The 72,089-nt window shown below is 33.8% G+C and overlaps 1 pseudogene; it reads right to left on the bottom strand.

Annotated features, from left to right (window-relative positions):
• Positions 1-27,699: 27,699 nt before the first annotated feature.
• On the bottom strand, positions 27,700-47,928 carry LOC120144617 (annotated as a pseudogene).
• Between the last annotated feature and the right edge of the window lie 24,161 nt (positions 47,929-72,089).

The raw sequence follows: 72,089 nt of genomic DNA, 5'->3' as shown, positions 1-72,089 counted from the left end.
TATCCATATAGGATCAAAGAGTAATTTGTCTTATCAATCATGACTAGACCCATCAATCGTCACGTATATGAGCAAGGTCAAATGACGTAGATCAATCATGGAGTGTAGCATGATATGTACATTCAATGTGAACCAAACATGTCTATTTCCAACTGGTCCTCTTTAAACATTGGTGGGATCAAATTCCAAAACCAGAGTATGGATAAATTAAAACAAACTTTATTTCTATAGAAAGTAACCTTAAAATGAATATCCTTAAACTAAGTAACTAAAATTGTGTTTATAACAAATGAGCATTTAAATTACAAACTCCCACTAAAACTAAATATCCTTAAATGATATTACACACACATGAGTAGTGTGCTCATAAAATACCTAGGGTGACAGTTCCTTAGTAAGCGTGCAATAATGAGTTTGTACTAATATGCTATATAAACACATAACCACTCTGATTTTTCATTAACAACTAGAAACATAATGTCTATGTGCTTGGACTTTAAGATGTTTTTGTTGTATATGGAATAAAGGAATGCAAATTAGTTGTCACAAAATAAATCAAGTGGTCTTTATTATAAATCCATAATTAGTAGTTCATGTGAAAAAACTTTTGTATCCATATCCTAATATGACGGAGTCCATAAACCTGATGTTCTCTTACTTACTAGACCTCTTATATGTGATCATGTAAAATTTTTGTTCTTAAATGTAATGTTTGAATCAATTTGGTTGTTATCCAATGATCCATACTCAATTTTCTTTAACAATAAGCGGTATTATTTGGTTTACTCCCACTGAAATTATAGTATATACAATTTTCAACTAAATTCATCTCAAAACCAAACGAGATAATAACTTGGTGAGGTTTATTATAAAATTAACAGGGGTTATACTAAAATTCATAAATGAATTTCCTTAATTCACATATCATTAATTTTGTATCATCATATACAATTTTCTAATTGCATCATATAAAACATATCATCAGTGTTACCTTCGAGAAACACAATTTTTGAAATCCAACTTATGTAATTCAAGATCAAATATGAGCAACAAGTATCACGGTTATTCTGAAAGAGTTTTTCAATGAAACCAAAGATAAAGTCTCTGTAAAATTAATGTCTTCTTTCTGAGTATATCCTTTAGATACAAGACATGAATTATAAATGTCAACATCACTATTTATATCCATCTTGGTTTTAAATATAAATTTACAACCAATCAGTTTTGCACCTTCAGGTAATGAGATAAGTTCTCAAATGCTATTTTCTTATATATAACTTATACTCTTCTTACATTACATTAATTCACTTTTGAGAGTCAAAACTTGTATGAGATGATGAAAGTTGCTTAGATCACCTTTCATCATTCCACTGTCATCCTTGTTTTTTTAGAAATATAATAATCTAAATATTATTTTTTCTCATCTCGTGGATCTTATTAATGACATTTCATCTTTAAGGTTTTGTTGAGTTTGTTCTTTAGTAACAATTTCTCATTTTAAATAGAGAGTTGTTCAATATTATCTTGTTAAGATTCTAGGATCACTTCCTGATTAACGATATGTATGAACACATTCGATATCATAAAAAATGATAATAGGAATCGAGTTATAGTTCAATTCCCTCTTAAAATCAATTCCTTAAACATTATTTCTCCCTTCAAAATCAACATCCTAAAAAATAATGTTATATATCTCACCTTAAAAATATTTTTAATTATGAGATTATAAAACTTATAACCCCCAGATCGCTCAAAATAAAAAAATTAGTTACTTAATGTTTTAGAATCCAATTTCTCCTAATATGTCCTAACTTTTCTTAAAAGAGAACAACCCATTGTTACATATTGTTGTATCTTTTGAATTTGACCCTTAATAACTGCATTCTGATTTTTTTTTCCTTATCTTTATATTCCCTTTTCAAATGAGTACTTTAAACTTCTTATGCTTTAATCTTTCTTCCTCCTGCACAAAATGTGAAATGAGCTCATTTAGAGTTCATTTCTAACTTTAAGTTGATTAAACAATATAAGATAAACAACAAAGAGAAATGTTCAACACTTCACTATTTATAGAAGTTTAATTCAAAAGCTTTTCAGAGCATTTATTTCTCTAGACCTATTACATGCCAACTAAAATACATCAAAAGTAGACATGAAATTGGTATTGTTACTGACGAGGCGATTCTGGCTTGGTTGTCTATTGATCTCCTTACTCAGCGGGATTCTACCTACGCATGAAATAAACACACGCTAAGTATTACTTAGTGAGGTATACTTAATCATAAGTAAAATTCTAAACTCAATTTATTTTATTACAATTCACATTTCAAGGAATTCTTTCAATTCATTAAACACTTTATGATTTTCGTTGCTAGTGCTAATACTATCAATTCTCAACCGTTATTAAAATCTGTGTGGTTTGCATACTTATTACCAATATAAAAATCCACTACTTTATTATAATTTCTTATGTGTATACACATATATTTCTCATACAAAAATCCATACACTTAATAAGAATTTCTTATCTTTTTGCACATAAAGTGACCAATACGAAAATTCATACACTTAATATGAATTTCTTAACATTTTTGCACACAGAGTGTCCAATACAGAAATTCAAACACTTAGTATTAATTTCTTAACATCTTTGCACACAAAGTGCACAATACGGAAATTCATACACTTAGTATGAATTTCTTAACATCTTTGCACACAAAGTGCCCAATACGGAAATTCATACACTTAGTATGAATTTCTTAACATCTTTGCACACAAAGTGCCCAATACGGAAATTCATACACTTAGTAATCATTACTTAACATTTTTTGCACACTTAGTGCCCAATACAGAAATTCATACACTTAGTAGGAATTTCTTAACATTTTTTCACAGTTAGTGCCCAATACGGAAATTCAAACACTTAGTATGATTTTCTTAACATATTTGCACATAATGTGCCCAATACGGAAATTCATATACTTAATATGAATTTCTTAACATTTTTGTACACTTAGTGCCCAAAACGAAAATTCATACACTTAGTATGAATTTTTCATCACTTAGTATGAATTCATAACATTTTTTCACATCTTTTATGCCCAATACGAAATTCATACATTAGTATGACTTTCTTACGTCTTTGCACATAAGTGCCCAATACGGAAATTCATACAATTGATTTCTTAACATTTTTGTAAAGTGCCCAAACGAATTCATACACTTATATGAATTTCTAACATTTGCACACAAAGCCAAACGAAAATTCATAACTTAGTATGATTTCTTAACATTTGCACACAAAGTGCCCAATATGGAAATATACACTAGTATGAATTCTTAACATTTTTGCACACTTAGTGCCATTGGTAATCATACATAATAACTTAACATTTTTGCAAGTAGTACATTTGAACAGATGGCTTGCCTTGCTTTGATATCCAAAATGTAAAGATGATTACTCCGGGACTTGGCCTTTGCCTTTTGCTTTACTCGACTCGGAAGCTTGATTTCGATCTATTCCATATTCATTAAATACATGTATAAAATCAATTGTTAGTATATTTCCTAACAATTATACTTAAACATTAATCAAAAGTATATATTATTAACTTTTCTACAACAATATCAACCTATCTTACAATTTCTCGCTCTACAGTATCGATACCCCTACCATGGTATCGATACTACCAAACTATGGTATCGATACCCTACTATAGTTTTGATACAATTTTTGCATTCTGTTTTGAAATGGTATCGATACCTTCCCTTTGGTACGGATACTCCCCCACTAGTATCGATACTGCTTGAATCAATATTGATACTACGCAGCTGATTCATCCAATTTTAGCCTATAGTATCGGTACTGTTCTATCAGTACCGATACCCGTGCCTAGATTTTCCAGTTTTCAACCCGATACATACCCAAATTTGATCAATTTTCCTTAGGTTTACCCGTAACAATACTATATAACTCTTCTCTACTTATCCATACTAAATTTCCTTCATTTAGATACTTAAAACATCTAGTATTCCTCAATAACATTTGATTCTAAGAATCACACCAAAATTTCTAACTTGTTTTACACTCATCCAATTCTTCTAATCTTTCATTTACCTCTTTGACAAGTCAATTCTACCAATAAACCTCAATAAACACTCATATATTAACATATCATTATAAAACTCATTTTCTAAAATCTCATTTATTTCCCTTATCTCATTGTTTTAATCTCATCTAAACCTTTCTTAAGCTTCCATCATATACAAGGCATCAATAATAAACCAAAAACGAAAGAATAAACTAGTACATTCAAAACTCACCTTTGAGCTATGGAGGAGTTTTTCTACGGGGGAAAGAGAAAGAAAAGGAAGAAGACTTTGTGTAACCTAATTCCCTTTTCCCCTTTTCTTTAATACCAAAATAAAAATTCATTTTAAATTATCTTTTCTTTAAAGAACTAATTTTCCCTCTTAATAATCCATTGTCACAATTTAGTCTAAACCATTAATCCTAATTATTCTCATCTTTTATCATTTAATCAAATAAATCCTCCTATTTTTAAATCCTTTCAATAATGTCCTTAATTTAATATTTGGGGTTTTACAATTCTCCACTCCTTAAAAAAATTCGTCCTCGAATTTAAAGAAGTACTTGAAGCAAAGAGATGTGGAAACTGCTTTTTCATATCCTCCTCTCTTTCCTAGGTAACCTCTTCGACCTCATGATTCTGCCAAAGCACTTTGACCAACATAATCCTTTTGTTACGCAATTCTTTGTTTTCCTTAGCCAAGATCCGTACTGGTTCTTTCTCATAAGTCAAAGCAACCGATAAGCCATTGAGCCAACCTTTTTCAATATCTCATACGGTTCAATAAATCTCAGACTCAGTTTTCCTTTTCGTCCAAAACGTAATAACTTCTTCCAAGGCCATACTTTCAAAAATACTTTGTCTCCCACTTGATATTGTATTTATTTTCTTTTCAAATATGCTTAGGACTTCTGGCGATCTGAGGCTATCTTTAGATTGCTTTGGATGATTTTCACTTTATCCTCCATATCTTTCATCAAATCCGGCCCGACCAAGTCTCGATCCTTTAATTCAAACCAATTTAATGGTGTTCTGCATTTTATCCCATGCAGAGCTTTATATGGGGCCATCTTTATACTTGATTGATAACTATTATTTTACGCAAATTCTGCTAAAGGCAAATACTTATCCCATGTTCCTTTAAATTCAATCACATATGCCTTTAACATATCTTCCAATATCTAAATAGGTCGTTCTGATTGCCCATCTGTTTGCGGATGAAAAGTTGTACTAAAATTCAATCGAGTACCCAATGACTCATGTAAAGACTTCCAGAATCTTAAAGTAAACCTTGGGCCTCGATCGGACACTATCGATATTGGTACTCCATGCAGTCTCACTATTTCTTTTATTTAAAACTCCGCAAACTTATTCATCGAGTAGTCTAGTTGAACCAGTTTGTTTGGTCATCTGTCCCTATACCCATATCGAGTCCTTTTTACCCGGTGACAACAGTAAACTTGAAACAAAATCTATTGTGACTCGCTCTCACTTCCACTCAGGAATGGATATTGGCTGTAGTAACCCGGATGACACTTGATGTTCAGCTTTCACTTGCTGACATGTCAAACATTTAGCAACAAACTCTGTTACAGCTCTTTTCATGCCAGTCCACCAATAACGACTCTTCAACTCTTGATACATTTTATTCCCGCCTAAGTGCATAGTCAAAGGGCTATGATGGGCTTCGCAAAGAATATCCTTCCTCAAATCATCATTATCGGGAATACAAAGCCTTCCACGGTAATATAAACATCCATTATCCCTTATTTCAAAATCTTTGATCTCTTCTTTTTCAACCTGCACCAATCTCATCAAACATTTCTTATCTCGACCTTGCATCTCTTTAACACGATCCAAATGCATCGATTTTAACTTTAATTCAGAAATCAAAGAACCATCTTCATTTAAAGACATATGTGCATCTAAAGCCGTTAAAGCTGCAAAATATTTTCGACTGAGTGCATCTTCTACCACATTAGCCTTTCCCGGATGATAGTCAATAACCAAATCATAATCCTTCAAGAGTTCAATGCATCTTCTTTGCCTTAAGGTCAACTCTTTTTGAGTCAATAAATACTTTAAACGTTTATGATTTGTGTAAACATGATAACGCTCACCGTACAAATAATGGCTCCAGATTTTTAAAGCAAACACCACTGCGGCCAATTCTAAATCATGTGTCGGGTAATTTCTCTCATGATTCTTCAATTATCTTGAGGCATAAGCCACAACTTTCCCTTCTTGCATCAGCACACATCTTAACCCATTATGGGATGCATCACTGAAAATGACATATTCTTTACCAGACTCAGGTTGCACGCACATTGGAGCCTCAATTACAATTCTCTTTAGCATTTCAAAACTTTCTTGGCACTTTTCTGTCCAAACAAAAGGCACATCCTTTTGCAACAGCTTTTTTAGCGGTAGAACTAACATAGAAAAGTTACTCACAAAACACCTATAATAACCAGTAAGACCTAAGAAACTCTGAACTTCCGTAATATTCTTTGGGGATTGCCAATCTACTATGACTTGAATCTTCTGGGGATCCACTCTAATGCCTTCTACCGAAACTATATGACCAAGAAAAGAAATCTCAGATAACTAAAATTTGCATTTGGACAATTTAGTGTAAAACTTCTTATCACGAAGTATCTGAAGGACCACTCAAAGATGAGCATCATGATCCTCCTTTGACTTGGAATAAACCAAGATATCATCTATAAACACTACCACGAATTGATCCAAATATGGTTGAAATAATCTATTCATTAAATGAATAAATGTCGAAGGAGAATTTTTCAATCCAAACGGCATTACCACAAATTCATAATGTCTGTACCGAGTCCGAAAAGTCATCTTAGAGATATCCTCAATTTCGATCTTTAACTAATGGTACCCCGACCTCAGATCTATCTTAGAGAACACTGTTTCACCTTTCAATTGATCAAACAGGTCATCAATCCTCGGAAGAGGATACTTGTTCTTTATTGTTACCTTATTCAGTTGACGATAGTCAATACATAACCGCATAGACCCATCATTCTTTTTTACAAATAGTACAGGCTCTCCCCACAGAGAAATGTTGGGTCAGATAAATCCTTTATCGAGTAGTTCTTGCAACTGAGCCTTTAATTCCCTTAACTCCGTTGGAGTCATCCGATACGGAGCCATAAAAATATGTTCCGTACCCGGATAAACCTCAATTCTAAATTCAACTTCACAATATGGAGGTAAACCCGATAACTTCACAATATCATGTAATCGCACTTCCAACACTCGAGTTTCTAACACATTAGCTAGAAAAGAAACGCATCCTTTTGACATCATTTTCTTTACGGTCGTGGCTGATATCACATTGGACAGGGATTTCGCCTATCACCACAATTTCAGAGCCTTCTACATCCTTTAAGAATAATCGTTTCCGGTGACAATCTACCCATCCATGATGTGGAGACAACCAATCCATGGCCAAAATGATTTTAAACTCATCAAAGGGTAACTCCATCAAGTTTGCCAAGAATACTACCCCTTGAATCTTAATTGGACATTTTCTACATACCCTAGCCACCCTTGCAATTTGACCGATAGGATTTATCACTATTATTTCACTAGCAATTGGTTCTAAAGGAATTCCTCTATTTCTAATCAACTTGGTACTAATATATGAATATGTAGAACCTAGGTCAACTAGAACAAAAAACAGGTTCATAAAAAAGGTGAAATGTATCTGTTATGATCTCTGGATCATCCCTATCTTCACTGGTCTTTATATTATAAACTCGGGCCACACCCTGAGTCTTTTTTCTCTGGCTAGACTCTTTTTGACCACCTGATCTTCCACTTCCTCTACTTCTACTTGGTGCGGCGACCGTTCTCTCTGATTGTGCTGATCTATTTCTTGATTTCTTCGGGCAACTCTGAGCAAAGTGACCAGATTCACCACAATGGAAACAAACACTGGAAAGCAACCTAGATACTCCCCCATGTGACTTGTCTTACGTCTAACATAGAGGTTTCTCTCCATGAGTTCTACCCGAGCTAGCAGCATAGGAATGTGACTGATTAGTTTTCCGTGAAGTTGTAGAATAATCAGTTCTATCAGTGAATTGAGAACCTAAGCCCTTGCCCCTTTTTGCATAATGTGTAGATGAAGACGTCTCAATCCTTTTTCATGTCTGCACACTTTGTTCTATAGCTAGAGTCTCCTCTTGAGATCTTTCAATCACCTTCACTCTATTTATCACTTATTGCAGCCTAGACAAATTTAATGCCAACATCATCTCTTTTAGCTTAGGCCTCAGACCCTCAATGAACCAATCTCGATGAGCTTTATCATTAGAAACAACCTTTGTAGCATAACGGTTGAGCTTATTAAATTCGACCTCATATTCATGCATCACTCGATCCCCTTGTTTCAAGCTAAGAAACTTCAATAACATCGATCTCATGAATTGCTCCCCAAAATACTTGTGCTTGAACTCCTCTTGAAATAACTACCAGTTCACTTGCTCGGGCAACGCATACATCATCGTGTTTGTCTGATCCTCTGAGTAATGATACAGCTCCGCCCAATTTTTCATGATCGGAGCACTTCAAACTTTCCAACATTGCCTTAACATCATTTGGCCAGAAATTCGCGTCCATCAGACCTTCACTTTCTTCTCCCCTATACTCATGAGCTCCCAAACTTCTTAACTCATTTGGGAATAATATTTGCGGTACTATAGGAGTAGAGGGAGGCAAATGAGGTTGAAACCTTGTCAGAATAGTATATAGAGCTTGCATAAAAGATCCAAACTCTGCATACCTAAGGTGTCGGTGCGCTGGCGTTCTCTAACAGAATCGGATGTTCGCTATTTTCCTCATAACTTTCACTTCTTGATCCATCTCTACTTTCTTGACCAACCGCTCTTCTCAAATTTGTAGAATCCGACATCTATCATAACATTCATAAATATCATAATTAAGTTAGTAAGGAGAGACATCTTTCATATTCATTTTATACCCTATCAGTAACCTTGACATCATAGTGGCATGTAAACTCCTTTTATATCAAAATACACTTGTTTCCTGTCGAGAATCGACTAAACCTGTAGCTCTGATACGAATAAATGTAACACCCATCTTCTGTATACTTTTTCTGTATACGAGCTGTAGATGTCACATCATTTTTTGAAACAGTTTCTCATTTGAAAACCAATACTATTTTGTTTCGTTTATAAAACATTTTAATTGACTTCTAATAAAACATACATTTAATAAGATAAACAAAAAAAAAATCTTCAACACTTCACCGTTTACAAAAGTTTAATTCAAAAGATTTTCACTGCATTTCATTTTCTAAACCTATTACATGACAACTAAAATACATCAAAATTATACATGAAAGTCGTACGGTTACTTACGAGGCGAATCCAGCTTAGATGTCTATTGATCTCTTTACTCAGCGGTATTCTACCTACGCATGAAATAAACACACATTAAGTATTACTTAATGAGGCATACTTAATCATAAATAAAATTCTAAACTCAATTTATTTTATTACAAGTCACATATCAATGAATTCTTTCAATTCATTAAACACTCTATGATTTTCGTTGCTAGTGCTAATAATATCAATTCTCAACCATTATTAAAATCTGTGTGGTTTGCATACTCATTACCAATATAAAAATCCACTACTTTATTATAATTTCTTAAGTTTATACACATATATTTCCCATACATAAATTCATACACTTAATACGAATTTCTTATCTTTTTGTACATAAAGTGCCCAATACTGAAATTCATACGTTTAATATGAATTTCTTAACATTTTTGCACACAGAGTGCCCGATACAGAAATTCATACACTTAGTATGAATTTCTTAACATCTTTGCACACAAAGTTCCCAATATGGAAATTCATAGACTTAGTATGAATTTCTTAACATCTTTGCACACAAAGTGCCCAATACGAAAATTCATACACTTAGTATAAATTTCTTAACATTTTTGCACACTTAGTGCTCAATACAAAAATTCATACACTTAGTATGAATTTCTTAACATCTTTGCACACAAAGTGCCCAATACGGAAATCCATACACTTAGTATGAATTTCTAAACATTTTTACACACTTAGTGCCCAATACGAAAATTCATACACTTAGTATGAATTTCTTAACATCTTTGCACAAGAAGTTCCCAACACGGAAATTCATACACTTAGTATGAATTTCTTAACATTTTTGCACACAAAGTGCCCAATACGGAAATTCATATACTTAGTATGAATTTCTTAACATTTTTGCACACTTAGTACCATTTGGTAATCACCATACATACATCAATAACTCCTACAACTATAACTATTATAGCATGTACGTACATAATTAAATGCACTCACCTGGCTTGCCTTGCTTTGATATCCAAAATGTAAAGATGGTTACTTAGATATTTGGATTTTGCCTTTTGCTTTACTCGACTCGAGAGTTTGATTTCGATCTATTTCATATTCATTAAATATATGTATAATATCAATTTTTAGTATATTTCCTAACAATTATACTTAAACATTAATCAAAAGTATCTATTATTAACGTTTCTACAATAATATCAGCCTATCTTACATTTTCTGACTCTTCAGTATCGATACCCCTTTCATGGTATCGATACTACCATACTATGATACTGATACCCTACTATGGTATCGATACCATTTTTGCATTCTGTTTTGAAATGGTATCGATACCTTCCCTTTGGTACTGATACTCCTGCACCGGTATCGATACTGCTTGAATCAGTATCGATACTATGCAGCTGATTCATCTAATTTTAGCCTATAGTATCAGTATTGTTCTATCAGTACCGATACCCGTGCCTAGATTTTCCAGTTTTCAACCCGATCCATACCCAAATTTGGTAAATTTTCCTTAGGTTTACCCCTAACAATACTATGTAACTCTTCTCTACTTATTCGTACTAACTTTCCTTCATTTAGATACTTAAAACATCTAGTATCCCTCAATAACGTTGGATTCTAAAAATCACACCAAAATTTCTAACTTGTTTTACACTCATCTAATGCTTCTAATCTTTCATTTACCTCTTTGACAAGTCAATTCTACTAATAAACCTCAATAAACACTCATTTATTAACATATCATTATAAAACCCATTTGCTAAAATCTCATTTATTTCTCTTATCTCATTGTTTTAATCTCATCTAAACCTTCCTTAAGCTTCCATCATATACAATGCTTCAATAATCAAACAAAAACGAAGGAATAAACTAGTACATTGAAAACTCACCTTTGAGCTATTAAGGAGCTTTTCTACGGGGGAAAGAGGAAGAAAAGGAAGAAGATTTTGTGTAACCTAATTCCATTTTCCCCTTTTCTTTAATACCAAAATAAAAATGCATTTTAAATTCTCTTTTCTTTAAAGGACTAATTTTCCCTCTTAATAATCCATTGTCACAATTTAGTCTAAACCATTAATCCTAATTATTCTCATCTTTTATCATTTAATCAAATAAATCCTCCTATTTTTATATCCTTTCAATAATGTCCTTAATTCAATATCTGAGGCATTACACAATGTTCATATAACCAAAACCTTATGTAAGTGCATTTTCCATTCCTAGAGATTCATTTTCCTAAGTATGAGCATAAAATGTATAATAGTAGATATTGTGATAGCAAAAGAAAGTTCACATAAGAAAACAATAAATTCAAAATAATGGCTAATTCACATCTTAAGATATAAAATGCAACATTAATACCAAGTTTTTGGAAAATAATACTAACAAGAAATTATACTCTTGTTGTATTAATCAAACATTGTCAATAAAATATCTTGAAAATCTATGGACTAATGTAATGCTCGTATCAAATACCTTATAATTGTCACATGTTATTATCACATGTGTCACTTGAAATCCGACCAAATATTAACTTTCCTTTGGGACAATTAATATGCACACGAATAACAAGAAATACATAATCATCTTGATATTTTAAATAAATCAGTCTAGAGAAAAGAGGTCACTTTGGCAGCATTATGTTTCAACTAATCTATCAAAATATCATACATAACCATAATGTGAATTAATTTATTTCAAAATGTATATATGTTATTGAGGAACAATTAAAACTGAAAATTAGATTTGAATATATACCTATATTGTATTAACAATATAAATAAAACCATAGAAATATTGTCAACCAATCAATTTCTGTAACACCCTAAATATGGGGTTAGGAGTTCGAGTTAACCCAGAGAGGTCTGAATAAAATCCATTAGTCTTAAGCAAGCCTTGGTCGAAGATTTGTTTGGTTTGGGCTTGGCTTTAGCCTAACATGAGATAAAAATGGTGTTTTTAATCTTACCAAGAAAGTGGAATGACCAAAATAACAATTATACCCCTGTTCAAAATAAAAGATGAAAACCCTTAATTATAGGATGATATCACGTCCTACACCTTTCTCTTTTTCTTTATCTCCCTTGCCTTTTTCTTCTGCAAAAAGCTTTCAATTTCTTCCTTAACAAACTAGGTAAAGGTTGAAGCTTTATAGTTTTGCGAGCTAATTTCCTAAATTCTAAGGTAATAATTGAAGTCTCAATCTTTAAAGCTTTCTTTTAAGCTATTAAAATCAAAGTTTGGCCATGGAAAACCAAAAGTGGGTTTTAGTAAATCCAAGGTTTCAATCCAGTTTAATAGCTTTAAGTGTTAGGAATTGTTCATAACTTCAATCTAAGCTAATAGAATGAGTTAGTAACTTATTTACCTTGCTTTGATTAGTGAAAGAAGTGGGAGAAGGCTCCCAGGCTAAAGTGAAGGAGAAATTACACCTTGGATGACCTTGGAGAAGTTTTATATAGTTAGAAATCAAGGTAACACGTTTACAACTTCCTCATATAATTTTTGAGCCAATAGGATACATCTAGCTAGGAAATGGAAGTTGTTGAGTATGAGTAAGCTTTTATGGTAGATTCTAGTAATTGATGTTATTAGTATGTTTAAAGAGCTTTTATGACCCCTAATAACTCACGTAAGACTCAAAGAACACTTGGAAAACTCAATAGGCTTTTAGAGGACTTTAGAGAGCCAAATTTGTGTCTATATAAGGCACCCCTAGACTCGAGTATATGTACTGAAGGAACAATATCGATATTGTTCTTCAAACTACTAAAAACATAAGCATTTTGGAAAGGGAAATATCAACACTCCTTCATGGGGTATTGATGTTGATGGCTTGATATAGATACTCATAGGGTAGTATTGATACTAATTAGCCTTAGTCAATTATAGTAGGCTATTTTGGTATCGATACCAAGGGTAGAGTATCGATACTCCCCATAATAGTATCGATACTAAGGTATTTTTAAAAGCATTAAAACCAAATTTGGTACCAATACCATGAAAAGTATTGATATTATTCCTTAGCTTAAAGTCTGTTTTAAACCCAAAAGTATTGATACTCGAGGGTGAGTACTAATACCCACAAAAAGTTTTGGGTAAGAAACCCGAATGCTTTTAGAAGGGTAATTGAGTGACCCAACGATGCCTTAATAACAATGAATAATATATAGTGTGAGAACACTCATAAATGATCAATTACAACTAGAAACACAATAAATTATGATGACATAAAACTAGCCTTGATTGACACTTGGATAAATTGCAAGGACACCTGAGTTACTCTAGTTGACGATGATAGCTATAAAGTATAGATTGTTCAGATATCCTTAGGTAATGCATAATGAACTTAAGACAAACTATTGCACAAGGCCTCAACACGCACAAGTGGAGTTATTTGGGTGGTGTATCTGATATAGGGATGCATGATTTTTGTCCCACGTGGAGGAAAGGCTTATGTGAGCTCTGAGATGCAATAATCCCTCAACCGTATCATGATGCCTACCCTAGAATAGCGTGAGCATGAGTGCATATTCACTTCAGTAATTTCACTCGTTAGCATGAACATTGTTGAACACATTTAGTATTATTTCGTTGTTAGTGTGGCACTGGGTTAGTGAACTCAGCGTTCAAAATTGTGTTTTTGTTCGCAGGTCTATAGGTAGAGCAGTTGGTCACATCGTAGATATTATAGACAATCGAGTAATGAAGTATGTCTTGAGTCTTATCTTCCTAGAGGGCGTGTATTATTCATATACCTTCGTGTACTTAAATCGAAACTAGATTTTTATACTCGATTGTATATTTTTATATACATGTTTTTGGGACCTCCCCTGTACTGTAATTTTATAATTATTTTGTTTAGTCTTATGGTATTTAAATGGTTGTCAAATATTATTTTATAGGTGTTTTAAAAGAAAAAAATTCGGGTTACCGCTTCTGTGGTTCCATGGGACATTCTAATCAGTCGATTATGTTTCGTATCAGATTAGTGTGTTATATATAGAAGTATCAGAGCGTCAAGTTTAGTCAATTCTAGGACCACGAGTTTGAGTTAGTGAAAGTCTATAAGTATACATGCCCCTAGCGAGTCAAGAGAACGTCTATGTCTGGAACAGCGATAATGACTCCTCATATTACCTTAATTTCAGAATTTAGCCTTACAAGTCGGTGCTGATCCCAGCCACGAAGGCATATTAGAGAGCGTGACCTCTTTAGCAGATGACTTTGGAATGAGTTTGTCTCGGATACTGAGTTTGGGAGTTAGTAGGATACCAGAGTCGATGAGGCAACCTTCTTTAGAGACCTAAATACGACCCTCAGTCATATAGTACGAGCCATTTCTAGGGTACCAGTCGTATCATCTATTCCTTCTGCATCACCAGACCCTCAATAGAGACCTATCAAGAGTCTCAAATTGAGCGACACCGTAGGTGCTAGATGATGAATTTCCTTCGGTTGAAAGATGATAACCCCATAGTTATGAATTATTGGTTGAGAGAGAATCTTTGCACGCTCAAATAGTTACACCTTACCCTAGATGGTAACTTGAAATATGTCACTACCCTATTGAAGGGTAATATTATTGATTGGTGGAAGACCATTGAGATGGCTTTGGAGCCCAAAAGGCCAACGTGGGAGCTCTTCATGTTCGAGTTTAGATAGAGGTACATTGAGGAGGCTAACACGGATGATCTAAAAGACCAATTCCTCCATCTGACTTAGGGGGATTGTTCAGTGATGGAGTACGAGAGAGTTCCTCTGGCTAATTCGATATGCACTAGAGTTAGTAGCATCTAAGTATCATCATTGCAGGAGGTTCAGAGAGGGCCTCCACCTAGATATCCTTACTCACTTAGCTACCGACCCACCTAGGATCTTCGTCGAGTTGACTCGACAAGCAAATGTAATAGAAAGGGTTTTAGGAATGAGATCTAAAGCTTTAGTCGCTGATTCAAGATGGAGTCAGAGGATGGATGAGTCCTTAATACTAGCTCAGGAAATGACCAAGAGGGCTAGAGATTCACAGGGATCGTGGAGGACCCTAGCTAATTACTCAAAGAGACCGACTCACAGTGCGGATCGTGGGAGTAGATTCATATTCTCTAAAAGGCCCTTATTATCCACATTAGTTGTGAGTGCCAGTGGATCTGTGGGGACACCGTATCCAATCTTTTAGACTTTTGGGAAGCGGTAACTTGGTACATTCCATGCTGGGACTCGAGGGTGATTTAGTTGCATCTCGCTAGATCATTTTATTCGGGATTGCCTGGAGGCATAGAGTGGGGATGTAGAGAGAACTCAAAGATCTGTACAGTCATCCCTAAAGAGGTTGAGAACCTACAAGAGGTGGGAGTTATTCTTTCGGATATCACAACAGGGGTGTAACTAGGTTCGCTACAGGTTTTAAGCCTAGGGTAACCTCCCGTCAGTATACCGTTAGAGCCTAGGAAGAGTGGGGCCCCTTAAATTTGGTCCTAGGTACATTTACTATATTTTCTATTCCGGTTACAACACTAATAGATCCAGGATCCACCCACTCATATATATGTTACAGCTTAGCCCGAGAAAGAAACCTAGTAGCTGATGACCCAGAGATAGGGGTTCGATTATCCATTCCTCTAGGGTCAGACGTCCTAGTAAATAAGATCCACCAATAATGTCTAGTGAAAATTCAAGGTGAAACCTTCCCATCAGATCTTATGGAGCTACCCTTTAGATAATTCAACTTAATTATGGGAATGAATTGGCTTTGAAATCATGATAGCTTGAGGTTAAAATCTAGACAGTTTAAACTCATAAAGGTATATGGTACCAAGGTCGTCATGGTTGGTGAGCGGTCGAAGTGTACAAGGATTGTGTCAACCATCAAGGTACAAAGAATGTTAGATCAAAGTTGTGAAGCTTTCTTGGCTCATGTAATCGACACCCAAGTCACAACCCTGAGAGTCGAAGATATTCGAACCATATGAGATTTCCCATACATATTTTTAGAGGAATTACCAGAATTACCACCTAATAGAGAGTTGAGTTTAACATTAAGGTTTTATCGGGTTTCACTCTGGTGTCCGTTACTCCTTACTGTATGGAACTGGCAGAGCTAAAGGAGTTAAAAGCCCAAATTTGAGAGTTATTGGAGAAGGGTTTCATCTGGACAAGTATTTCTCCTTAGGGAGCATCGATCATCTTCGTCAAAAAGAAGGATGGATCGATGAGGTTATGTATAGATTATCACTAGTTGAACAAGTTAACTATTAAGAATCGATACTAACTCTCGAAGATAAATGACCTCTTCGACTAGCTTAAGGGAGTATGTGTGTTTTTCAAGATAAACTTGAGATTGGGGTACTACCAATTGAAGGTCAACGATATCGACATAGATAAAATAACATTTAGAACGAGGTATAGTCACTATGAGTTCCTTGTTATGCCGTTTGGACTCACCAATGCTCTTATGATATTCATGGACCTAATGAATATAGTTTTCACTCGTATTTAGACCTGTTTGTGGTGGACTTCATAGATAACATACTTGTGTACATGAGATCATAGGATGAGCATGACCAATACCTCCACATAGTCCTACAGACTCTCTAGAACGTCAATTATTTTCCAAATTTGGGAAGTGTGAGTTCTAGTTCTCTGAAGTTTCATTTTTGGGACATATAGTAGCAACTGATGGTATCCGAGTTGACCCCATAAGATTTAGGACATGTTGGAGTGGGAACCTCCAAAGAATGTAACTGAGGTACGTAAGTTCCTAGGCCTTATTGGGTATTATCGTTAGTTGTAAAAAAGTTTCTCGATGATAGTTGCTCCAATGACCAAGCTACTTAATAAAGGGGTTCCATTCATGTGGGAAGAAAAGTAGCAGTAGAGCTTTGAGCACTTAAAGTCCATCTTGACCCAAGCTCTTGTCTTAACCCAACTAGAGTCAGGAAAAGACTTCACCGTGTTTAGAGATGCTTCGTTGAATGAAATTGGGTACATCTTTATGCAAGAAGGAAAAGTTGTAGCATATGCATATTGTAAACTCAAGCCTCACGAGTGAAATTATCCTACCCATGACTTAGAACTTCAAGCGGTAGTTTTCGCGCTCGAGATTTGGAGACACTATATTTCAACGAAAAGTGTCACGTCTTCATCGATCACAAGAGCCTCAAGTACCTAATGATGCAGAAATAGTTGAATTTGAGATAACATAAATGGATTGAGTTGTTAAAGGTGTATTTGTCGATGATTTGAGCAGAAAGTCGATGTCAGAGCTGAAGGCTTTGGTAGCACGTCTGAGCTTGTCAAGTGATGGTGGGTTTTTAGTCGAGTTACGAGTAGACCCTGAGCTAATGAGTGAGGTTAAAAGGTTGCAGAGTTTTGATAGCTATCTTTGGGCTCACGTGGATTAAGTCCACATAGGCAAGGCCTCAGGGTTTGAGTTGTAAGAGGGTGATACACTTTTCTTTAGAGGTTGATTATGTGTCCCTTTCGATGAGTAGTTGTGTAGTAAGATCCTCCATGAAGCCCATTGTAGTCCACTCTCAGTTCACCTGGGTAGTAACAAGATGTATCAGTAACTTCGGTCATTATATTGGTGGCCAGACATGAAAAGGGAAGTGCTTGAATTCATTATTAAGTGTTGTCAGCATGTCAAGGCGGAACACCAGGTTCCTTCAGGATTGCTTCAGTCAATTCAGATACCGCAATGGATGTGGGATCGAGTGACTATGGCTTCGTGATATGGTTACCGATGACTAGGTAGAGGCATGATGCGGTATGGGTTATAGTTGATCGGTTAACCAAGATTGCTCACTTCCAACCCGTTCGAATGGATTACACTCTAGAGATGCTAGCTTAGTTGTATGTCAACAAGATTGTGGGATTGTATGGGGTGCTGTCATCGATCATTTCAGATATAGATTCTCATTTCACTTCTCAGATTTCATTATAGAAACTGAAGAGAATGTTCATTTAATTTAGGGAAATTTAACCCCGTTCTTTATAGGATATTATGAGATACTCGAGAGAATTAGACCAGTAGCTTATTGGTTAGCACTACCCCCGGAGTAGGACCGAAATATTGAGGGGAGCAAGAAATCTTTACAAAAAAGGCATTCTAGGTTCTTGGGCTCTTAGGAATCTGTATTTATGATTGAACTCGAAGGCCTTCTTGATCAAGAGGAATAGTTGTGGCGCCAGCGATCTCAGTCCGATTGTATAGCTTTTAGTGACTGAAATACCAAATATTTCCATTGCACGACGATTATGCGCAGAAAAAAATAAAGTCTTAGCAAAGATAAGCAATGGTGAATGATGCCAAGATGAGATATTTTTAAAAAAGAAGTTGTTGATTTCTTTAAGACCCTCTTTTAGGATGAGGATTCTATTCAAGGCTCCTTTCTTATCTCTGGTAAATTCCCTCGTATACTGTATGATACTATTAATTCATTGGATAGAATTTCAACTTCGGATGAAATCTATGATGCTTTATCTAAAATGGCGCCTTTAAAAACACCAAACAATGATGGTTTGCTTGCGAAATTCAAGACCGTTGTAGGTGACTCTATTTGCAAAGCCATTCAACCTAGTTTTACAGGTGGTAAGATGGATCCAAATTTGAACAGAATGATCTTAGCCCTTATTCCCAAAATTGATACCATTGAAACTTTCTCAGATTTTTGGCCTATTAGCCTTTACAGTGTTCCTTATAAACTTCTCACCAAGATTATTGTTCATTGTTGGAAGACATGTATGCTCATGCTCATTAAACCGACTCAAACTAGCTTTATATCGAGCAGATCTATTACAGAAAATATCAAAATTAATCAGAAAGTTGTTCATTCCATGCGCCTCACCAAAAGCAAGCAAGGGTGGATGGAAATTAAAGTGGATTTGAGAAAGCTTTTGGCCATCTAAAATGGACTTCATTTTCGAATAATAGGTTGATGCAAGTTTCCATGTGGGTATCACTCGTATTATCATGCAATGTATTACTTCTTCAACTTTCCAGGTTGAATGAAATGGAAGTTATTCGGACTCTTTTAGTCATGAAAGAGGTATTCGTCAAGGGGACCCTCTATCTCCGTATTTATTTGTCTTAGCCATGGTGCACTTAGGTCACTTAATCTCCAATTCAGCTGAAGTTTGTTCATGGAAACCTTTTCGTTTTACAAAGAATGGCTCTCCTTTATCGCAACTGTTTTTCACCGATCATCTCATCCTTTATGCGAAAACGGAAGAATCTCAGGCGGAGGTAATTAATTATGTACCTACATGTTTTGGTTACTTTTCAAGACACAAAGTAAGCTCCCAAAAAACTCAAGTATGGTTCTCTCCGAATGCTAATCTGGAAAAAAAAAATCTAGAGTGAGTGCAAGGCTGGGTTATTGGGTGGTTGACTCGTTGGGAAGGTACCTTGGTGTACAGGTTTTCCACATTCTTGATAATATGAGGAATAAGGTTAACAGATGGGCTTCTCGATTACTCTCTATGGCCAGTCGTATAACTTAGACTAAATTTGTCCTTCAAACCATTCCTGTCTATTTCATGCATTCGTCAATGTTACTCAAACAAGTTTGTCGAGACATCAAAAGCTGATTCGATAATTATTTAGGGGAAACACTTCAACTATAACTACAATACTGCTTGTTAATTGGGAAATTGTTCGCATGCCAATTGATCGTGGTAGTCTTGGGCTCCATCATATACGGGAACATATTATTGTCTATTCATCGCACAGCATGCTACTCGCTCTGGAGGGCTCTCACAAATATTTGGATCAATCTTCTGTCAATTATTGCATGGAATGTGGGTGACGGTTCTCATATCCGAGCATTAGAAGATACATGGGTGTCAGCTATAGGTCTGTTAAAAGACTTTATCCTAGGTTCAATGAATCCAGTTGATTTGCATAGCCTGTCAGACTTAGTTAAATCTGATGGTCTTTGGGATGTGAATGATCTAAGATATTTTTTTCATGAGAATGCTGTCCCGCGCATACTAGGTATCAAACCACCTGAAGCTTCAAATATGGCACACTCTTGTTATTGGAGATGGGGGCCGAACCATGTTTTTAGTGTCAGTTCAGCATATACAATCCAAGTAGAGAAGAGAGATGAGCTCTGAAAAATGTTTTTTGAAAGATGATTTGACATCTAATGTTAAAACCAATCCATAATAAATCTGAAATCAAACCAAGATCTAATCATGTCAAATCATTAAGAATAAAATACTAGATGCGGAAGCATACCTGAATTAATTGATAGGTTGAAATATTTGAAACTTTCTTTGGTTGTGATCTTCCAATAAGATAGAATTCACTTGAGTATAAATTCTCAGGGATAAGAGAAAATACGAGATGATTTTTTTATTGGGGACCATAACCCCTTTATATAGTTGATTTAAGAATCAATTATTGTCTTTACTTATAACTTTGTCCATCATCAAATTATAAATATAACTTTAATAGTATCTACAATTTTATTTCCATGAAACTTCTAATATCGTATGACTTTATAACATAATTAATCACTTAATTTATTCCATATTTTTATGATAACAATATACATTAAAAATATGTGCCAATAATTATTGATTTTAATCTAACAATCTCCCATATATGCAACATATATTTCTTGATAAATGTATAACCTTATGAGCTCAAATTTTGTTATCATGCAATAGTTATTCTAACAATCTCATCCATCAACTATATCCATATAGGATCAAAGAGATCTTTTTCGTATCAATCATGACTAGACCCATCAATCGTCATGTATATGAGCAAAGTCAAATGACGTAGATTAATTATGGAGTGTAGCATGAAATGTACATGCAATGTGAACCAAACATGTCTATTTCCAACTGGTCATCTTTAAACATTGGTGGGATCAAATTCCAAAACCAGAGTATGGATAAATTAAAACAAACTTTATTTCTACAAAAAGTAACCTTAAAATGAATATCCTTAAACTAAGTAACTAAAATTGTGTTTATAACAAATAAACATTTAAATTACAAACTCCCACTAAAACTAAATATCCTTAAATGATATTACACCCACATCAGTAGTGTGCTCGTGAAATACCTAGGGTGGTAGTTCCCTAGTAAGCGTGCAATAATGAGTTTGTACTAATATGCTATATAAACACATAACCACTCTGATTTTTCATTAACAACCAGAAACATAATGTCTATGTGCTTGGACTTTAAGATGTTTTTGTTGTATATGGAATAAAGGAATGCAAATTAGTTGTCACAAAATAAATCAAGTGGTCTTTATTATAAATCCATAATTAGCAGTTCATGTGACAAAATTTTGCATCCATATCCTAATATGTCGGAGTCCATAAACCTGATGTTCTCTTACTTACTAGACCTCTTATATGTAAGCATGTAAAATTTTTGTTCTTAAATGTATTGTTTGAATCAATTTGGTTGCTATCCAACGATCCATACTCAAATTGCTTAAATACCTGCTTTATATCCTAAAAGCACACATTTTGTTTGAATGTTTAAAGACTTGTGTATATATTAATTTTTTATTTATTTTGAAGCAAAAGGAACCCTTTTGTGTTTCCTTAGTTTCAAGTCCTTAAGGAACTGATCAAGACTAAACTTTTTTTCTTTAGCAATAAGTGGTATTATTTGGTTTACTCCCATTGAAATTATAATATATACAATTGTCAACTAAATTCATCTCAAAACCAAACGAGATAATCACTTGGTGAAATTTATTATACAATTAACAGGGTTATACTAAAACTCATAAATGAATTTCCTTAATTCACATGTCATTAATTTTTTATCATCATATACAATTTTCTAATTGCATCGTTTAAAACATATCATCAATGTTACCTTTGAGAAATACAATTTTTGAAATCCAACTTATGTAATTCAAGATCAAATATGAGCAACAAGTATCACGATTATCCTAAAAGAGTCTTTCAACGAAACCAAAGAGAAAGTCTCTATAAAATTAATATCTTCTTTTTGAGTATATCCTTTAGATACAAGACATGAATTATAAATGTCAACATGACTATTTATATCCATCTTGGTTTTAAATATAATTTTACAATCAATTAGTGTTGCACCTTCAGGTAATGAGACAAGTTCTCAAATGCTATTTTCTTATATATAACTTATACTCTTCTTACATAACATTAATTGACTTTTGAGAGTCAAAACTTGTATGAGATGATGAAAGTTGCTTAGATCACCTTTCATCATTCCACTGTCATCCTTGTTTTTTTAGAAATATAATAATCTAAAATATTATTTTTTTCTCATCTTGTGGATCTTATTAATGACATTTCATTGAATTAATTAATGGTTAATTTCATCCAAATTGACTTCAGAAGATTATATAGTAGTGAGTCATGATAACTAATCAACTAATGATTAGTCGCTAGAGTTCAGATCTTACAACCGAAATAATCAACTAAGGTGTCTAAACAATATCATATATCCATGGAAAACCTATGACCATATACATCAAGTACAACATTATGATTACAATAAACTAGTAACTATCTAGAATGGCCTCGGAGTCTCGAGAGTTTCAAAAGATACTCAAAAATCTTGTAGCATGATTTTTTTTTTCAAAAACAATATTCATACTTGTCTAAAAATAATTTTACAAAATCATTTATAATAATTTTTAGAACTATAATGGGCTACACAATCCAAGAGTTTAAACATGTGTTCTGATACCACTAAATGTAACCGTCTAAGTCTTGCCTAAGAGTTAAAGTAATCGTGCTAGTTTCAAAAGATACTCAAAAATCTTGTAGCATGATTTTTTTTTTCAAAAACAATATTCATACTTGTCTAAAAATAATTTTACAAAATCATTTATAATAATTTTTAGAACTATAATGGGCTACACAATCCAAGAGTTTAAACATGTGTTCTGATACCACTAAATGTAACCGTCTAAGTCTTGCCTAAGAGTTAAAGTAATCGTGCTAACCCCACAAATAATTTATGGATGAAAATTTGTTTAATAAACCATTTAAAAATTACCAAATACAAGGTCATAATAAACTCATGCCATAATTTAAAGAGGTTGAAAGAAAAAATTTAACCTTATATAATATGAAATCGAGGTTACTCTTATGAAAACCAAACCGGTTATACATATGGATAATCTAAAAATAGAAACAAAAACATATTGAGCTACAAAGCTTAGTGTTCCCTCTAATATGTATAATAATTCAGACATTTCAAATATGATATTAAAACAATAAAATAATCAGGTAATGATAAAATCATATATAAATATTACCATAAAATCATACAGAGTTTCTCACAACCTTACCTCTCATCATAGACTAACAAAACGGAAAATATTACTTGTTAAAAGGAACCTAAGACCTCCAAAGTGGACCCAAAGCAGAAAACAAAAATCGGAATGTGGTGTTACCCTTAAAAAAAAGCCCGAGTTAACCTTTAAAGAGGAACTCATCAGAAACAGTACGAGGATGTTGCCATCTATAGGGATCCCATGTAGAATTAGGATGGGGATATAATCTCATGCAGAATTAGGACGATGATATAATCCCCATGCAGAATCAGGATGGGGATCAAGTCCTGTGTAGAATCAGGACGAGATATAATCCCCATGTAGAATCAGGACGGGGATAAAGTCTCATATAGAATCAGGATAGGGATATAATCTCATGTTGAATCAAGACGAGGATCAAGTCTCGTGAAGAATCAGGATAGGGATACAATCCCATGCAGAATCAGAAATGCATCAATATACAGAATATGAGTGATGCAACATAATTCAGAAATTAGAAATGTCAAAGGTAGAATATAGTCAGATTATGAACATGCTTTCATACACTAATATATAACATTATAGCATAACATATCAAAATTATCGAAAAGGGAAACGAGATACACTTATAGTAGGTAATCAATATCGGATAAGCCTTACGCATCCCATGATCAATAGTATTAAGTCTTGCAGAACGGAACCTAAAAGAAATACCACTTTATGAATACAGAAGACATATATCTACACAGAAATAGACTATAAAGTCACTAAATAATGCTTATGTGTATCTTGAGATGAGCAAGCAGAATTTAACTAAGTATAACGAAATTGATCAGGGTATACTAAAAAGTGGTCCGGAGACATGAGAGAACCTTCAAAAAAATTATACCTCAAAGTGATTCCAAAAACCTATGTTTTACTTGACATAATTATGACTTTAAATGATAAATAACGTAAACCACAACTTTCAGGTCAGAATTTGGCAAAACAGACTGCGAAAACAGACTCAAAAGGTCGAAAACAACTCAAAATCAACAGTCAAAGTCAATGGTTAACGGTCAACGGGTCATGTCAGGGTCAACGGATCAGGTTGGGTCGAGTTAGGTCAACGGATGCAGGTCAATCGGTCTAGCCGGTTCATTTCATAATAAATCGGTTCAACCGGTTAAAGCAAGAAAACCGCCTAAAGCAGTCCCACACGCGTATGACGGCGTATGGGGGAGCTTGAGGATCTCTACGGTGGCCGATTTACGATGAAAAATTCCATAAATATATTTTAATGCATGGGGAACAACTTATCAAGGTCGGTTTGCGGTGGAGCTTGGAGAAAACACAACATTTACAAAAACAATAAATTATCTTACTTTACCCATGCTAATGAGGACAGCAACAAAAACGAGGTCACAATCATTTGAACAAAAATGCCAAGACAACTGAACAATGTCGGTCGTGACTTCAACAGAGGCCATATCAATAGTAAATTGAACAAAAACTGAATAGAGAGAAATCAGAGTCGGTTACCATTTTTCAAAAATGGGGGGAAATAAAAGTTAGAAACCAAATTGGTATTTGAATATTTTGAACTTGGTCTAATTACTATAGAAGTCCTTGCACTTTTAAGGAACTCTCATGTAACACCTATAACCCGTATAATTATACCTATACAGATTATAGATGTTATCCGAATTTCTAAAACCATTTTCCAATACTGAAGCTATTTAAATTTTATTTTCTTAAAATGGTAAATGATATTATAAAAATATCATATCATATAAATCATGTTTCGTTGTAAACAATTTAATTCAAAAGATTTTTTTATGAATAGTAAATAGTAACAGTGGGGATATCGATACTTGTGGTAGGGTATCGGTACCCTAAATGCATTCTAGAAATTTGCTTAATACGTGGTTACTGTTCATTGCTACAGTACCTTCCGAAATACATATAAAACTCATAAAAAATTAACCTTTCATCACTATAAAATTTACCATTTTGTTTCCAAATTTATTCAACAAAACAAATCGAACATTATTAATTACATGCCACTATCTAAATCAAATTTCATCATAGGATGTCTTACTGATATTGAAATATACCATCGATGCTTGATGTCCCTTTGAACTCTTTATTTCACTACTTACTTTTTACCTACGCGTGAAAATCATCACACGCTAAGTATAAACTTAGTGAGGCAATTAAAACAATATACAGTGCAATACAATTCATGCATGAATTTCAATGTCCAAATGAAAATGTCATAAAATCATGTTATTTTCATATCCAATATTTTACCATGATCAGAATAATATAAAATCTTTTACCATTTATCCCATAAGCTCGTAAGCTTATTTTACCAATACACTTTCCATTATTCCATAACCATATACCATAGACAATAGCCCAATATACAACCCTGAGGACCGAGGTACACGAGTCAAATATATGCACCGTAATGCAATCCCGAGTATGACACATAAGGTCGTGTCCACCATCTGTACTAGGTATCCTTAAGTACAGTCCCGAATATGACACATAAGGTTGTGCCCACCATATACACTAAGTATCCTTTAGTGTATTCCCGAATATGCAACCTGCTGCTGGACTCTATGGCATGCCAACTATACCCTGTCCCTCAATGACTTACTTGGGCACACAGTCTATTTTATTTGATCCATCCATGGCATAGTATATTATCAATATTTAACATTGGACAGTTCATACCCGAAATAGCATTCATGGTAAAATATCACATTTTCCAAAATCAATACGTTATAATTTCATACTTTGACATATGTTCAGTCTGCCACAGAAAAATGCAGGGGTGATTAACGATTGAGTAACTCCTGAGCAGCTCAAATTCAACTCAATGTTCGGTTAAAATTCAATTCAGTTGATTTGACTAGAACTCGACTCAAGATCTTAACGAGTTGAGTCCAGCAAAGTCCGATTCGAAAAGTTCATGAGTAGTTCAATAATTTTTTAAATAGTTTTTTAATATCTTAAAAAATTATTTTATTCAAAAAATTATTAATTTACTAATAGATAATAAAAAGTTGATAAATTGTTAATCTATTAATTTTCTAATAAACAACAACAAAAAACTAAATTATTAATTAATAGTTTACTATATCTAAAAATCAAATCCTATTTATTCTTTTAATGCATTGTTGATTGTTACTATGGAGTTTAGAATTTGAAATTGATTTATACACACTTTTGATATTTTTTTGGCTAAATTTATTAATTTATGTTTATATTAAATTATATATAATATTATTAGATTTTACCAATAGTTAAGAAAATAAGGTAAAAAATTCGGTGAACTTAACGAACTAAGTGGCGAGCAATGAGCTTAATGAGCAACGAGTCAAGCAACAAGTTTTTTTAAAAAAACAAGAGTCGAGCAAAATTTTAATGAACTTAACGAGCAACGAGTCGAATCAAGCAATAAAATTTTTTAACGAACACAAGTCGAGCACGGCCCAACTTGCTATCAACTCACTTGATAAGCACACCTAGTTAAATGATATTTTCTTCCATCAACATTCCAATGCATAATGGCAGACTATGGACATCTTAAATAGAAAACTACTACTATCTACATCTTACTTTTAATAACATCAAAATTAGTAGATATATAAACATATCTTCACATGCTTACGTAATATCTTTTCTTTTAAAATTGTTATTCTATTTTATCAATGTATTTGACTAGAAATGAAATAAACTAGAAACTATAGAAAAAAAAAATAAAAAAAAATTGTAATTTATAATAGGGGAGGACAAAAAAGTAATTTTAGGTTAAAGAAAAAGATGACTAGTTTCAATTAGCAGAACTTAGCTGTTCCATTGTATCAGCCAGAAGAAAAAAAAAGGATGGAGTATATTGGTAAAAGCCCTGAAATGCATGGGGAAATATGGGCGTAGACAAGGGATAGATGCAGTTTAAGGGTCTTCAGGCTTCAGCTTCAGTTTAAGGGTCTCCAGGCTTCAGCTTCATCATTACTGCTGTCAACCATAATAACTTGTTTGTCGGTCTTCAGCTTCTTTCTAGGATGTCCCTCTTCTTCAGGACTTTCTTCCTCTTTCAGCTCATTATTATTTGCATGCTCCGTATGAGGATGTCTGTCTTCTTCAGTGCGTTTTTCTTTATTCGACGGATTCTCTGCATTACCATACTTTTTTACTTCTTCAAGAATTCTCTCTCCATACTTTTCTGTCTTTAGCTACCCAGTTATCTTTTCTAACTGCCAGAAACAGAACACACACAAACTTACCAGAATTGGAACTCAATGCTTAAAACGAGTTTTGTTCTACCAATTGGTAAGCATAGGATGTATGCAAGAAAAGATTTTGAGAAATTTTTAGACTTGCCTCTTCCATTGATTTTGGTAGATTCGCAGTTATGCTGCTGATCTGTTGGCCAGACAACACGGAATGAGGGAATATTCCCTCATCAAGAGAAGCGAGTTCCTTCCTCAGCTCTTCTAGCCTAGACTCCAAACCCGATGTGACACTGTGTTTAATGGATTTCCGGATATCATTCGTACCGTTCAATATGCTACCAACTTCCATCTTAATGATTTTTTTCCCTGCATGATCAATTGTAAAGATATATAATATTGAATCGAATGAATAAGATCTCCACAAAATGGACAAAAGACCACACGTCCTGGATGGAATACAATGTTATACTATCAAGTGTAAAACTGTAGGCAGAACATGAATAGCATGCATTCTTGAAGAGATGCACACAGACCTTGCATGACTAGGTGTGCTGTTGGCCCTAATTTAACATAAGCATTTGTAGCATAAGCAGTATGCTGAAATTCTTCCTTCTGCATGATTGAAAGCGGCAAAGAAAAGTGAAAACAGACCGGAATCATATAAAATTGCATTTAAAAGCAAAATCTTGACATTCAGAACCTAGAAGCACCCAAAATCCCCTACATTGAAAACTATCTAATGATGATTATTAATTATAGTGGCAATTGGCAGGTTTTCTTCCTAATGACAATGTTTAAATTTAACATATGTTATTTTTTTATAGGAATTAGGCCCCGTTAAAAACCCCCTTCTTAATTATTGTTTTGAGAAACACAATAATCATTGGAAGAGGGAAAAGAGTGGCCATATTTTATTACCAATCATTAGAATTACATCCAAACCAAACAAACACTCAATACAAATAACCTCCATTTCAACAACCCACCAACCCCAATCTCACCAAACCACAATCTCATCACTCACTAACCTATTCTTGACTCAGCTAAACAATCAACTTCCCCATTAATACATCTGTTGATATGGCTAGTAATCACATTAAACTGCATCACAGACTTCTGAATCTCTCTGATCAAATCAACATAAAGGACCGGGCAAAGATCCGGGTTGTTGATCCACTTCAAAACAAGAAGTGAATCACTTTCTAAGATCAGAATCCCCCTTATCCTTCCAAACTGAATGAAAAAATAAATCTAACCCAGCTTTGATCGCAAAAATCTCAGCAAGAATCGGAGTGCAAGGTCCTGTCACTCTAGAGAAGAAAACCAACATCTTTTTCTCAGCATCCTTTAGGACTCCTCCAATACCACTTCTTCTCCAGTCATAAGTAACAACCCCATCAACATTCATCTTAAACTAACCAGAAGGAGGAGGGCACCACTTTAACTTAGGCAATCGAAGCTTAGAGAAGGGACGATGCACATCCGCCAAGGTTAAGTCACCCACAAGACTGTCGACCTGAATAGAAACGTCCTTGTATTTAGCTAACTATGAAGCCACCCTAAACCTCACCAAAAAGAATAGATTATCTATATCCAGCTTGCCATTCTGAAACACTATATGATTCCTGCATAACAAGATAGTCCACAATACAGATCCTCGTATAAATTGCCAAATAGCCGATTTGTGTCTTAATTCCACCCATGAAAGCAAGAACCCTTTAGGATTATTGGGAAGAACTGAAAAAACATTCCACAAACGAAGGAATTTTACCTAAATCTCCCACACCTGCACGCAAGAAAAGAAAAAACGACTCACCGATTCAGGTTCCACTCCACAGAACACAATATGATTCTCGATACCTTTGATACCTCTCTGCTCAACAAAACTGATTTGACAGCCAACTTCTGATGAATAATTTGCCACAGAAAGACCTCCACTTTAGGTGGTACTAACCCCTTCCACACAATCTCAAACCAGGAATCCTCTGGCTCGGATAATCTAGAAATTAATCTAGAACATGATTGAACTGAAAACATACCATCTCCATTTCCTTTCCAAACATAACAATCTTCACCCTTCATCAAAGGATGAAAATTATCCAACAATACCATCATATCCATCCATTGATCGAATTCATTGTCCATTAAATCTCTCCTGAGCTAAACATCCCACTCCCCATTACTACTACAGCCATAATCAGCCACAACCCCATCCTTATTTACCGACAAAGCAAATATCCTTGAAAATTGAGTCTTCAAGGGATAGATACTAATCCAAGTGTCATGCCAAAACCTAATTGAATCTCCTTTTCCCACCTGTAACACTAGGTGATTTCGAAAACATAACCCAAAAATATCATTCACTCGATAGTTATTTTAATATACCTTTCCACATCCAAGACGCCGTGGGAGGCAAATTACCATCTAAAACAATAGACCTCCTGTCAACATTATATTTCGAACAGATCATTTTCTTCCACCAAGAATCCTTCTCAATACCAAACTTCCAAATCCATTTGCCCATGAAAGCCCTATTCCGTAACTTTAGATCCGAAATACCCAATCCCCCAAATTCTTTGTTTTTACAAACAGCAGACCAATTCACCCAATGGATCTGTTTCTTCTCTGTTGAAGAAACCCACAAGAAATTAGCCATTAAAGATTCCAGTTTTTTTCTAACAACCAATGGCATTTTGAACAACGACATATAGTAATTAGGAAGAGCATTCAAGACTGATTTTATCAAAACTGCCCTTCCTGCAATGGATAATGAACTTGATTTCCAGCCTGCAAGTTTTTGGTAGAATTTATTTACAATCGGATCCCAGAGATGGCTAGAATTACTCCTTGCTCCCAAGGGTAACCCCAGATGCTCCGTCGAAAAAGAGCCTCGACCACAACCTATAGAGTTAGCCCATTCCTCAACAGTTTGGTCATGTAAATTAATACCAAAAATCCTACTCTTCAACAAATTCAGTTGCAGCCCTGTACACAGCTCAAATACAATCAGCACCCTCTTCAGATTTTTCAATTGACCTTTAGAGGCTTTGCAGAAAATTATCAAGTCATCGGCAAATTGAAGATGAGAAAGCATTACTGAAGAATTATCATTGCCTATCTGAAAACCATCGAACAACCCCAACACTACTGCTTTAGAAAGCAAAAGATTCAAAAATTCACCCACAAAATTAAACAAAAGCGGGGATAAAGAACATCCTTGTCTTAGTCCCCTAGATACTTTAAAGCTTTCTGTAGGAGAACCATTAACAAGCACTGAAATTGAAGTAGTATTCAAACATCTTAATATCCAAGACCTCCATCTTAGACCGAACCCCATGCACTCCATAATTTGGATTAAGATATCCCAATCCACAGTATCGTAAGCTCTCTTAAAGTCCACTTTGAGCACGATACCTTTCCTTCCTTTCTTCCTCCAATAATCAATGGCTTCATTAGCTACTAAAGAGAAATCACAAATCTGTTTTCTCAGGATGAAAGCAAATTGAGAATGACCAATTAGCTCTCCTATGCACATCCTAAGCATTCTTGACAAAACTTTAGACAAAATTTTGTATAATCCCCCTACCAAACTTATAAGCCTATAGTCTTCAATACTAACCAGATTCGACTTCTTTGGAATAAGAGTAATGAAGGAATGGTTCACACCTTTCCCGAATTTCTTCCCATCATAGAAATTTTTGCAAAATTTCTGAATATCCACTTCAACCGTTGGCTTGACTTTGTAAGCATCCTTAAAAAAATTAAATATGAAAGTTTTTATCTTTTTTGGATCCTCAATCAAAATTCCTCCCACATCCAAAGAATTAAGAGCATTGATCCTCCCTCTATTTGTAGCACATTGATGAAAATACCTCGAATTCCGATCTCCATCCTGAATCCAACTCGCCCTAGATTTTTGGAACCAAATTAATTCTTCCTTTTTGTACAATGACCATAATTCACTTTTTTCTTTTGCAATATTCACCATTGAAACCATTGAATTCCTTTTTTGTATTAATGCTTCTTGGTTCGTAATTAACCTCTCCTTGCTGTAAATCAATCTTGGTACTTGCAATCTGCTTTCATTAGACCAACTTTTGACCACTTCCTTAGTTTCTCTAAGTAACACTTCAATGCTCGGCCTTTTCCTCCTCTTCAAGACTGAAATTTTCCTTTCAACATCTTCCTTAAAGCCCTCCTCCTCCATGATGTAATCAAAAAGTCTAAAAAGGTTTCGGACCCCAATTTAACTTACTGGATTCCAACGCCACTACATTATGATCCGAGAGAGATTTTGGTAATAATAATTGAACAATGTCCGGGAATAAACTTAGAAAATTGTTGGAAACTAGAAACCTATCCAATCTCACAAATGTAGGATCTTCCCTATTGTTACCCCATGTGAAACTCTCCCTCCAACCAAAGGTAGATCCAATAATTCTGCTTGAAACAGAAAATCCCTGAACAAACTGATTGAATTTTCATTCAGTGATTTTCCCATCTTCTCGTCTTGTGATAAATGAGCATTAAAATCTCCAGCTACATATAATGGACAGTCCAATGTCGAAATATAACTGATTAATTCCTCAAAAAACGCCTCTTTATTCGATTCAACAGAAGGCCCATACACATTTATAAAACAACATTCATCTTGACTTTCCTTGACTATACCTTTCAAAGCTACAAACCTAGGAGAAATTTTCAGCAACTGAGGAAAAAACTAGTTTTCATCCCATAAAGTGAGTATCCCTCTTGAAGCTCCCTCTGCCGGCGACTCAAAACAACCACCAAGGTATTTACCCCCCAACTTTCTTCTCATAGACTGGTTAACCACCTCCAACTTCGTTTCTTGTAGAAAAAGAAACGAAGGTTTCTTATTTAAAACCACCTTCTTCACTGCCCTTGCCTTTTCCTTCCTTCCTAATCCCCTAACGTTCCAAGTGACACAAGATACAACTACCATTACTAACAAATAATCACCTTCAACAGAACAGCAGGATTAATTCCCACCCTTCTCACGCCTACTAATCGAAAATTTCTCGGCAAAAGCCTTCTCCCCCCCTTAAAATTTACACCCAACACATTGCTGACTTGCCAAGTTAAGTCCAGTTCCTCATTTTCTAAAGAAAATTTGACTCCAGAGAATCCCTCTCTGATTCACTTCTTCGACTTTTCTTACTTGACCTGTTGTATACTCTATCGCAGAAGATGGTAGCAGCCTTAGCCAGACAACTTCGATTTGTTGGAGGGGAAGAAGAACACCTCTTGCTAGGCAATTTCCCTCCTTGTGAACCACTAGTGACTTTCTTTGCTGAACCATCTTCTAATGCTGTTACCTCCAGAACTGTCTGCTGTAGATCTCCCCCCCTTCTCCCCCCTATAATTCTTTATGATTACCACACCCCAATTTAATTAGCTTAATAGGCCTATTAGCATCTCTATTTGATCTTGGACTTCCTTGAACAGACCCACATCCCTGTACCGTACCCAACCTAACATTAAACCCATTATCTTGGTTAACATTTTCATGCCCCAAGGAGACATCCCCATGCTCAAACCCCTTTCTCTCCCATCAATAAAGACCCCCAACACTTCCTGCTGACCTGGAACTCCACCTAGTACTGTCTCATAACATGTTATTGTCTATTCCTTTTTCTCCCCATACAAGTAGAGCATGAAAATGACACTTCATAATTACTAGAAATGCAATAAAAGTGAAGCACACGTGTGTATGCCCAAATAGTTCCAATTATAAAGTGCAATATAACTTCTACTGAAGTAATCATTCCTATGATAAACTCGAGATACTGAAATAATGACTGCCTAACCCACATTTTACTTCAGTCATTTTGCACACATTTGAAGGTATAGTAGTTTACATTTAAATCATACAGCACATGATTTCCTAATGTAATTCAGCACACCCCAACATTAACCCCGGACAGAAATGAGCAATTTCAGCAGTGAAGTATGTTTGACAAATAACTAATAAATTTTATATCATGCAGAATTGCAAGTATAAAATTTCAAAAATATCTCAGCCACCAACGAGCATTACAAAATTCTCACGTAGCACTAGCAGCCATATTAGATGCATAATCATGAGTCACACTAGATTCATGGTCCACAAACTGAGTGATTCTTACCAAAACACGGTCTATTATAAGCTGTACTACAAGCTGTTCCATCTCTTCCCTCTTTAGTTCAAAATCTGGTAAATACATAAAATAATAGATATGTTTGTGGCTACAATACAATAAATGGGAACTGCCAAGAACTTATTTTACCTTAATGATAATGAATGTGAGAGAATAAAAGAAATATGAATTAAATCTTTCATATAGAGAAGCAGATTTATGTAGCCCACATGTCGAGTATGACATTAGAGATAATGCTATGGAGAATATACATCTCAAACAGTACCGATGAAAAGTATAAGAAGTTTCAATGGAAAAGAAAATGCTAATACAATATTCTTAGCTTCGTGAATTTTGAGGGTAATCTTGGGAGGCACAAGTGCCTCTATGAATAACCAAATCGCAAGTCATGCTGAGTTTTTCTTAACCATGTAATACATGATACGTCTCTTAAGATTGCCATTATTTCCGTGCACCAAGAGAGAGCAATACAGGCCCGCCACTCTCTACAGGTTATAATTTCATGCAGTGCCATTATTTCATGCACCAAGAGAGGGAAATACATATCTACCACCTCTAGAGATTATAATTTCATGCTTATATTTTACCCCATTGAATGTTATGCTCTCCTCTTACACATATACAAAACTCATCCTTTTGCTTCTCTTAAGCCTTACAAGATAGCAAGCAAAAAGTTCAAAGCATGGCAGAAATTATAAATAGAAATGCAAGTATATATTGGCATCTATAATGGCATATAGATTTACGCTAACCACACTTATTGGATGTAGTACAAGAAGAGATGGATTAACCTAGTTGCTTTTGCTTATTTTTCAATCTGTCCACCAACTGCAACATTGTCATTCTTTGATCTACATCTTGTATAGCTTGCAGCAGAGAAATCACGAGTTTTGCATGACCTGCAAAGAACAATCATATGAAGTAAAATACCACGTATTAATCCATGCCAAATAAATAATACAACAAATATTTTACAAACTAAAATGAGTTCAATATATGGAAAACTCAGTTTTCTCTAAAAAAAAATTGAAAAATGGAACAAGAGTAAAACAAGATCTCCCTTATGTCTAGAATTTTAAATTGTTAATCACTTGGTCTCACCTTGAATATACTGTTCCTTCTTCAACCTCTCTACTTCTACCCCTTTGGAAGTTCTAGTGATGACAGTGATGGAAGGGTATAAAAAGCATAAAAACTGGTTCGAGTGTGCAAGCTTTAACATGGACTCAGGAGACTATTTATGACTGATAATCAACATGCAACCTTGAGCATTTATCATGTAGTTATCTTGCATAAAAATGTCTTATATTTTTATCACATACAACAGGTTGTTCTGAAATATTGTAGAACACAATTTGCAAACTTTCGGAAGTATCATCTTCATGAAAATGTAGTTATCTTGAGCATTTATCATGTAGTTATCTTGCATAAAAATGTCTATATATATTTTATCACATACAACAGGTTGTTCTGACATATTGTAGAACACAATTTGCAAACTTTCGGAAGTATCATCTTCATGAAAATGTTAGAGCCAAAATGTATTTGGTGAAATTGCAAATAAAACCCTAGGTGAGATTTCCCAGGCTCTTTTTTTAGTTCTTCATATTCTTTGTCTATTTCTTTTTTCTAGGAAACCCCTAACATCTACAATGTAAGAGAAAGGGGGGGGGGGGAACATAAAAGAAAGAGAAAAATCCAAGTATCTAGAGGTAAATCAAATGATAATTGACATCTGTAAAGAGAATGTGTCTCATTTCCATTAAAGTTTCTCAAATGAAAATTCTAAGTTCCATTTTAATCTTTATCACCATGTGGCTGGCTAATTAAGGAATTAAATAATAAGATCAGCAGCCAACTCCTGGACCCGAAAAAGTCTAGGAACTAAGCAATCTGTTCAAGAAGCTAAAACGAAGACAATCCTCTTCTAGAACAAAATTAAATAAGAAAAAAAAAACTTTAAATTTCATTGAAAAGTCTAGACATATTATTGGAGAATAATGGATGTTGAGATACTATGCTTCCATAAAATATATTTGCTTCTCACCCGGAAATAATACACGCAATACACAAAAATTAGACTAGTTGTGTAGGGAATACAAAAACCTCACTCCACAGAAACGTTTAGCCACAAAATGTAATTAAAGAGGATAAAACCAAAACGAGATGGCTGAGCTAGAACAGCAGAAAGTGTTAAATAATTGAGTTGAAAAGAAAGGTGAAGAGAAGATTGCTTGAAGATAAATTTTAAATACGGAAAAAGTAACTTGGATGTATACAAGTCAAATAAACATACCCGAAGCATCCACTTCCTTAATTTCACTTGAGAATGCACAGTTGTCACACATCCCTGACACGATATGAAATTATGATTATATTGACCAAAATTGGCATAAAAATAATACAAAGTAAAAGCATAATACCATTGCACTCTTGTAATGGCTCAGCGAAATGCCGGAAAAAGGCACTTCGGCGACATTGTCTTTTAGACTACAATCAGAAGAAAAATGTTAAACTTAGTAGCTCTCTTGAAATAAAGAATCTTTCACAAATAGACTAACAGTAACATAATCAAATCAAAATGCAATAATTACCAAACCTTAAAAAAACTGCAGAACACCTAATGGCACTGAAACTAACAGCAGGAGAAATCAATGATGGAAATCAAACAATGATTCTTCTAAACCCTAAAAGCATAAGCATTTGTAGTAGGAGTTACCAAACCCATTTTGAGTGAAAGAAATTGTTATATTGGTATCTTTTACATCTTTAACCAAGTCTTCCCTCTTCTAACCCAGTGTTGACAAGGGCAGTAGGCACACTCGAAGCACTAAGATCTCTATATAGCACGAGGCACAAGGCTCAAGAAAACCTCTCGCCCGAGTAAAATAAGGCACATATATGTAAATAAAGATCTGTAAATTTTATATATAAAAAATATATAATGTGTAAATAATAATAAATAATAACTAGGATTTGAAATTGTAACATAGTTCATTTTATAAATTCTAGATATTGCTCAAGTGTAATAACAATTCCTTCATTAATTATAACAAAATAAAACACACGTAATTAAGCCCTAAATTTCCTTCACTTCCATACTCTCTTTTCTTGAAGCATTGTCCTTGCAGTAATATTAAAGGCTAGTTCCATTGTATTTACTTGGCACAGTCATCGATTTACTATTTCATTTACAAACTAATATAGGATCTAACGAATTTGAACTTCCACCTTCTCCAAATGTTTAATTACAGTTTTCAAACATGCAAGGTGGCCAACACAAACTTCCATGCCAGAGAAAGATAGATTATAAAAGTAAAGAAAAATACTAATGAAACAAATGATAAGACAAAGTTTAAATAAGATCTAAACCATAACAGAGCAACTTCTCAGTTTTTAAACAATAAAAATATGTTTTTGAAAAGGGAAAAAAGAATTAAAAGATAAAAAAGAGATATTTGGCTGTAAGTTATAACCTAATCAAATCAGTAGCAGGGTTTATAATAATGAAATCGGTACTCAGTAGCACAGTTTATAATAATGAATCAAAACTAAATATGGCGTTTTAATTTTCAAAATTGCCCCCGGGGGGTGGATAGGAAATTGCTAAGCTTATCTGACATCTTGGACTGGAGCAAAAAACACTCGCCTGGGAAGCTATGAAGCACTTTTTTTCATTTTTTGTGGCTGTGCCTGTGCACCTAGGCATGCGCCTTGACATCATTGTTCTAAGCTCTATAAAGCATAAGGATTTGTAGGATTCATTGAACCCATTTGTGAGAAAACAATTGCCACATGGGTGCTTCTTTACCTTAAGCATGGTATTCCTTCCATTTTTCCCCATTAATTCCATCAAAATTAATGAGTAAGCAACAAATAAGGTACAAAGTGCAAAACAGGTCTATATGTATGATTATTAAACTCATTCTTCCAAACTCCCTAATGTATAAACAGCAAGCACCCCTATTGAGCCACTTCAGAACATATGTATACATACATGACAGAACAAAAACAGATGATTATACCTGACAATATCATACTATGTCATAAAGGTTCTGCAATCCAGAGTTTTCATGGAAGACGATAGCACTCTGTTCAAATAAAGATCACAATCAATACAATGTCTGAAGCAAACATGACAATTTAAAACAAAAACAGAAAAAAACAAAATATTACCTGTCTAGGAACATCAGCTGGCCTGAAAAAGTGCAAACACTCAGATGGGAGTCCATCTCTTCCAGCTCGGCCACTTTCCTATACAAAATTAAGTTAGAAAAAAAAAAGAGAATTTATGAAGGAAAAAATTCACAAAGGAAAGGCCAAAAACCTGGTAATATGTTTCCATTGATTTACTCAGGCTATGATGAATAACAAACCTAACTACCAGCAGTACAGTATCAAATAGTAAACAAGTGTTAGATATAAGAGAAGCAGGTATAAATTATACTTATTAGCATACACCTATTAGGAAGCTTGCTGGCTAGACATTAGAGACGAAGGGACAATAAAGATAGTGAACAAACTTAGAAAGAAGATTGTTATTTCTTACTAATTAGTTTACAACCTTTGTAGAGATGACTAAGAACAAATAAGGAAACAATCCCTAAAAATCAGTAACTTCCCTAAGAATCAGTGACTAAGATTAGATCCTATTTTACAAGGTCACTCCTAGGACTAAGGTAAGTAATATGTCCTTAATCTTAGGAATTCCAACACTCCCCCTCAAGCTGGGGTGTAGATATTTATCAAACCCAGCTTGCCAATAAGTTCTTCAAACATGTTTCTACTCAAGCTTTTGGTTAACAAGTCTGCAACTTGTTGCCTCGTAGGTAGGTAGGTGACGCACACTTCTCTTGAGTTAATTTTTTCTTTGATAAAGTAGTAATCTATTTCCACATGTTTGGTGCGATCATGGTGAACAGGGTTATGTGCAATGCTAACAGTTGCCTGGTTGTCACAATGCATCTTTATAGGTCTAGTGTAGGGCACTTTTAGTTCTCCCATTAGTCGTTGTATCCAGATTCCTTCGCATATACCATGGGATAGTGCTCGATACTCTGCCTCTGCACTGCTGCGTGCTACAACAGACTGTTTTTTGCTTCTCCATGTCACGAGGTTACCCCAAACATAACTACAATAACCACTTGTAGAACATCTATCGTTAACAGACCCTGCCCAGTTTGCGTCAGTGTATACTTCCACACTCCGGTTGGCGGTTTTCTTGGAATGCAGGCCTTTACCAGGAGTCCCTTTTAGATACCTTAATATCCTATACGTAGCTTTCAAGTGCTTCTCCCCTGGGGCATACTGGCTGGTAAAACTCGCACCGAAGGCTATATCTGGACGGGTGTGAGATAGGTAGATAAGTCTACCTACTAGTCGTTGATATCTCCCCATGTCGATTTCATCTCCATCTTAATCAATTCCCAATTTAAGATTAAATTCCATAGGAGTTTCGGCTGGTTTGCAGCCCAACAAACCGACTTCTGATAGTAGATCAAGAACATACTTTCTTTGGGAGATAGAAATACCTACTTTAGACCTTTCTAACTCCATTCCAAGGAAGTATTTAAGATTCCCCAAGTCCTTAAGCTCGAATTCAGTACTAAGAAACTCTTTTAGCCTCTCAATTTCGCTTGAATCATCTCCTGTTAATATTATATCGTCCATATAAACAATGAAGATGCAGCATTTTCCACTTTTCGAGTGTTTGTAAAACATGGTGTGGTCTCTCTGTCCTTGAATATAACTCATACTGATCATAGCTTTGGCAAATCGGCTGAACCATGCCCTTGGAGATTGCTTCAACCCATAAAGGACTTCTTCAACTTACACACATGATCCATGCTTTCTTCAAACTCGAGTGGGAAATCCATGTACGCTTCCTCATTTAATTCTCCACTAAGGAATGCATTTTTTACATCCAACTGAATCAAGGGCCAATCCAAGTTGATAGCTAGGGATAGAAGAACTCGAATGGTGTTTAGCTTAGCAACTAGTGCAAACATCTCATCATAGTCAAGGCCATAGGTTTGGGTGATGCCCTTAGCCACAAGCCGAGCCTTGTTCCGGTTGATACTGCTGTTGGATTTAAATTTTGTAGTGAAGATCCATTTGCATCCTACTGTCTTCTTCCCACTAGGTAGATCAGAGACTTCCCAAGTTTCATTGCTTTTGAGAGTCTTCATTTATTCCATCACAGTTTGCCTCCACTCAGTTGATTTAAGAGCTTCTTCTATAATTTTTTGGAAAATCTACAGAATCAACATTAGACACAAAAGCTTTGTAAGACTTAGATAAGTTTCCAAAGGACACAAACTGAGAAATAGGGTGTTGTGTGCAGCTCCTTGTGCCCTTTCGAACTGCATTTGGAAGATAGATGGATGCTGAAAGAGGTGAGACTTCTATTTATGAATAATCCTCGGTTGGGGATGAAATTAGCACTGTTGAATCAGTTTCAGGAGAATAACACCGGCGAGAGTAAACCTGAAGTTCTGGAGCATGTTCTTACTGTCTTCCTGGATCAATTGGTTGTTTATCTTCAATAGTTTGATTAATCATGCTAATTTCTTGCTGCACAATGGAAATAGTGTCTAAATCTAGGATTACAATGGCACCCTGGCTATAGGCTTGGTTGTGATAGTAGTAGTAAGATCAAGAGGTAAATGAGAAAGGTATTAAGGGTCTCATCTTCATTGAGAGTCTCCCCCTAAAGATGAGATGCTGCAAAGTATGGTTTATTCTAAAAAAAGGTGATATCCCGAGAGATAACATTTTGTGCAAGGTTAGCGAATAACACTTATAGCCTTATTGTGTTGAGGAATAGCCAATGAAGACGTATGTGTGGGCTTGAGGATCAAGTTTGGATTGATTGGGTTGATGATTATGGACAAAAGCTTTGCAACCAAATATTTTTGCTGGAAGGTTGGGAATACAAAACAAGGGAAAGGCCTTTTGAAGGGTATTTAGAGGTGTTTGGAGGTTTAGGACCTTTGATGGTAATCGGTTTATGAGGTAGCAGACAGTAAGAACAGCCTCTCCCAAGTATTTTGGGAAACCCATGGTGAACATTAGGGCTCAAGCCACAGCAAGGAGATGTCGATTTTTTCTCTCAGAGATCCCGTTTTGTTGAGGGGTGTCAGGACAAGAGCTTTGGTGTATGATACCTTGGTCATATAAGTAAGGACTTAGAACAGAGTTAAAATATTCTCTCCCATTATCCGTGCAGAGAATATGTATGGTAGAGTTAAATTGGGTTCGAACCATTGAGTGAAAGTTTTGGAATATTTTGGGTGTTTTAGATTTCTCTTTGAGAAGGTAGACCCAACAGACCCTAGTATGGTCATCAATGAAATATATAAACCACCTAGCCCCCATAACATTCTTCACTCGGCTGGCTCCCCATAGGTCACTATGAATTAATGAAAATGGTTAGGAGTGGATATAAGGTTTTAATGGGTATGGTACACGTGTATGTTTGGATAATTGGAAAATTTCACACTTCAAGGAACTAACATTTTTATTTCCAAATAACAGTGGAAGATGTTTCTTCAAATACAAAAAGTTTGGATGCCCTAGTCTACGGTGTCATAACATAATTGTGTCCTTTTTTGAAGTGGATAGAGTCAAACCTCTTCTTGTACTGTCTTTATTCCAAACATAGAGTCTATCATCAACTTTAGCAGTGCCAATCATCCTCCCCGATTTCTATTCTTGTACCACACAACCAATTGCAGATAATTCAGCAAGAACGATTTCATCCTTGGTAAGTTTACTGATTGAAAGTAAATTGCAGGACAAGTTTGGGACATGTAGGTCTTTATCAAGAGAAAAATTCTCTGTTAGTTGTACTTTTCCCACTCTAACCACCAGTGAGTAAGAGCCATCAGTTATACGGATTCAGAATTGATCACGACAGGGTCTATAGGTGTGAAACAAGGAGTTACCAATCATGTGATCGGAAGAACCCGAATCGAGTATCCAATAGGATTGGTTGTTAGATTCAAAGGCAATGATGAGGGTAGTACCTTGGGTGGCTAGAGATCCATGAGCAGTAGAAGTACCAAGCAACTTATGGAGAGCCTGACAGTAGTGCAGTCTTGTTCTCTTTCTGGTTTTTTCCAGGATAGTCATGGAGTTTGAAGCATTTTTCCCTAGTATGACCAACACGATTACAGTGGTTACACCATGGCCTGGTTGATCCAGAATCATTTCCAACACGGGGCTTTTATGGTTGAGGGCCTCTGGAGATAAGGGTAGAGTTTTCCGTAAGATAGTAACCACTAGTTTTCATGGGTTTAGGTTCCTTTGAGTCTCCCAACATGACAAGGAGACGCTTTTTTTCTCTTATAACTTCTGCAAATGCTTCACCGATGGTTGGTAAAGGGGTTCTGCCCAGAATTCGTCCACAGAGCTCATCTAACTCACAGATTTAGTCCTACTAGGAACTCATAGAGACGTTCATTGTTGAGTTGAGTCATAAACTTGGTGTGTTCCACGCCTTCACCCCAGTCTGCCTCGTAGTACATATCCAACTTCTACCACAGAATTTTCAGATTGTTGTAGTAGTAAGTTACTTCGAGTGTTCCTAGTCGGATATTTTTAACTTCAGCTTGATCTCAAATACTTAGGAGGCGTTTCCAAGATCCGAGTAGTTTTCTTTGATTGCATCCCACATGTCTTTTGCAGTCTTGAAGAAGAGATAGGTGCGACTTATATGACCTTCCATTGAATTAATTAGCCACACCATTACAATCGAATTGTTGAGCTCCCAATTGCCATAAGACAAGTCTGTTGTGGCTAGTCGTGGAATTTTTCCATTGATGTACCCTAATTTTCCACGACCACAAATGATTGATTGAGACCATTGCAAGAAGTTTTTTCCATCTAATCGATGAATGGTGATTATAAGGGAGGAATTAAGGTCACCTTGAGGGGTTCCCTGATTAATATTCTGAGATATTTGCGAGGTCTCAATTTCAAAAAGAGTTTCGCCAATATCACCCATGGGAAAAGGATTAAGCTGGGTAAACAAGAATGATTAAATGGGAAGGACGAAAAAAGAGGCGAGATTAGAGACGAAAGGAACATGATCAAATGATTCCAAAAGCTTTGATGCCATGAAAAAACTTAGAAAGAAGATTGTTATTTCTTACTAATTAGTTTACAATCTTTACAGAAATGACTAAGAACAAATAAGGAAACAATACCTAAAAATCAATAACTTCCCTAAGAATCAATGACTAAGATTAGATCTTATTTTACAAGGTAACTCCTAGGGCTAAGGTAAGTAATATGTCCTTAATCTTAGGAATTCCAACAGAGAGGAATGACAACAAATGCTTTTCTAAGTTCCTACTAGTTTTATCTTTCAAAACATATGGTTATCAACTTTGTCTATAAAATATGGAGATTGCTGAGATATATGGCTAAGGTTGTTTCAGTAAGAGGGATTTCCAGAAAAGCGATAAATCAACATTTAGTCCCTTTTTCCCAAATTGATCTTTTTGGTCCACATTAGTACGAAAATTTACAACTTTTCCCAACTTGGTCCCTAAACTTGGACTCTGTTAAAGACTAAAGGGTGTGATGGAATCCAAGTTTAGGGACCAAGTTGGGAAAAGTTGCCTAGTTCCAGGAGTAATGTGGACCAAAAAGAAATTCAATGACCAAATTGGGAAGAGTTGTCAAAATTCAGGGACTAAATGTTGTTCTAGCCCTCCAGAAAACTGTTATGGTAATTGTTATATTCAATTAAGAAATACATGTAAAAACTATAAAAGCTAACTTCAGCAAGTTACATGACCATATCAATGCACTTCAGGATGCCTAATACACCTTTCGTTCTCCAATAAGTACCATTAATCATGCTTACCGTCAGGTTTGTTGATTCCCATTCCAAATGCAACCTAGCATAGAAATAAAGATATAATAACTGAAAAATGAGAATCAGAAAGATGTCTGGAAAAAAAGTAGATGATACACTTACTGTACCAACAATGACCTGCAATTTGTTTTTGCTCCATCTACATCATGAAACACATGTAAGAGGCTGATAAAAAAATGAAATAATGGGTTCAAATATTTAACTTATCTAGGATTTTATTTTATATTTTATGGGTTTGATTGTAATCTTTACATTGTTTAGGCTAATTAAGATTCTTTAGTTTATTTTAATTGTACAGAGCAGGCTTTAGGGTATAACCGGTACATTTAGGTTTAAATATAAGTACCTAAATTCAATCAGTTTGGAGCATGCTTGGTTTTATGTGTTTGATATTTTCTGCAATGTAACTGGAGGGAGAGAATGATGGATTTTCATCTCCCAGTGTAGAAAAAGGTGAAGAATACTCTTCCGTTTCAGGAGCTACGCATTTGATGACTAAAATAATAATTTTAATTAAAATTTAGTTAAACCTAAATAAAGTCATTAAAATTTAATTTCAAGGAGTGAGGGATGTCCATCTCGCTATATGGTAAAAGGTGAAGAATGCTTGGCTGTTTCAGGAGCTACACGTTTGATAACTGAAATAACAATTTTAATTAAAATTTAATAAAAACTAAATAAATAAAATTTAATTTCAAGGACGTGAGAACTTTAGTTTTAGAAACAATGTGTCATCTTATGATCATTGATAGTGTATAGAAAGGGTGAGCAAAACTCGACTTGAAAAACCCGAATTTTTAGACTCAACTCGAAAAAATTTCAATTTCGAGAGTTATAAAATATAACTCGAATAACTCAAAATTTTTAGTAATTAGTATATTGATTTTCAAGTTCGAGTCGAGTCCCTCAACTATGTTATATGCAAATTACATATGAAGAAATATATATGTATATCGTATATGGTTATAGAAAATTGTTTAAATTGGAATTAAATAGTACCATAACATTATAAATATTTAAAATTAAATTTATATAGAAACTCGAACAACTCAACTCGAATTTCATAAATTCGACTCAACTCGAAAAAATTTCAAATAAAGTTTGAGTTATAAAATAAGATTTATCAACTCTAATAACTCAAAATTTTCTGACTCAACTCAATCGAATACTCACCCTAGTGCATAGCACTTACCCTGTGCATCAAATATAGACTTGTATAGTTGTCATAAATGTGGCAGGTCCTTTAATATAATATATACATATCGTATAATTTACACTGCAGTGAATAATCACTTCCGTGTATGACGTGCAAATCTAGCAGGAAAAAGTTTTACTCTGAGCATGTTGGTTTGAGCAAAAAGAATTAGAAGTTAGAACAGTTGAGCTCACCGCATGTGAACTTTCTCACGAGCAGTTACATCCATGTCAGCATGGTAATAATCAGCTGATACTCCCCTCTCACATAACTTACTTGCAACCTACAGTTCTTGACAGGGTGAAAAGAATATATAGTACATGCCTATGTACTCATTGTAAATCTAGAAACTAGATACAGATATCTTATAAGTTAGACTTAATAACATGACAACCAACAGATTAATTTAGTGTTTTAACTCATGATGCAGCTAGAGCGTCTGAACACAGTACAGTGGTTATAAAAACAAGAATTAAAATGGACATTTAAGATGTTTGGGGATGCAGTATGACTTGGCGAATAACATGCTAACAGGTACTAAATGAGTGTGGAGATTGGAACATAGAAGGAAATAAGTTGAGTGGTGTCATGATGCCAAGAGCATTTATTAACCACATAAAGGTTTTCTATGCATCTCTCTATAAAGTTGACTTGGAACTGAATTAAGCAGAACTTTCTTCCTAGAAGTAGAACTATTAACTATAAACCATAAACAATAATCAAGTCAGCGAACAACCTACAACTAAGATGCCCCTAGAATGAGGACAATAATGGCAAACAGCAAAAGAAATGAAATGTTATTTTACGGGTTTGAGGTTGTGTGAGGCAACTCAAGTGTGAAAAAAGCTCATACCTGCTCACATTCCTTTCTAGAAAAGCAATAAACTATGCCAGATTCCTTATTTGGATATGATTCTTTTATATATTTAGCTATTTCATCAATAACCATCTTTCCAACAGATGACTTCTCTCGGACCTGCAATTTAAGAAAAATCTTTTATCTAATAACAAAGTTAAGATATAAACTCTTAACAATGAAATGGACATCACTAATAATTGTACAAGTTACCATATAAAATAGATTTGGCCGGTTGACGGTGCTGACAAACTTTACGCATTTTTGAATATGCAGCATCCCAATCAGATCATTCTGGACTTTCCTTGTAGCAGTTGCCTGTAAAATATATCTAAAAAGTAAGATCATACATTTAGCGGAAAAATTGCAGCTAAGTAAACAGCGAATATACAAAAGCATGCAAATGTTAAGGGGCAAGGAATCACATACGGTTAAAGCTACAACAGGTACATTTGGAAACTGAGTTTTGAGTATATCAAGATTTTTGTAATCAGGGCGAAAATCATGACCCCATTGACTACAGCAATGAGCCTCCTGTGAAATAACCAACATAAAAGTATCATAAGGTGATGCAAACTATAAATTTAATGACCGAAGTCGCCAAAACAAAATAATAATAACAATAATACATACAAAAATACATATTATAAATAGTTTAGCCTGAGGTTTAATAATATCAAAGATGTTTGATGTGTGCCACTTTCTATCAAATTATGTTTACCATGTACAACCAACAGTCCTACACATTTTGAAAGAACTTGTACAATTTATATGAATCAAATCTAGACTGTCTAATAGAATTAAACATACAAAAGTATAGTACAATGTTCATATTGGTTCTTAACCTCCAGGTACTTCCTATTCTCATAAAGATCGGTTCAAATCCAGAGGAAACTTGTAAAGTGCCAATTTCAGTATATTATAGCCCTCACAGCTCTAATAATCCAAAAGTTATAATAAAATTCATAACAATATCAATAAAAAGGAATCATGCATGTTTAAAAGACAAGAAATGTTTAGAAAGAATAAGAAATTAAAATAAGCAAACAAATAAAGGAATAAAGATATATATATATATATATAACAAAATGGAGACAAGAGAAGTAGGGAAAAGTAAGACTGACATCAATGGAAATAAGAGAGAGACGACCAGCATGATGGCATTTTTCAAGTTTGGACATGAATCTCTTGCTTTTGGATACTTTTTCAGGTGTGACATATAATAATTTTAAGTCTTCTTCATCTTTCTCCAGGGCCTTGTATATGGACTTCTCATCTTCCTTACTTGTGGTCGATGTGAGCATATTTGCTGGAATTCCAGAGGCAACCAAACCCATTACCTGAATTGTTGTTAATACTTAGCAGGCAATCAACACTTTGAAGGGGCAAAAAATAACAAATAATTAGTATCTGATATTCAAAACTAATTAAAGAAGGAAAAAAGGAAAGACCTGATCTTGTATTAAAGAGAGCAAAGGACTGACTACAATAGCAATTCCTGGACGAAGGATAGCAGGAAGTTGGTAGCAAAAGCTCTTGCCACCACCTGCAGCCATTATCACCAGAACATCTCTTCCACTCATCACTGAATTTATGATCTGCAAAACCATTAAATTATGTACAATCCCATCTTTACTTTCAGGAAAACAACATATCATATCCCAAAAGAAAAGAACAGAAAAAGGTGATCAAACATAATGAAATTAAGCAACCTACCTCTCGCTGATTTGGGCGATATGAAGATATGCCGAAAACATTGAACCTAATATCATCGGCTTGAGAATCCCAGTCAAATGGCCCTGACATCTTTGAAATCTTTGAAATCTATAGGGCATGTTCCCAGCAATTCTTGCAGTTCCGATCGTCTCTCGTACAATTTCTCTTGCCTCGCCAATAACTCCCGAATTTGGTCTGCAGCATTTTTTAAATTACTCAATTAAGCAACACGCTCATCCATATCAGAGTTTTAAATAGCGGTCCGTGCCCGTGAAATTGTGGTAGCGTTACCTTCAGATATACTCACTTTGACCGCAATAACACAAGATCAAAAACATGACGGCAACTGCGATTTGAATCCCTATCCATAATGCCATAAACAAAGACATGAATAATTACTTTTCACGCACCTTCAACATCCTGAATCTCAATCTTAATATTTTACAGTTCCTCTGTTATTACCTTTTATTTTATTTTTTGCTCTAGAAAAAAATAATAAAAACAGATAAACTTTGACAAGAGCTTTTAGTTTTCTCCATCCCCCTCCACAGGTGTTGTTTCTGTGGGGATATGTCACCAGAAATCGAGTCTTTAGATGGAGACACTAAAAACTAGTTTCCAATGCCTCTTTAATTTATATGTTTGCATGTAAGGCATACTAGCAAGAAGGAAAAGGGAGCACTTGGTATTATAACACCAAACTTCAATTACCGTAAATTAGGATAGATTAACCCCTAAACTTGGAGATTTCCGAAATATTAACCTACGGGAATAGTATGGAAAGTTTTATCCTCAAAGTTTAAATGGAGACGGAACCAAGATTATTATATTCGAACTATTGGGATAATTGAACTACATCGTGTGAATAATCGTGGGATCTAAAAAATATTTGAGGGAATCCCCGATATTTTATAAAATTTTACAAATATATATATAATCATTTAGCTATATACCATTAATATATATTTTAATAAAAAATTATATATGATAAGATTGTAAGGTTACGTGTTGTCACTGTTATTATATTTCAAAGGAACTAAAATTGAAGTTTAGATATTTTCTCATTTAATATACATTGATTTGTTGATATTGAAAATTGTTAAGATTTTACGTATACATTGGGTGTTAGATGAATATTGACATTTGAAACTTTCATATTATAAATAAAGACAAATTTGAGACAATATGATATTTCATACAAGTTTTAGGTATTACATTGATTTCAAAAATGTTTGTTTATTTTTTGGAATGAAAATTAACCGAAACCAGTAGAGATCCATAAGGGATGGATATGGGGACAAAAAAATCTCCAAAACATATAATGGAGATTCCCAAAAACCGTACCCACAGATATTAGAGACGTATTGAGTAATGTAAAATCGCCCCCGCCCCGACCCGTTGCCACCCTTATTCAATTCTGAATACAAACGAATCTTAAATTGGAGGCTTAAACCTAGTTCAATGACAGTCTGCAAAAAAATACTACCAATTAATTCAAAGGTCAAATACACAAATCTCGGGTTACTTTGTTAAGTCTAATGATTACTAAAATTATATAATGATTCTCTAATTTAATTACGACACTATTTTGGTGATTATTTTGTCTATTAAAAGTTACGATACGGTCGTCACTTAACTATTTATATGTTCTAAACTCATTTCTTTTTGTTAAAAATTGACAACGATATGAGTTGGACATTAACTTAATGACTAGGATATGATAAAATTTGATCTTATTACCATTCGAAATGTATTTTGTGATCGACTCTGTTTATATTATGTCGTCGAGCCAATGCTTGAAATATTATGCCTTCGAGCTAGTGCTTGAAAGCAACAGTGGTTCCAATAGATATTATTAAAATATAATTTTATCATATCTCAATCAGCATATTAACGTCTAGTTTAGACGACTGTAAAATTTTTAAAGAGAAAAAGATGAGTTTGGAACATACGAATAGTTGAGTAACCATTTTATAAGTTTTAATAGTCAAGGGATTCAAGAAAATAACACACTATAGTTGAGAAATCATTTTGTAATTTTTAATAGTTAATGAACTTAATAAAGCAATGTCTTATACCAGAGAGGATTATTTGTATATTTTATCATTAAATTAAAGGTTTAATGAAAAAATAAATGCTCAAACTCTAATCCTTGTTTATTTTAGGTGTTAATTTTTTTTTTGGTAAAAATGTATTTAAAGTATTTTTTTTATGTAGATACCGTATGTTTCTAACGTTACATTTTCTTGATCTATCACGACCGTTAAAAAATTGTTATGTAACATGTGTTAGGTTTATATACTTTTAAATTTTTATTTAAAAGAACTTAAAAATATTATTATATTTTTTTTAAAAAATATTTACTTTTTTGTAAGATCTAAAAAGAAATTTCAAATCCTTAAAATCCTAATTTTAATTCATTTATTGTCACCGTCAACCATTTTTGGTCATCTTCAGTCCCATATATAAAAGTAGTTGGCACTTTCCACTCGGATGCACTGTTCACAAATATCATAAAAAATAATGAGGTTATTCAATGCTATCTTCCAGACGATCACTCATTTGTCGTCGCCCACCCACTAACTAATCATCACTCTTACTATTGTCTCAAACCTTTAAATTATCTCTAAATTTAAATTCTCAAATCTTAAGTGTTAAATCCCTAAACCCTTTAAAAAAATTACATCGTCGATCGTGTTTTGATTTACTAAAGGGTTGTTATTCATGAATATAATGCGTGTTAAGAATGAACACAAGGATGATTTATGGATGAAAAATAAATTATGAAAAATTACTTAATTAAGTAATAATATTTTATATATATGGAATGAATAAATCTTTTGAAAATTAATTTTATTTTTTTAAAATTATTATTTAATTAAATTTAAATTGAAAGGTTTAAATTAAAAAATTATTATTTAGATTGAAAATTGTAAATATTTTAAATAAATATTAGATGATAAAATTGACACATCAAGTAGAGAGAGTTAAAAAAATCTCAAGAAATAATTCCAAAGACTATATAGAATTTTATTGTGTTGATAATTTTGAGATAAAAGTTTGCCCTTTAACATAATAAATACTAGACAGAAGTTAGATAATAACATAGAAGATCTTTAGGTTAAAAGTGTATGTTAGAACTAAATCATAATAAATATGATAATTAACCAGGATTAAATCATGCCAAATCATCAAGAATAAAAATACTAGATGAGGAAGCATACCTGAATTAATTGATAGGTTGAAATCCTTGAATCTTTCTTTAGTTGTGATCTTTCAAGAAGATAGAGTTCTCTTAAGTATAAACTCTCTGACAGTGATAAGAGTAAATACGAGAATGTCTATTTCTTGGAGACTATAACCCCTTTGTATAGCTGATTTAAGAATCAATCATTATATATACTTAGAACTTTGTCCCTCATCGAATTAATACAACTTTAATAGTATCTACACTTTTATTTCCATGACACTTCTGATACCTTATGACTTTATAACATAATTGGTCACTTAATTTAAGTCATATTTTATGATAACAACATACATTAGAAATATGCGCCCATAATTATGGATTTTAATCCAACAATCTCTCACTTGGGCAACATATGTGTTGAACCTATTTTGATATAACAATTCCAAGGGCAAAAATGTTTTTGGACTAAATTGAATTTATTCAAAGTTTTTAAAAATAATTCAAAGTACATAAAACTTGAATTTGAACACAAGAATGATTTTCTAGAAAAAAAAATATCGATATTATTCTTACAGTATCGATATTGTTCTTATAGTATCAATATCCAAGGAAAATGAAGTAGCAATACTCTCATGGCGGTATCGATACTGCCTATTTGTTTTAAACATGTTCAGATTCCAGTAGGCATATTTTATATCGATACTCCTTTTTATAGTAGTATTGATACCATGACCTCAATATCGATACTCCCATCCCAATGATTGAAAAACAATTAGTTTTTAATAGTACAATATCGATACTCCAAGCCCAAGTAACGATACTCCCTGGTCTAGGCAGTTTTATTTTGCAGCAATTAAGTCCCCAACGACTCCAAAACATCTTCAATGGCTAAAAAAGATCACAAACACATTCCAACATAAAAAATGAAGTTTAAGACACTTGAAGGACGCACAACACCTATCCAATCATTGATTATCAAGAGAAAAGCGATCATTCTTTATTCTTCATTTTCTTTTGTAAATAATGTGTTTTTGGTAGCTTAATTCGTAAACACCTTTATTTGAGAGGTTTCTTGTTTACATTCTTTTTATTCTTTTGAAAAAGGGGTTGGTTTCTAGTTTAGCCATTGAAAACTAGGGTGTTGTAAAAGGTTACTCTTGATCCTAGAAAAAGAAATAACAAATTAGTTAATTTTTTAGAAATCCTTAGTGTGGAGATAATGTAGTGAATGTAAACTTCATTGAGAAAGTTGAACCACTCTAAATAGTTGTGCAGATTTTTTATCATTTCTCTCAATACTCCCAAAAAAATTATTTAGCCAATTCATCCCCTCTTGGCACTTTTTTGGTTGATCGATATAACATCATAAATACCTAAAATTTGGTATCAGAGTGGGTCACAAATCGATGGTTTAACAATCTTGTGAAGATCATTGAAGCTCTCTATCAATTCCTGACGCAACTGAGAAGATGACTTCAACATCCGACACATACTACCTAGAAGACTCACACGTACTCCATTCATAGGCCTCTTTACTTCAATGGTGATAACTACTCCTATTGGAAGATTAGGATGATGTTATTCATCCAAGCCACCGACCTTGCGGTTTGGGATGCCATTGCCGACAATTTTCACGTTCTTCCAAGAAATTGAAAGGACTGGACCAATGAAGACAAAAATCTTTCCCAACTAAATGCCAAAGACATGCACATCCTCTTTTATGATCTTGGCCCGGAAGAATATAGTAGAGTATCTTCATGATATCATGGTAAGGAGATTTGAGGCAAGTTGGAGGTGAATCATGAAGGAACAAGCCAAGTGAAGAAGTCCAAGATTGGCATTCTCACTCTCAACTATGAGAACTTCAAGATGAAGCCCGATGAAGACATTAAGATGTTGTCTGATCAATTCAATTCAATCATAAATGATTTGAAAAAATTTGGGAAGGCTTATCCCGATGAAGAAGTTGTGAGAAAGATGATTTCCTCATTGCCTACATCATAGGAAGGCAAAACAACCACCATTGATTAAGCTAAGAACTTGGAGTTATACACCATTGATGAACTAATCGGTTCTTTACTCACTCATAAAGTGAAACTCCAAAAGAAGAAGGGAGAAAAAGAAGTGAATAGCAAGAAAAAAAATGAGGTGAGAATCACCTTCAAATCCACCAATGAGAGTAATCAAGACTCAAGTGAAGAGGTGGATGGAGATGAAGAGATAGCCAAGCTCTTCAAAAGATTCACAAAATTCGTGTCTTCCAAAGGAAAAGAAGTGAAGCATGAATCAATCAAGAAAAAGGGTCTCTAGTGTGCTTTGAGTGCTAAAGAATGGGACATGTCAAATATGAATGTGCTCTTCTAAAGAAGAAGGGATCAAGAAAAAAGAAGGCATTTGTGGCAGCTTGGAGTGATGATAACAACTCCGATGATGAAGTAGCCAACTTATGTCTCATGGCCATCGAAGAAGATTCAAGGATAGCTTCTGACTCTTTTGATTTAAATTCTTACTCATTTAAAGGGTTACAAGATGCCTATGATGAATTGTATTTGGAATTTGAGACCATGAATTCCAAATATAAGAATTAATTTCAAAATTATAAAGTTCAAAATGATTTTCTTTTTAAAACAAAAATAGTTTTAAAAAACAAAATAAAATTTTAAAAAAGGATTTTGAGATTTCAAAATTCAAAATCAATGATTTAGAAAAAGAAAATCTTGATTTAAAAGTTAAGTTTGAATGCTTAACAAAAGAAAAAGAAACAATTTCTCAAAACAATTCATCATGTTTAAAAATGGAAAAATGCTCACATTTCCATTGTCATTGTCACTTGGAACATACTTGTCCTTTAAAACTTAGAAAATTTTTAAAATTAGAAAAGTATGAGTTCCCAAGGGAACAAGAGACTTTTACATTAATATGCAATGATCCAAAACAATTTGGATACCTAAAGCTATATAAATGTCTCTTGTAGGTGTGTGGGAGCAATTGTGTCACAAGGGAAGAAATTCAAATGCTCTAGCCACACAAAATGAGGAATGGTAACATCTAAGCTTAATGTTTTTGTATATTGGTTACCTATTTTTTTTATGAATGCATGAGTTTTGAACATAAATTATTATATGTTGTTTTTCCATCTCATATATGTTAAAATGTGTTATAATGAACATTTTAAAGTTTTAATGATATTTTTATTTTATTTTAGATCATCATAATATTTTTTGGACAAATTTGCTTTTAATGTTTTTTTACAAAATTTTAATTTTGACCTTAAATTTAAATGTTTATGCACGTGGTTTTATTGCAAATGACGTCTCTCTAATAATTTATATTAATTTTTCAAATTCATAACATTTTTTGGGATAGTTTTATGCGTATGAACTTTAATGTCTAATGTTGATATTGCATAAAGTAGTATAGTCTTGGATTTATTGAATTTCATGTGTTACTAACATGTTTTCTCATCTTTGTTGAAATTCAATAGTTTTTAAGTGTCAAGCTTTTAAAGTCAATTTTTTAATGCATTTGTTGAGGGGGAGCTTTTGATTTTCAAATGGTCTTTATGTTAAAATATTTACTTACTCTCCATTATTGTTTTTGAACTTAAATGTTTGAATTATTTTTTATATAACAAAAAGGGGGAGAAGTATAGGTTTGAAAAAAAATCAATATAAAGAATAAAAAGGGGGAGCTTTAATATCCTTCCAACATATTACTCTTTTTCATTAAATGTTTTATTAAGGAGGAGTTTTTCCAAAACCATTTTTCAAATATTTTGCTATATCAAAAAGGTTAATCTTGAGCATAGAAAAAGAAAGAACAAATTAGTGAATTTGTTAGAAATCCTTAGTGTGGAGCTAAGGTAGTGGATGTAAACTTCATTGAGGAAGTTGAAGCACTCTAAATAGTCGTGCAAATTTTCAATCATTTCTCTTCATACTCCCAAATTTTAATATTTAGTCGATTCACTCATTCTTGGTACTTTTTGGGTTGATCGATAGAGCATCATAAATCCCAACATTATGTTTCCCAATAAATGTATAACCTTATAAGCTCAAAATTTGTTATCAAGTAATAGGTATTTTATAACAATCTCGTCCCTCAATTATATCCATATAGGATCAAAGCGACCTTTTCCATATCAATCATGACTAGATCCATCAATGGTCAAGTATACAATCACAATCAAATGAAATAAATCAACCACAGAGCGTAACATGGAAATTATATGCAATGTGAACTGCACATGTCAATTTCCAAATAGTCCTCTATAAACATTAGTGAGATCAAATTTTACCAAAATTTGGGAGTAGATAAACCAAGATAAACTTTATTTCTACAGAAAATAACTTAAAATAAATATCCTTAAACTGAAGTACTTGAAATTGTGTTTAACAAACGAGTATTAAAATTACAAACTCCCACTAAAACCAAATATCCTTAAATGATATTACACCCACATGAGTAGTGTGTTCATGAAAGGCCTTAGGTAACAATTCTTTAGTAAGCACGCAGTTATGAGTCTGTACCAACATGCTTTATAAACACAAAATCACTCTTAACTTTTCTCTAACAACCAGAAACATAATATCTATGTGCTTATACGTAAGATGTTTTTGTTATTTATGAAAAAAGGACTGCAACTTAGTAGTCACAAAATAAATCAAGTGGTCTTTCTTATCAATCCATAGCTATTCATGTGACAAATTTTTCATTCATATTCCAATAAGTAGGTGTCCATAAACTTGATGATATCTTACTCACTAGACTTTTGGTATGTGAGCATGTAACAATTTTGTTCTTAAATATATTGTATGAATCAATTTGGTTGTTATTCAACAATCCATATCCAAATTGCTTAAATATCAACTTAATATCATAAAATCATATGTTATGTTTGAATGCGTATAAACCTGAGTTTACATTAAATTCTTTACTTATTTTGAAGCATATGGAACCTTTTACATTTCCTTTGTTTCAAAATCATCCTTAGGGAATTGATCAAGAGAAAGCTTGGTTCCTTTAGCAATAAGGGGTATTATTTGGTTTACTCCCACTAAACTTATAATAAATACAATTGTCAATCAAATTCATCTCAAAACCAAACAAGATAGTCACTTGATGAAATTTATTATACAATTAAGGAGAGTCATACTACTCATAAATGGATTTTCCTAATTTGCATGCCATTAATTTTGTATCATTAGATACAATTTTCTAACTACATTGTATAAAATATTTATCAATGTTACCATTGAGAAACACAGTTTTAAAATCCAACTTATCTAACTCAAAATCAAATATGAGTAGCAAGTATCATAATTATCTTGAAATACTTTTTCAAAGAAACTAAAGAGAAAGTCTCTACAAAATTAATGCCTCCTTTATGAGTATATCCTTTGTATATAAGACATGCCTTATACTTGTCAACATTACCATTTGAATCCATCTTTGATTACAAATATATATTTATAACCAATCAGATTTGCACCTTCAGGTAATGGGATAAGTCCTCAAACCTTATTATCTTGTATAGAATTTATACTCTCCTTACATGGTATTAATCCAATTTTGAGTCATAACTTTTATTACATGATGAAAGTTGATTATATCATCTTTCATCATTCTACTATTATCCTTATTTCTTGAAGAAACATAATAATCCAAAATAATATTTCTCTCATCTCATGGATTTCCTAATGACACTTGTTCTTTGATGTTGTTGAGTTTATTCTTTCGTAACAATTTCTCATCTTAAATGAAAAGTTGTTCAATATTATCTTGTTGAGGTTCTAGATTAACTTATTAATTAACGACATGTATAAACACATGAATATCATCAAAAGTGACAATAGGAATTGAGTTATAACTCAATTCTCCCCTCAAAAGCAACTCCTTAAACCTTATTTCTCCCTCCATACTCAACATCCTAAAAAATAATGTTATAGATCTCACCTTTAAATTATTCCTAATTAAGAGATCATAAAATAACCCCCTAAATTACTTAGAATAAGAATTCAATTTCTCCTCATATGTCCTAACTTATCTCAAGAGAGAACAACCCTTTGTAACATATTGTTGTCTCTTTTGAGTTGGACTTTTAACAACTACATCCTAATTTTGTTTTTGCTCTTATCTTTATATGCAATTTTCAAGTGATTACTTTTAGACTTATTATGCTTTAACCTTTCTTCCTATTGCATACAATGAAAAATTAGCTCATTTAGAGTTCATTTCTCCCTTTGAGTTGATTAAACTCTATAGAAAGAAATACTAAACTCACAATAACAAGTAATTCTTCCAAAAAACGTGATCATCGGTGCCTTAAGTTTTAAAATATAAAACATACCCATAATATACTCCCTCACATTTCCTTGACACTTGCACTTTATTAACATCAAAGAAGTCAAAAAATAATGTCATTTAAACCTTATTGTTTTCGAAAAAAACATTTCTTAATTTTGTCAAGGAAACCATTAGCCTAAGATATCTTTTCAGATTATGTTCCCCTAAAGGCTTCTAAAATATCGTGTTTTATGACCACTAGACTCGTGCAATTTGAACAAATTTTACCTCTTAGAAACTCTTATACCAAGGATGTTGTCCTCCATGAGAGGTGGAAATTATTCTTTCCTTCGTGCAAAGTCTATGTTCATTCAACCAAAACCTTATGTAAGTGCATTTTCTCATTCCTTGAGAATTATCTTATTAAGCACAAACTGTAACACTCTAATTCAATATGACATATAGTCATCGATTAAAACGTCACACGAGACCACTAGAGCAACCAACCCAAAAATTTATCATTTTAAAATAACTATAACATAATAACCAATAACCATTTAAGTTCCATAAAGAAAAACAAAATAAATATATGTTTACAGTACGAGGGAGCTCCTAAAATAAATTTCTAAAAATAATACAAATCAATATCAAATAAGTTATAACTTGAATACATAAAGGTCTATGAATAATACATGCCCTCTAAAAGAGTTGCTCGGTTGTTTGGAACGTTTACAAGTGACTAGGTCCTCAAGTGCTCCTCCTAATACCTGAGTAAGAAAACAAAATTCTGAACGCTAAGCTCACTAGTGCAGTGCCACACTAACAACAAAATCATACTAAGAGTGTTCATTGATGCTTATACTCTCAAATACAATAAATAAAGTGAGTATGCTTGCATACTCATGCTACTATGGGGTAGACATCATGGTATGGTCGAGGGATTATTGTATCTCGAAGCTCGCACACCTCTCTAGTCTACCTAGGGTGAGGATCCATAATTACAACATCGGATACAATACCAAACTAACCCACCCCTTGTGAGTGATGAGGCCTTGTGCCATGGTTAGTCTCAAGTGCTTTGCACACTACCTAAGGATATTCGGACAGTCTATCATTCGTTACTATCATTTTCGACTAGAGTAAGTCGAGAATCTTTATCATTTTCCCGAGTGTCGACCAAGGCTAGTTTTATGTCAACCTAATTAATGATGTTTCTAGTTATAATTAGCCATTAATAAGAGTTCTCACTTGAAGAATTATTCGAGGATATTATAAAATTCGTGTGTCCCTTAATTACCCTTCTTAAATCTCTTGGGCTTCTAGTCCAAAAATGTCTATTAGTACCGATACTACCGGGGTAAAACGAGATATAGGTTAAGGGATAATATCAATACTTTTGGACCAGTATTGATACTCTCATGTTAGGGTATCGATACTGGCTTTAGTATCGATACCAATTTTTGTTTTAATGTTTGAAAAGTGGCTAAGTACTGATACCCTTGTGGAGAGTAACGGTACTGGTATTGATACCCCCATAAGTATCGGTACCAAAATTGTACACTAGAATGTGCTAAGTAACCTCAGTATCGATACTACCCTATGAGTATTGAGACCCAACCCACATTATCGATACTCATTGAAAGAGTATCGATATTTCTGCCACCAAACCCCATTTGTTCTTACATCTAAAAAATATTATTGGTATTGTTCTTCCAGTATCGATATTCATGCCCAGAATTACCTTATTTAGGCATAAAATTTGTTCATTAAACTACCCTAAAGGTCTTATTGAGGTTCCTAAGTATTCTTAAGATCTTATTTATGTTTTAAGGGGTCATAAAAGGTCTTTTAAATATGTTAATAACTTGAATTTTGTGAAATTACCATGAAAGATCATTCATGCTAAAATAAAACTCAAACTTTCTAGTTAGAAGCATCCTAAGGACTCATAAATGATATAAAAGAGTTATAAACGTGTTACCTTAGGTTCTTAGCTACTAGAAACTCTTTCAAGTCACCCAAGGTGCAAATTCTCCTTCCCTCTAGTCTTGGAGTCTTCTCTCACCTCTTTCTCTAACAAAAGACAAGTGAGTCACTAACTCATTTAGAAGCTTGTATTTAACTTAAAGACACTTCCTTATCAAGGTTCAAAACTTGTGTTTGGGGGGGTTAAATTGAAGCTCTTGAGGTGTGGGTTTCATTTCTTACCTTAGAATTCTTAAACTAGGCTTGCAAAACTAAAATCTCCCATCTTTGTTCAAGCTTGCTAAGGAAGAAGATGAAGGCTTTTGAGAGAAGAAGAAGATAAAGGTGATGAAGAAAAAAAGAAGGTTGCAGGTTGTGAGATCATCCCAAAATTAAAGATTTCAGCTTTTGTTTTGAAATTTGATCTAATAGTTTTTTTATTCATCCCATTTCCATGCCATGATTAAAAATACTCTCCTTATCACATAATTGGCCCAACTCAAGCTCAAACCCCTTTAACTCTAAGACCAAGACTTTCTGAAGGCTAATGAGTTTATCCAACCTCTCTCAGATTAACCCAAAACTCCTAACCCGATATTTGGGGCGTTACATGAACATAAAATGTACAGTAATAGATATTGTGATAGCAATAAATAAATCATTAATTGAATATAGAACAAAACATAAATAAAATTGAAGCTCACATCTTAAATAAACAAATAAATTAAAAATAATGGCTAATTCCCATCACAAGATACCAAACACTACCTCAATATGAAGTCTTTGGACAATAATATTAACAATAAATGGTACTCTTAATGTAGTAATCTAACATTGACAATAAGCTATGTCGAACAAAAGACTAATGTAATGCTCACATAAAATAAATACCATATAATTGTCACATGTTATTACCACAGGTGTCGCTTGAAATCCGGCCAAATATTAACATTCCTTTGGGCTAATTAATAAATGCATGAATTACTAGAAACACATAATCATCTTGATATTTTAAATAAATCAGTCTACACAAAAGAGGTCACTTTGGCGATATTTTGTTTAAACTAATCTATCAAAATATCAGACATATCCATAATTTGAATTAATTTTTTTTAATATATTTATATATATATATTCTATTAATCAACAATAAAACTGAAAAACCGAATTTAATATATACATGTATTTTATTAACAAAATAAAACCATAAAAATATTGTCAACCAATCAATTTCTCTTAATTTATCTTTTAATTAAATTAAAAGATAACCAAAATAATAATAAATTTGAATACACTTAAACTTTGTCTCAAGATATCAAATACTCCATTAACATTTCATCTTTAGACAAAATATTCACCTTGAGTGTTATTTGATGTGATAACCAAACACTGATAATAAGAACATGTCAAGCAAAAATCTTCTTTTGGGCTGATTTATTACTCACACATCAAACCGAATAATTATCGCATGCTTATTATCAAAGTTGTACATGCGATTATGTCAACTATTAATCTTCCTTTGGGTCGGTCAATACTAACATATCCTAAATTACATGTTCAAAACTTGTATAAAATATTTTCCATAATTGAGGCCACTTTAAAAATGTATTGCTTAATTAAGCCATCTCAAAACAAATATTAGTATTCAAATTTAATATTTCTATAATAATCAAATGTCAAAATTGAAAATTCTGATTGCACTACGGTATCCGAAATAACCCAAAATAAGGTTACCTAAATGGTGCTATTAGAAATTGAAAACTCAAGTCTTTGATTATTTCTGAAGAATTCCTTAAGCATGCATTTACTACGTAACTTCATAAATTACCATAAACAAACCGAACTCAAATTGATATTTAACCAAAAGTCAAGGTCAAAGCACATACTAATGAATTAGATCTATAATCAATATGAATCAAATATATATTCTATAATCCAATAATACTCAAAAACCCAAACTAAATTTTCTAGTCACGTCATGACTTCCAAAGTAACCTAAAATAAAGTTGTCTAAATGATATTATTAGAAACTGAAAAATCTAAGTCTTTTACCATTTCTCAATGATTCCTTAAGCATGCAATGAATAATTGATATATAATTTATACCACAACTGAAACAAAAGCAAGAAATAATTAAATATGCTTGCCTTATCAAAAGTGAGTAAATGTAATACGCAAATTGGATTTTCGCTATGGCACGATTTTCCATAGCAGCTTGGTCAATTCCCAAAGCTAACATCTTCTCCAAAAATAAACGCCCAATGATCAGTTTCATAAGCAACGTGAAGGACATAATGTTCCTTAAATCCATTTGAATACAAACAAGATATGAGAAATCATAGCATAAATATAATTAACAAAATAATAAGTGTAATATGGTCATGAAATAAGAAAACTAAAATATCAATTATTGCTTAACATATGCAATTGAAAGGGAAAAAATTAAAGGGTTTTCTCACTAAAATAAGACAGATTTCAATAATCTATATTTATTCCAAACCCTTATAATTATAAATTAATCATGTAAAGACCAAACAATATTGGAAGAAAATTGAATACTCACGCAACACACAAGAAACTGAATTTTAATATTTCAAAGCAAATACTGGATATATAATCATGTGATTAATGATTTGAAAACAATTTCTCAAAAGATCCAACGCAACATTCAAGGAGAAAAGTAATTAAATTACCCTAATTTAAAAATAAAATAATTGAAAAAGAGGCATACGATAATTGAACATGGCACGCAATTGAATTTGAAAACAATTTCTCGACTATGTGATTGTGCAAAACAATTGCAATCGAAACTTTTTTTTAATCGATTTTCTTTATAAATCTTAAAATCAATGGATTCTGAATAACTCAACATCACGAGGCGATGATACCACTTATTAAAACTAAATCATAATAAATATGATAATTAACTAGGATCAAATCATCAAGAATAAAAATACTAGATGTGGAAGCGTACCTGAATTAATTAATGGGTTGAAATACTTGAATCTTTCTTTGGTTGTGATCTTCCAAGAAGATAGAGTTCTCTTAAGTATAAACTCTCTAACGGGGATAATAGTAAATACAAGAATGTCTATGTCTTGGAGACCATAACCCATTTATATAGTTTATTTAAGAATCAATTATTATCTATACTTATAACTTTGTCCATCATCGAATTAGAAATACAACTTTAATCGTATTTACACTTTTATTTCCATGACACTTCTAATACCTTATGACTTTATAATATAATTGGTCACTTAATTTAAGTCATATTTTATGATAACAACATACATTATAAATATGTGTCCATAATTATGGATTTTAATCCAACAGTTTAGACTTATTAAAATATATTTGTGATAGCTTAACCTTTTTCTTTGAAACTTTAATCTCTGTTGAACTTTTCTCTATCTTATGGTTTGATAAGTCATGGCATCAATTTTGGTGTTGGTTGTTGTCATTAGTATATATATATTTTTTATTATACCACATCTTGGTTGTCCTTTGTTTTTAGTTTTTAATATTTTTGCCTTTCTGACACTTTTTCGATTGTCTGATCGTTGTTTTAGTTTATCTTTTTTCTTAGGGTTAGGTTTGACATCACCAGGACTGATCAAGATATAATGCTTTTTTGTTATCATGTCGATATTCCCTACTTTGGACTCTCAGTGATTTGCATTCATGAATAGTTTTCTCACGTCGTTCGACTCTAATTCACAATTTATCGATGATCTTTCAATAGCTTGATCATTTTTGTGATTTATTTGTCTTTGTAGTCAAATCTGTTTGTATCTATATTTTGTTTGAGCATTTTATTAGATTTTTTTAACATTTTCTTTGTTATACCCTTGTGTGATATTAAGTGGCAAATTTATTGTGTTACTGATTATAGAAAAATGTCCTTATTATATATTTAGTTCACGATAATAATTGTAAATATTTAATGTAATTCTAGATATTTTCTCTTTTTAATAAAATTAATTGTGTCACACCCCTATTTTTATTTTATTTAATTTAAATTTTAATTAATTATATTTTAGGGCTGAAATTACAAAGATCTTAAAATTTTGGATTAGTTTCCAGGCAATTCAGGGGCTCGACCCTGAATTTGCCGATCTTATTTTAGTAAAGAAAATAAAAAATATGGGAAAGGTAAGGCTAGCATGTCTTAAACCCATGACCTAGGGTATGGTCGACCATGCCTCTACCACTAGGCTAGGTCACTATTTAGGTTTTATAATAATAAACCCGATTTTATATTTCCATATGCACCCAATCCAATTCGAATGAAAAAGTTCAAGCCCCATATAAATTACTCAACTCCACCATCTCGTTACCCGTCGAAGCCCTGATCCACCATCGTTCGACTGTAGTGAAGTACACCTCCTCCATTAGCATGTTGGTCGACACCTCGTGACCAAAACCCATTTGGCCAATCATCGAGAAATGTGATCGTCAGTCGTGGAAAATCCTTCAAACGTTCATTGAAGTGAAAATGTTTGAAACCCTTAGCGTCGATCTCAGCCACAATTTGTTGGTGATTGACACTACCCTCACCAGTCGAAGTGTCGTCTTAGCCTAATCTAACCCCTACTGATCATACTCTGTGAACCGTTATCGATCGACTAGGAGAATCGTTTGAAAACTTGTAAGAAAAACTTATAACATCACCGCTACTATTTATTATGATTTCGACTGATCCCGATATCCGTCCATCATATCGCCTACACCACTGGACTCCTCGACGCCTTACGATCAATACCCAATGAGTGGGTTGCTCCACCATCCTTTTCGATAAGAACTCTAACCACTTTTTTATTTAATTTTATTTGATTTTCAACTAGATATTGGTGTTGATTTGGGTTGTTTTTGGTATGATAGTGCATTTGGAGTGATTAGTCAACCTCTCACGTTCGTTTTCCAATTGCACATGTCGTCACATTCATTTTCCGCGCATGGAGAAACTCCCCAGCATAGACCCTTCTAGAAGACCAATCTAGTTAAATCGAACCGGCCTGAACCGATTTGAAATGGATTTGCCCGAACTGACAAGTCCAACCAAACTAGTAAAATTGAATCGTTGATCCTCTAACCTATTGACTTTTATCTAAATTTTGACGTTATCATTGACTAGACTCGTTAACTTTGGTTTTGACTAGAGTTGACCATTTTGTCAACGCCCTGATTTCGAATTCGAAGTCCATTTTGTAAAATTCTAACATGAAAGTCTCTTAATTGACATTTGAACTAAAACATGCATATGAATTTAAGTATTTTTAAGATTGGACTAAGAACTGATTTATTCTATTAAGTATATAAGGTACTCGTGATTCTCCTGATCGTACGTCTGCTCAACCCAGTGCCTCTCGATCTAGTCATCTGTATGAGCTCATGATTACACATATGGTTATATAATTGTTTTAAATATTTGTCTAAATTATCATGTGCACATGATTGCTTTATCTGATTTGAAATTTGAATGTCTTATTTGATTTAACTTCTAAATGATTTATCTAATTTAAAATATGATTTCTAATTTATTGAATGTTAAATCATGATTGCCAAATATATGTTCTCTGGTTACTGTCTTTATTGAAAAATAAATATGCTTGATTATGATTTCCTGATCTTACTAGTAGTACATTAAAATTATTTTATCGGGGTACCTCTAGATATTTTATAGAGTTCTGCAGGTTCAGCTCTGATTAATCTGGTAATTCTTTATGGACCTAATGCGACCATTAGGTGGGTTTCTAGGCCCAATGGGCCTATAGTAAGACCTATGAACCCTAAGGCACACCTTTAGGATGAATCCTTTACTTTGTGCATTGGGCAAGTCCTTATGGAACATGAGGCACCCCCTTAGGTGGTCCTACACTTCGGCTAGGGTAAGTCCTTATAGACCCAATATGCTTCATTAGGTTGGCTTCTAGGCCCAATAGGCCTAGGGAAAGTCCTTATGGATGTAGTTCTAGGGAACTGCATATGGTGTATGGTTAGTGGGTAGCTAAATGATTTTACAGAAAACCTTATTGCTACTTTCAGACTTTGATACTGAATCAGTTTTGAAACTTACTAATATGTTTTACTCTACATTTATTGGAACACACTGAGTTGTCTCCCTAAATTTTTTCCCTTGAAGGATCAACACATTCTGTACAATATATTTTGTTGTAATATTTTTATCTTTCGAACCGTCTTTATGATTGGTGACATGTGCCTATTTTTTGATAAACTAGTTTTATGACGTATTTTACCTTATTTTTTATATTTGCATTACTTCGGTTCAGTTATGGGATTTATTGTTTTACTCGTAGACTTTTATACTTTATATTACTTAATTTGACTTTTCTTGGCTTATTACGTTTTTAAAAATGTTTAGGAAACTTTTATTGTAATCTGCTAGATTTAGTCATAACGTATAGATTAGATCTAGGCGTTACAATTAATGGTATCAGATCTTTTGGTCTTTAAAATCTTAGACTGTGGATGAATGTAAAATAAAAATACAATTTTGAAATGTTTTATAAACCGAGTTACAAGGGTCATTATTGTGTGTTGTGGGTATTATAAATTATACACAAATGATGTACAATTATACACAACTGCAATAAGTAATAAAGTAATGAGTGAGTATCGTCTCCACAGGGATTGGAGAGATCTTGAGTAAAGTTTATGCCCTAGTCTAAAGTAATTAAGTATAGCTAATGGTATTCACAAATGATTATGCCAAGGCAAATGAAATGTGTATGTATGGTGGAAGAATAATAATGAGAATGAGTAACAAAAGGAAATGTTTGTAATATAGTCAAGTGAAAATGTCAAGGCAATGTAAAATGGTAAAGATAGCAAATAAATGAAATAACTTGATAATCCTCACATGGGAAACTACTTCGGAAATGATTGATGGTCGACACTTAAGGAGTTGAAAACTTATCTCTCTAGCTGATTTAGTCTTCTAAAGTTTTACTTGCTTGACGGAGTTTGGTAAAAGTGTTATCGCTATCTCTAGTCCTAAGAACCTAACAGAATAGAATGCCACAGTATCTCCTCTCAGTCTCAACTATGGAAGACTACGCTATTGATGACACATTACCCCTCTTAGTCGTTGAAATCCTAGCTTAGTCTCTCTCAAGTACTAAGGGATTAAGCTATAGTGATTAAATATATCTCATTGTTTATGTTAATCTTACTCAAGTTTCTCTCGAACACTTAAGAATTAATGGCTAGATTTCTCTCGAACATCTAGTCTTCATCTTAGAAATGGAAACTCTCATGCCTCCTACAATCTTAGAAGATGAAACACACATAAGCAAAACAAGTAAAATCAAAAGATAAATATTAATCAACCATTAAAACAAAGTTTTCAAGCATCCATCAAATGAACCCCACCAAATATAGCTTAGTTCATGGTGGGGTTCGAATAAACCGTGGAAAATATCCTTGAATATTTCAACCAAACAACCCAAATAAGTTTTAATATTTAATAAATGACCAAATGTTAGAGAAGAAAACACTCGATGTGCATGGTCGATGCTTCCACAAACCACCATGAATGACTATAGCATGATCTCATCTCATATGCTTACACTACTTCCTCGAGCTTCACCAATGGAGGAACACCAAGAAAAATGGAAAAAGAAAAACGGTGGAGAAGATGATTATTTTTCAAGCTTGGTAATCGTCTCTTTTTTCACATTCTCTTTCTCTTGTGAGGTGTCCTTTAATAATAAAAATATCTAAGGGTATTCTTGGGATTTTTGCACTCAAAATACCCATTATACCTCTAAATTTATTCATTAGGTGTGAAGTTTATCTCCACAAGTGGGCATGAAGTTTATCTCCACAGGTGGCAGTGGACCCCTCTAAGTGGTTATAAGAAGTAGACACGTACATGGACAGCTGTCATCTTGTGAAAATATCACTTTGTCTTTTTTTGCGCCAGAAATGCCAAGGCATTTCAATATGCTTCAGCAACATGTGATGTCGTGGCATTCCTTCCCGGCTCGCCCTTTTTGCTTGTTATTTCCTACACATCACTGAAAACCACACCTTCATCCTCATATAGCACCTTAATAAAATAAAATAACACAACCACCACAAATGCAATCATATATAGCTACATACATCTAAAATTAACTATATAGACCCTTAAACAAACAATAACTTAAGTGAAAAAGGCATTAAAAGTAGCCTTTTATGGAGTTATCACACCCCAAACTTAAACTATTGCTTGTCCTCAAGCAATGGGTAATAATTAACACAATCAAAATGTCATTGCAATTTTCAACAATAGGACAATCAAGAAAAAAAATAGAATTTCAACTCTCAGAAAAGTTGGCTTCAACATGCTAGACATATCAAGAAATCAAGTAATGTTCCCTAGGTCAAAATTATTTTTGGTTGTGTGTGTATGATTGTATACAATTTATACTTAACGAATCTAGGCAATTTCCAATTGAGTTCCATAGTTTTTCCAGGACATTTACTCATTCATTAAGCACATATATACTCCATTTTCACTGAATACACATTTTATTTTATTTTTTACACTTCTACGAAGGGAGTCAGAACAACATACCTACTATCCCACACTTTAGGTGAAAGTGAGCATACCTTCCACCCCCAAGCTAGTCAGGTAGAGTCATCCCATGACTATTTTTATTCACTCGTATGCGTGTGGCTGTCATTTATTAAAGAGATTCCCAAGCAATGCTACGACAAAGAGGAGCGTCCCTCTACAGCTATGTCGAAGCACTTATTTATGATTAAACAAAATTAAAACATAAGGGAGTTCTTTAAACATTGATTTATCATTTAAGCACAACACCAAATTTTAATGCCAAGGCTAACCAGAGTTCTTTCATAAAAACTTCATAAGTTCCTTAAGTATAGAGAACATACAAATCGTGTAAGAATAATTCACAAATCATCAAGCCCTAGAGTCAGTTCTATCATTCTCAACAGTCTTTTACATTCAATTTCTAGCCTAACAAGTTCATCATCATCATGTATCATCAAAACATTTCATCTAACAGTCCTACCATTTACTGACGCGATTGCATATTGTTATGCTTATATTATCATGCACATGTTCTACAAAGAACACTACCTCCCTCAAACTTGAGAGAAGCATTGTCCTCAATGCTGAATAAAAACTAAGTTAAAACTTGACTACTTGCTATGCGATGCAATGCAAGGTACCTTGACTTCCTAAGATGGTGGTGGAGTCGCGCTGGTAGTGCTAGTAGTACTACACCTTGTGAACTTCCTCAATGGGGTGGGCCTTGCTTTAGGGTCGAAATCAGGTTCAATAGGTGGTGTGCTATGACCTTCAATGTTCTTAGATGCTGGGGTCTCCACACACCTAATAGATGTCTTCAAACGTCAGCTAGTCCTGCGTGGTAAAGGTTGTAGCAGTTTTTCTATTTGGTTGGGTATCTCACATAAGGGTTCATCAGTATTATGGGACTCCTTAACTTTTTGGGCTCGGTTTGGGATCAGGGCTGAGACTTAGGTACTTACTCGGGCACCATACCATGTTGATTGGGTTAGCATCCTCTGGATTAGGTGTGCCATCTTGCTGAGTGACATTTGGACATGATGTGGTATCCTCAGATGCTGAAAAGATCACGTCCAGGAGGACTTGAAGATTATGAGCCAAATGCGGGAGCATCTCTTTGTGAACAGATGCCACGATTGCGACTTTTTGCTTGACATAGGCAAAGAAAGTCTTTCCATCATTAGTTAGAGCCTCCATTTGTTCCCTCATCTGCTTTATTGATTTCTCGATTGCATCTAGATTTACCGTGGTATATTGGTTTGCAGCAGCATGTGAAGTTCCCTTGTCCTTGTCCTTGGCTTTGTCCTTGTTGAATCCCATATCACGGGTAGCTTTGCATTAGTATTGCCTTTCAACCCAGGTGAGATTTCATCATATTCATCCTCCATAACACCCTTTGTCTTAAGTGGGTGCAGCATCCATGGGGGCTTTACCCTTTGGCAAACATGCTTAGGACTTTGTTCTACTAAAGATAACTAATATTAAAAATAAAAATAAAGAAATAAAGTAAAGAAAAATAAACAGACAAACACTCACGATAAAATAAAACATCTATAACATTAATTAAAGAGGGTTGAAGGGATGCAAACTCTAAAACATCATGAATTATTAGGGTATTTTTATCGATTTCGATTGGAACACCAGTATAGACCAAAATGCTCCATACATATAACATCATCGCCTTCATTGTAAGCCGATAGAACCCAAATTGTAGAACATTTATAGTAGTCCTCTCTCCTCTTGAGTGTTATCTACATAAAGCTAGCTGGTAGTGGAATATGATCTTTTTCGCTCCCCAATACCGTGGCATCTTTTAATTGCTTGGGCAGCGAAGTCTTTGACAAAGTAGGGGTCATCCCAGTGAAAGTAGCAAGCATCCTGCATCAACCTGTTCTTGCCCTGGTTATTCAGTACGGAAGCAAAACACCACTAACGAGAAAATTAACATTTTTAGTATACCACAAAAATCCGTGGCAAATAATAATTTCTCACCAGGAAATGTTTTCTTAATCTCCATTTTTTCCTTAGTTCTTTGACAATTTCTAGCCTAGAAAAATGGGCAACTACTTGGGGTTTAGGATGAGTAAATTCAATGAAATCCAAAGGTTCAAATTTTGTACATGGTCTAACTATGAGTAAGCTAGATTGACTAGAATATTCTTAAGCTCATCTTCGTCTTCGTAATAGAGCTTTAAGTAATCATTAGTGCGTGAAAAATTACTGTGGAAAAATTCTACAGCTTCTCTTTGTTCATTAACTCCTGTTGGTGGGGGTTTTTCTTTTACTTTGGTATTATTTTTCCTACCATCATTGGGTTTACTCATTAAACGTTAAGCTTTGTTCTCCAGCGAATGTGGGTCCTCTTGCAATTGAAATTCTTCGTGCACAATCTCATAGTTGGGTTCTTCGAGTGTTCCCCCCCAAAACTTAGCGTCTTTGTAGATCTGGGTGCCACTCCTTAAGCTGAATGTACTAAATTGCTCCTTACCTTTAGCCTTAGTGACTTCAGTATCACTAGGCAATCTGTCTAGTTGGTATTCTTGTAATACCATGGCAATTGGACCCACTTGCATTTCCAAATCTCTCAAGGACAAATTGTGAACTTGAAATAGAGCCCTTGTAGTTTCCATAAATTCTTGCATAGTGGCCTCTAGAGAACTTGTATTAAGTAAAGATGTTATACCCTTATTAAAATTATGCCATGGCATATTCGTTTAAAATGTTGGGGGCTTATCCATATGCTACTGCTGAGCGAGATGACAGACATTACGAACTCTTTGATTTTCCCATGAGAAATTGGGATGTTGACTCCATCCTTGGTTGTAGATGTTGGAGTAAAGGTTGTTATTTCCTCCATTAAAGCTTCCCACATAGTTTATGGACATTTGATTGTTCAAGCATTCACATTCATGGTGATTTCCATGACATAACAAACATGTTGAGCTAGCAACCTTTATTTCATTCACCTTATTAGAACGTTGCAAAATCTTCAACATATTGGTGATGGAAGAGAGTTAGGTCGGCACTGAATCATTAGCTTCTAATTTGAATGTCCCATATGCATTCCTTCTAGTTACAAACCTTGAAGTGGGAAATTGGTAATCATGGTTAGCAATTTGATCAAGAATGTAAAAAGCCTCTTCAGGTGATTTGTCAAGCAAAGTGCCATTTGTCGAGGCATTTAGCATCATCCTCATTGGTGCATTGGCTATATTGCAGAACATCACGACTTGAGTCCAGTTATGGAATCCATGGTTGGTACATTTGCTAAGCAATTATTTGTAGTGGTCCCAACACTCATACATTGACTCGTCATCAGCTTGATGAAAAGATGCTATGGAATTCCTAATATGGCTGTTCATATTGGGTGGATTATGTCGTAGCAAAAAAAATTTATAAAAGTAAGCCCAAGACCTTTTCAAGCAGGAATGTAGTCTATTAAGCCATTCCCTGGCATGATATTTCAAAGAATATGGAAATAACTTCAATTTCAGCATATCTTATTGCACACCTTGTTCTTGAAAGGAGTCACAGACCTCCAAAAATACTCGAACATGTTATCTTGCATCCTTATGAGGAGCACCACTAAATTGTCCAATCAAATCCAACATGTCAAACATAACCGGTTTGAGCTTGAAGTGGGTTTCCTAAATCTTGGGAGCTATAGTAGCAGGTTTTAGGTCGTACAAGGTAGAAACTAAGTGATCTCTAATAATTCATGGTCGAGCAGCATTCCCAGCATTTGGAATTATCGTGACATTTATAACTGCAAGATCCTTCACTTGATTTTGAACAACATGAGCCTCAGGTTCAATATGAAATAATGGTTCTTTGGGTCTTTTACGGGTCATGAAACATAACACCTGAAAAAGGTAAACACAAAAACAAGTAAATATGTACAAAGAGAAGAAATAAAATGGTGCAACAACTAAACTAAACTAAACAATCGTAATAAGTAATAAAATGATGAGTGAGTATCGTGTCCACATGGATTGGAGGGATCTTGAGTAAAGTTTATGCCCTAGTCTAAAGTAATTAAGTATGGTGGAATGATAGTAATGAGAATAAGTAACAAAAGGAAATGTCATGGCAAAGGAAATGTTTGCAATATAGTGAAGTTAAAATGTCAAGGCAATGTAAAATGGTAAAGATAGCAAATAAATGAAATAACTTGATAATCCTCACACGAGAAACTACTTCGGAAATGATTGATGGGGAGACACATAAGGAGTTGAAAACTTATCTCTCTAGTAGATTTAG

Source organism: Hibiscus syriacus, unplaced genomic scaffold, assembly GCF_006381635.1.
Source record: "Hibiscus syriacus cultivar Baekdansim isolate YM2019G1 unplaced genomic scaffold, ASM638163v2 tig00110890_pilon, whole genome shotgun sequence".
Lineage (NCBI taxonomy): Eukaryota > Viridiplantae > Streptophyta > Magnoliopsida > Malvales > Malvaceae > Hibiscus > Hibiscus syriacus.
This window is presented reverse-complemented; position numbering and strand designations above follow the sequence as displayed.